The 72,089-nt window shown below is 35.0% G+C and overlaps 1 protein-coding gene across 1 annotated transcript; it reads left to right on the top strand.

The window, feature by feature from the left end:
• The first annotated feature begins 31,912 nt into the window (after nucleotides 1-31,912).
• Nucleotides 31,913-32,770, top strand: LOC149252352 (uncharacterized). The gene is made up of 2 exons (XM_089454126.1): nucleotides 31,913-32,044; nucleotides 32,201-32,770. Exons 1-2 carry the CDS (start codon nucleotides 31,913-31,915, stop codon nucleotides 32,768-32,770), a joined length of 702 nt encoding a protein of 233 aa, XP_089310252.1.
• Nucleotides 32,771-72,089: the final 39,319 nt, after the last annotated feature.

The following is a 72,089-nucleotide window of genomic DNA, read 5'->3' as shown; positions in this document are numbered from 1 at the left end:
CAATTGTGTGATGTTAGAAAACATATGTAAAACATACTAGAATACCTTTTAAGCTAGTATTTCAAAAACTATTTTTATCTAGAAAACATGCCAGTGAAAGGTCGTAGAATAAGCCACACTAACTCCTCAAGAAGAGGTCCCTTCAACGATGGTGACAATTGGGAGGTCTTATCATGTAATAGTTTTTAGCTCAACCTATGTCTTAACCTTTACATTTTCCTTTTTTCCAACTCTATGTATTTCCACCCCTATTGGTTCTAATTTAATAAGGAATAAAGGAAAGAAGAAGGGATTGTGGTACAAGAATGCATCTAAGAATTTTTTTCTCTTATTCCTTTACTTGATCAATTTTTTGCTCAAAAATGAAAGTGCCCCAAAATTCTTGAAACTAGAGTCAAGTTGAAGTGCTCATTGTTATAAACCCAAGGACATACGTTTCACCTCAATCTAACACCATATGCTCAATTTATCGTGTGCTGGTCGTTTGGCCCAACAACTAAAATTTGAGGAGGTTTGTTGACTAGGCAGATGATTGGGTTGACCGTTCTATTGAATCAAGAGGGTGACTGTGTAGAGTATGAGCCAATGAGAGCCTTCCATGTGTCATCATTAAGTTCGTTTTTTGAATTTTAGTGCATTTGATTGTTTTGTGGTCATTTGAGGTGGACCAATAATATGGTGCCACGTGGCCTAGTCATGGGCTTCCACATGGAACCTAGTGTCATGTAAGATTTTGGTTATGGTCGAGTAGGCCTCCACAAGATTCAGACCCCCGAACTCACAACAAACAAGACTTCACTCTATTGATCCGCTTATGGTGGGACTTAAAATACAAAGGTCCCAAGTGCTATTTAAAGTTTTGGTAAATTTAATTTATGGGTTGGGGGTGGGGCTAAGCCCCTAGCCCTCAGTCCCCTTACACCCACGAGACTACAGGTGAAAGGGAGTTGAGGGCTCAAGCTTAGTCTTGTGCCAAGGTTGTAAAAGTTACCATATAGCTGAAGGCATGGAGGAAAGGAGTTAACAGAAGAGGTTACTAACCCTTAGCCCAAGCCTGGGTCATGTGGTAGTTGATAGAACCATGGGCACAAAAGGAGGATCCAAGAGGTGCTAAGGCAAGGGGGCAGACCTAGGTCCTATGGACAATGCATTTGACTTCAGTGCCAACATTAAGGTCCCAATGGGAACAATGGGCAATTAGCCCGACTGTTGGACCTGTGGCATCCACATGACCACATGCCCATGTTTTAAGGGCTAGCCCAGTGAGGGTAGGCATTAAGGCCCATCCCATGGCATTATGTGCCAGTGTGATCCTATCTTTTGGACGTAAGGGTTATTGGCAAAATTAAAGTTCCAACAAATTGCACCAACAGAGGGTGAATTTGTCACTCGATTAGCGAAAAATAGGGCAGATTTGTAGGAGAGTTACACTATTGGTCCAGTTTGTAGGAAAATTAAAAATAAAATTCATATGAGAGCTTGGGGAGCAATATATTTCTCAGTTTTTGGCCAAATTGATCTCAGAAAGAGTCCACATAGGTTTTTTGGATGTTTTGAACCCATTGGTGACCTCTAGTTTCTTATTTTAGTACATATAAGTAGCCTTTCTGAATGTTTGATACTAAGGGTGTATGGATCAATCAGAGTTTGGAAGAAGTTCTGGAAGGTGTTTGAGCACCAATAATGCCTTGTAGGGGTTTTCTCACCTTCAAAAGTCTACTGCAATAGCTGTTACTTGCAGGGTTTGGCTCAGGTTTACTTTTCTCATTATGTTATGTTGAAGGAAGTTTTATTTATGTGCTTCAATGTGGAATTGAAGTGTTCACATGCTCATTTTAGCTCATTTCAGTTGCAGTATGGAATATTTGTAGGATATTTCTTGTGTTGTTGTTGTATGTGAGAGTTCTTTGCAGGAGAACATTACCCTGTATGGGTAATAACCACATGTTTCGATCAACAAACTTTTATGTAATTCCTTTTTCTATTGAATATATGAGTGGTCTAGCTATGTTGGCAGGTCTGAATATGTAGCCGAGGAGGTGTGAACTCTATCAACAAATATTTTTTATGATCTTCATTATACCTATATGATTTATGTGCTGATATGTTGCTTATGTTAATTTTACATGTGAAGAGTAACTCATGACTTGAAGAGACACTAGAAAAATTGGTTTTATGACAAGACCCATTTTACCTTGCAAAGCATCAAAATGGTCATATTTTTATTTTGCTTGATTGTGGACAAGAGAAGGAAGACACCTACTCCATTTCCAAATCAGGTTGGTATCAGAGCACTAGTTGACCAAGTTGCAAGAATGGGCAGCGAAAAGATTGTCCAAGAGCCAGAGGAGAAGAATTTGGCTCTTCTTATGGAGCACATAGAGTTGAGAATGATGCTAGAGATGGATGAAGAGGAGAAGAGGCACATGTGACTTTATTTGCAGCATGTGTTAGAAGAACAAGTTTTTGAAAGTTCTACTCCTGTGCCAACAAGAGAAACCTTTAGAATGAAACTAGTATGTGGCCATGGTTCAAACAACAATTATGGACCATATGACGAAGATGATGTATGTGCATTTTGCAAGCATATTCAAGAAGCACACCATATTCGAGCTGATAAGAGTGGGTGTCTGAAGTCATATGCAATATCATTATCATCATCATCAGAAGTTGAAAATATGAATGGAAAGTTTAAGGAGGTAATTAGCATTCCAAGTACAATTCCTTCTACTTATCTGCATAACACCTCTTTTGCAATGTTTGAGAAACATACCAAAGCATAGGTATGATTTTTCTTTCCAAGGTGGGTTATGAAGATGGAGGCCAAAATATAAATTGACAAGGTATTACCAATCCAATCATGGTTGAGGAGAGACCAAAGTATCAAGGATTGGATATGGTCGAAGGGAGTTTGGAGAAGGTTCTAAATGGCTTAAGGTACATCAACATCTGGGGATGATATGTTAGCACCCTATGACAATGTTCATTCATCTCCCAAGAAAGATGAATTCTTGAAGAGACCTTGCATGGCATGGTCCACTCCACTCCGTTCAAGTTGTAGGCCTAAAGACAGGTATAATTCTCATGGTGTTTTCCAATGCATGGTAATTTTTAGTACTTGTGGAATAAGTACCCTTGTACTTTATGTGATGCATTTGACGATTGTGTGGTTTTATGTGAGAAATGTATGATAATGGTTAAAATAATGGATTAGTTTTTAGGCATCAATCATAATGATTCTCCTTTGCATGAGATAAATTTTATGTTGACAAACAAGAGAAAGTTTGTTTGTGCCCATTACAAGATGCATGGGCATGGAACTGAACGATATTGGAAGTTACATCCAAAGCTTCATTCAAAGAAATGAAAAGAGATTGTCCAACATAATGCAAGGGAAGAAAGAGGTGGCAAAGAGGACTCACATCAATCCTAAGCAACATTCAAGGCAAAGATCATGTAAAAAGAGAACCCACAGGCCTAGGAGAGGAAAAGTTTGGGTAGACTTATTGTAAAATTCCTTTGTAAATTTTGTAATTACTTGTTGTTGTTTACTATTTTAGGTGCTTTTGTAAAGTGAAAAATCATTGTCACTATGTTCAAAAAATACGTGTTTTCCGTTGATGTATGTATTGGCTAGTTTACAAGTCCACATGTTCAAGGAATTTTTGTGAATGTACAAGATTGTTGTCCAAAGTTGTCTACAAGTTTGCCATGTTTTCTCTGACACAAGTATTCGATATGAAACTTATGTGAATAGAATCTTTACTTTCAAGATTGTACAAGATGACTATGTTTTGTAGGCAAGGCCAATTATATCATTGAAAATTTTTCAGTAGTGTACCTTTAATGTACAAGCTTAGTTTGAAGTCATTAAAGCAAGCTTATGTTTCTTCTAAATTGCAAGATGGAGTCAATTTTGTCTTCAATTGTTTAACTTCAAGATGAAATGTTTTGAGTCGTGAAAAGATGATACTAAAGAGAATGTTCAAATTCCACTCATCATTATTTTGTTCCTACATCGGTAATAAGAATGTTAGCTCAATTCTTAACAGGACAGTAGGTCTTCATAAAGAAGATAGGTGAAGTGACTTCATTAGGGCTTGAAGTGCACCAATTGAAAAGTAAGAATTTTGGATTGTGTTTTTGGGTCTTTTTAGTTTCATCCTTATTATATCAAGTAACCAACTTTTTGCTAAAAAATGAAAGTTTCCAGAATGTCTTGAAACTAGCATGAAGTCAAATCTCTCTTCGTTCTGAATCCAACAACGTATGTTTAACCTCAATTTGACACTGTATGATTAAGTTATTGTGTGCTAGTCATTTGGCCCAACAACTAAAATTTGAGCAGGGCAGTTGACTTAGTTGACCATACTGTTGAATCAACATAGTGACTGTGTAGAGTATGAGCTAATGAGAGGCTTCTAAGTGTCATTGTTTGGTTCATTTGAATTTAGGTGCATTTGATAGCCTTTTAGTCATTTGAGGTGGACCAGTAATATGGTACCACGTGGCCCAATCATGGGCTCCCATGTGGTACCCCAGTGTCATGTAAAAGTTTGGTTATGATCGAGAAAGCCTCCATAGGATTCAAACCCCCAACCTCACAACAAATAACATTGTGCTCTATCAGTGTACCTACAATGGCTCTTAACATAGAAAGGCCCCAAGTGTTATTTAATGTTTCGGTGGATTTCATTTGGGAGTTGGGGTCAGGGCTAAGCCCCTCACCCCTGGTCAGCATACACCCATGAGACCATAGGCGAAAGGGAGTCGAGGGCTTGGGCTTAGGCCCAACCAAATGTTTTGGAACTTACGATATAGCTGGAGGTGTAGAGGCAAGTAGTTAATGGAAAGGAGCTAACCCTTATCCCAAGCCTAGTTCATGTGGCAGTTGATAGAACAATGGGAGCGGAATGAGGAGCTAATAGGTGTTAAGGCAACGGGGCCAACCCCACGTCCTATGGACCATGCATGTGACCTCAACACCAACATTTAAGGGCCTGACAGGAAGGGTAGGTGGTTAGCCTGACCCTTGGAGCCATGGCGCCCACATGACCACATGCTCATGTTTTAAGCGTTGGGCTAGCGAGGGTAGGTGTTAAGGCCTAACCCATGGCCTTATGTGCTAATGTGACCCTATTTTTCGGACTTAATGGCTATTGGCAAAATTAAAGTTCCAACAAATAACACCAGTAGAGGGTAAATTTGTCACTTAGTTATTGAAGAATAAAGTAGTTTTGTAGGAAAGTTAGACTGTTGGTTTGATTTGTAGTACAGTTGACATTAAAACTCATATGAGAGCTTGGGGAGCCATATCTTTCTTTGTTTTTGGCCAAATTGAGCTCAAAAAGAGTCCACTAATGGGTTTTTGGATGCTATGAATCCATTGGAGACCTCTAATTCCTGATTTGAGCACATCTTACTAGTATTTTTGGAGGTTTGAAATTAGGGGTGTATGGATGATTTACGGTTTGGAAGTAGTTCCAGAAGGTGTTTGATCATGGAGAAGGCCTTGTAGGTGTTTTTCTGACCTTTGAAAGTCTACTGCAGCAACTGTTACTTGTAGGGTTTAGCTCTGGTTTACTTTTCTCATTATGTTATGTTGAGGGAACTATTTTTTTTTATGTTCTTCAATGTGTAATTGAAGTGCTTACATGTTCATTTTAGCTCATTTCAGTTGGAGTATGGAATCTCGATAGGAGATGCCTTGTGTTGTTGTTGTATGTGAGAGTTAAGTGGAGGATAACATTACCTTCTAGGGGTAATATCCACATGTTTTTATCAGCAAACATTTATGTGCTTCCTTTTTCTATTGAATATATGAGTGGTCTAGCTATGTTGGTAGGCTTGGAGATGTAGCTCATGAAGGGTGAACTCCATCAACCGATATTTTATTATGCTCTTCATTATGCTTTTATGAGTTATGTGTTATTATGTTTCTTATGTTAAGCTTACATGTGAAGACTAACTCATGACTTAAAGAGACACTAGAAAAACTTGTATTGTGACAAGACCCATTTACCTAACAAAGCTTCAAAGCAGTCATATTTTTATTCTAGATAAGAGGAAGAAGACACCTACTCCATTTTCAGATTAGATTTAGTAAGGACAAATTTCCTTGTTCTTCTCCTCTTTCTTGTTGAGGATGTGCTTTTTTTTCCTATACTCACTAGAACTCAACCTCACATACTAGAACTAGGATAACTCTTTCAATATTCTTAGTGGCACACTTTGGTGGAAAGTGGAAAATTTTCCCTTAAAGTGAAGTCATGGAAGTGAATCAAGCGATGATAATGCAACTCTAAAATTAGCAAAGGAAAATATGGGAGAAAAGGGTTGTCAACTCTATATCTGTATCTATATCTAGATATTGAATCGAGCCCCATCCTTCTCACATTTCCACTACTCCTACGATATGATTCTATATCCCTGGTTATCTTCCCCATCTCCGTTCCTCACTTTCATAGTTGTAACTTGACATCTTGCGTTGGTTTGCCTCTTTTCAAAAGGAATCCCTAAAATATGGGACACCCTAAATCCCTTATCAAGGCCTAGAGGTTACTTGAAACTAAAAAGAAAAAAAGACATGCAATGAAATTGTGAATGACCTAAGGTATGTCAAAATTGTTAAATTAGATAAATTGAATAATTGAAATTTATGAAGGAAACTAATTAAATATGCAATGGTCAGAATTCATATTTTCTTTGATTCGTTCATAATTATGGTTAGTTTCTTTTATTTCATCATAATTTATGTGTCCATAAAAAAGGATTAGTAGCACTCATTTAATGGTATCTTCTAAGAGGAAATTTTCTCATTTTAAACTATAAGCCTTACAATTAGAAATATAAATAAGAAACTCAATTGCATGCCTATACAGAGTAAATTATCTACGTATACTTCGAATTGATTCCATGATTCTAGTTGAAGTTTTACTATATTGATTAACCACCTTTCTTGTTTCTTTCTATTCTTAAATAATGGGTTGTTGAATTTGTTGAATTATGACTGAAAATAGTGTTGATTTTTTCCTGTTCTTAAATGGTAAGTTGTTGAAGTTGAACAAGAAATATTGTCAAATTCTTATTGAATTTGGAATGAAAAGGAGCTAATCTACAAGCTTGAATGCCATGAGAGATATAGTCTCAAAATGAAACGCAGACAAGTAAGGTAAATTAATTTAATGGCATCCAACAAGAAGCTCATCCACACAGTGTATGAGAGTTGTTCAATTCTTTTATTCAAGAGTGTAAGCAAGCACTAAGATCATCCTTGCATGGTAGCACTTGACTTGGCTTGACATCAACCTTGTATAGCAGTAGTAGCTGGCAACTCAAGAGCAATACTAAAACAATTTAAAAATAAATAATTATAATTATAAATAATTCTGAAGAACAATGTTAAAAAAAATAAATTAAAAAATTATAACTATGGATAATGCATCTTTAAACATTTAATGTTAAAATAATAATACTAATAATACTTCACTAACCACACTTAAAAAAAACCACTGATCAATTATATCTTGTGTCAAATATAATGTTTTATGCATTACAAACAATGACCAATGTAACAAAATATTCCTTTATTTACCCATTCAAATAATATAAAAAAAACAATTTAACCAATTTAAAAGCATTTTTTTTAGACCTTGAATAAATGAGTGTTATGAAAATAAGTCAAAGAGAATTAATATGGGGTCAGCACGATCTTCATAGCAATACGGAAAGCATAATAAAGAAGAGAAATACGTTTCAAAATTAATCCCTTTTGGGGATGCGTTGTAGGCATGTTAGGAAAAAGTTGTTTTATGAAAATATTTAAAAAAAGATGGATTATTTAAAAAATTATTTCTTTAAAATGGATTTTATATATATGTGTGTTTTTAAAATTGATTTTATGTATATATGTTATTAAATTGATTTTATTAATCAATGAGTTTTTTAGATGATTAGAAATAAAGATTATTATCGTAAAAATTTATTTTATTTTTAAATTTATAAAAAAATATCAATTAAAATTTAAATAATAAATATATAAAGGAAATATAAAATTTATTAAAATCTCTATCGAAAATATTATAAGATTATTTAAAAAAAAATAGAAAACCCGAACACATAAATCTTAAATTAATATCGAAAATGTTATAAGATTATTTAAAAACAACCAAAAAAACCTAACACATAAATCTTAAATTAATATTTATATATATAAATATTCGCATGATTAGGATTTTCATTTTTATTTATTTTTTAATTGGTAATAGGACCAACTTAGTGTGAAGTGATTGTTGAGATTTTCTGTTTTAGACAAGATAGGCAAAATCTCAGTAGATGACAACAAAAGGAATCAGTTCCTAGATTAGCTCCAGGATGTTGGGAGATGATTAATGCCTCCTATATTTGATGAAAGTGAGTTAATGAAGTTGTTAGATTTCCTTTGCTATAAAACAGGCAACCATTCGGATTGTTTGGAGAGGGTGAGAGTTTATGTAATCCCCTGTTTGATTAATAAGATTGTCGATGCCTTAGTTGTGTGGACGTAGCCCAGATTGGTTGGGTGAACCACGTCAAACTGACTGTGTCATTTGTGTATTTGATTCTTATATGCTGCTTGTCTCTGTCTTTTATTTTAGTTGCGCCTGTTTGCTCTAACAATTGGTATCAGAGCATTGTTGGAGGTGGAGCACAGTTGATTGCTGCGTGGATTACAGTTGATTGCTGGAGCATGGATCGTGGATTGCTGCGTGGATTCCAAGGTGCTGTTGGCGCATAACTGAATTGCAAACAGCGTTACCAGAATGGCATTGAAACGGTGTTTAGTCTGCTGTGCATCTTAGCGCAGCGGAAGGAGGTTGTTTTGTGTGTAGAACTGGAGTGCGTACGCTGTGAAGAACGAGAATTGGTGCGTATATGATTGCTGGAGTTTTCAATTGATACTGGTGCGTATTGATTGGTTTTGCTGGGCGTATTTTTCAATCTGCGTGGAGTTGATTACCTGGTGCTGCGTGGAGGTTTTCATCATACGTGGAGCGCTGGCTATTCTGCGTGTTAATGCTGAGTGGACCGCTGGCTGTCCTGCATGTTAATGCTGCCGTGGATCATTGTTGTTTTGTGAATGGTTTTCAACGTTTGCGTACATGGAAATGGAGTTGCATTTAAAAACGGCGTTGATACATATTTAAAAACGGCGCGGATATACATTTAAAAACGGCGTGGATAGATATTGGACACCTGCATGGAGATGGATCTAAACTCCGCGTAGATTTAGTGCGTATTCCAGTTTTTTGGTGTACAGCGTGGTGCGGTGATTTGATTTTGTGTTTAATTCAAATTTTTATCAACCGTCAAAGGTGTGTAATGCGTAGAACCGACAGTGATATTTTTTTTTTTAATTGGCGCGGGTAATTCAAAAGCAGTCGCGCCAACCACCTGAATTAGCGTGAATCTTATTAAGTGCGCCAATGCGCTAATGAGCCGATAGGCACGCATTTGAGTGGAATTCTCGCGCCATTTTGTCATCACTTACAGCGTTTTTAAATTGGCGCGGTTCTTGTAGTTATTTGCAAGCGCCATTTGTTTTTTACATTGAAATCTGAGGTTTAAACAGCAAAGCACAGGGGGTTTTTTTTTTAAGGCGAAGATAATCTGAGGCATAGGCATTTATTGAGATTCAATTTTGCGAAAACTCAGAGTGCCCGATTCGAAATCGAGAAATTTAATGGCAAAAATAATTTCGAGATCTGGAAGGTAAAGATGCATGATCTGCTGGTACAGCAGGGCGTGGCAATGGCGTTGTTCGGCAGGTCCAAACTGCCTTCCCCCGTGACAGATGATGAGTGGACTGAATTGGATGGAAGAGCCTTGAGCGGAATTCGGTTATGTTTGCCTGATGATATTTTATTTAACATCTTGTCAGAGAAGACTGTCGTTGGTTTGTGGACGAAGTTGGAGAAGCTGTATATGACGAAATCTTTGACAAATCGGATTCTCCTGAAACGGCAGCTTTACGGTTTGGTGATGAAAGAAGGTACCTCGATTACTAATCGCCTGAATGTTTTTAATACCTTACTGGTGCAATTAGGCAGTCTAGATGTGAAATTTGATTCAGAGGATAAGGCAATAACTCTATTGTGTTCATTGCCCGAATCCTTGGATCACTTTGTTACTTCCAAAAGATTTAGTACAACAGACATCCTTGAGTTTGACGATGTTGTTGGAGCCTTATTGTCTGAGGAGACAAGGAAGAGGTCGAATGCATACACCTCTACATAAGAGGTAATGATGGCCAGAGGTCGCTCAAGAGATAGACACTCCGGGGGAAAGCATGGCGACTCTCGTTCAAAGTCCAAAGGAAAGAAGACAAAGGTGAAGTGCTGGCATTGTGGCAAGGCTGGACATCTGAAAAAAGATTGCTGGAAGCGAAAGCAGACTGCTAAAGAAGGCTCGTCGACAGAAAAGAAGGAAGCCAACACCACAGATACAGGTTCAGTATCTGGTTCAGGTATGAGTGATGAGGTATTGTCTGTTAATATGTCAAATCATGATCAACATTGGTTGCTAGATTCCGGTGCATCAAACCACATGTGTATTCATAGAGACTGGTTTAAGACATATAGATCAGTGAATGATGGAGTCGTGTACATGGGTAATGATGTCACATCTAATATTGTGGGAATAGGGAGTATACAGCTGCAAATGTTTGATGGCACAACCAAATTGTTAACTGATGTGAGACATGTACCAGATCTAAGAAAAAATCTAATTTCATTAGGAGCACTTGATACAAATGGATATAAAACTGTCATTCAAGGTGGAGTAATGAAAATTTACAAAGGTATTTTACTAGTAATGAAAGCTAAGAAAGTCGGAAATCTGTTTCAGTTAGAAGGAAGAACAGGGTCAGTTCATGTGTCTACGGTGTCTGAACATGACAGTAGTTCCATTCGCCTATGGCATCAAAGGTTGGGTCATATGAGCGAAAGAGGGTTAAAGATTTTGGCTGATCGCAAGTTACTTCCTAATCTAAGGTCTGGAAAGTTAGATTTCTGTAAAAATTGTCTGTTTGGTAAACAAAGTAAGCAAAAGTTTAAAACAGGCAAACATACTAGTAAAGGAATACTTGATTATATCCATTCAGATGTTTGGGGTCCAGCCCCTACAGCGTCATATGGTGGCTCGTCATATTTTGTATCGTTTATTGATGACTTTTCTAGAAAAGTGTGGGTCTACATGTTGAAAAGGAAGTCTGATGTTTTTATAGTTTTCAAGCAGTTTAGAGCATTGGTAGAAAACAGCACTGGTAGAACTATAAAATGTTTAAGAACTGACAATGGTGGTGAGTTTACTTCCAAGGAGTTTGACAGCTATTGCAAGGATGTAGGGATCGAGAGACATAAGACCACGGTTTATACTCCTCAGTAGAATGGAGTTGTTGAACGCATGAACAAGACTCTTCTAGAGAGAGCAAGGTGTATGCTGAGTAACGTCGGGTTGCAAAAGGAGTTGTGGAGGGAAGCAGTGGCAACAGCTTGTTATGTGATAAACTGATCTCCATCAACGGCGATAGGCTGCAAGGTTCCGCAAGAGGTATGGAAAGGACACCCTTGTGACTATTCTAAACTCAGAGTGTTTGGTTGTGAAGAATATGCTCTAGTGCCTAAACATCAGCGAACTAAATTAGATCCGAAATCGAAAAGGTATGTCTTTGTTGGGTATGGTGATGGAACAAAGGGATATAGATTGTGGGATCCTACTACCCGCAAAATCATCATCAACAGAGATGTAAAGTTTAATGAATCCTCTCTTGTACAGTTAGATGTAGATAGCAGATTGAAACAGGATGATGTATTTGATTTCCAGCACATTCAGTTTGATAGCATTTCTAATGATAGTCATAACGACCATAGTTCAGATTCTAGTCATGAACAGGTTTCAGAATCAGATTATGAACAGGGTTCAGATGGAGGTCATGAACAGGTCTCAGATGGCGATCATGAAGAAGTTCCTACAGATGATAGACAGCCAATTGTGGAAGCACCAGAAACATTCTTAAGGAGGTCTACAAGGATCAAACGCCCTCCGAGAAGGTATGATGATTATGTTACTTCAGTTGCTTTGACCGCTAATGATGATGAACCTTTGTGTTATTAGGAAACTGTAGAAGGTTCAAAAAGTGACAAATGGAAAGTAGCTATGAAGGAAGAAATGATGGCCTTAGGTAAGAATGGCACATGGGATCTGGTTGAACTTCCCAAAGGCAGGAAAACTGTGGGATGTAAGTGGGTGTTCAAGGTGAAATGAGGTGTGAATGATACGGAAGAAAGGTACAAAGCGCGACTGGTTGCGAAAGGGTTTTCTCATAAAGCTGGCATAGACTTTCATGAGATATTTTCACCAGTGGTTAAAATTGTTTCAATTAGAATTGTGTTAGCATTAGTGGCTTTGCTTGATTTAGAATTACAGCAACTAGATGTTAAGACTGATTTTTTACATGGTGATTTAGATGAGGAAATTTATATGGAACAACCGGAAGGGTTTGTTCATCATCGCAATGAGAAATTTGTCTGCAGGCTCAAGAAGTCATTATATGGCCTGAAGCAGTCGCCTCGGCAGTGGTATAAGAAGTTTGATTCTTTCATGTTGAGTCAGAAATATGTAAGAAGTGAATATGATCATTGTGTTTACTTTAAGCAGTTAAGTAATGACATGTTCATTATCTTAGTGTTGTATGCTGACGATATGCTTTTAGCAAGCAAAAGCATTGAAGAAATCAACAGGTTGAAGACTCAGATGGCAAGGACGTTTGATATGAAAGATCTAGGAGCAGCAAGACAGATTTTGGGCATGGAGATTTTCAGAGACAGGGGCAATGGTAAGCTGTGGCTATCACAACAAAAGTATATTGAGAAAATAATTGTGAGGTTTGGTATGAACAATGTGAAGCCTGTGTTAATCCCTTTAGCTTCCCATTTTAAGCTTTCTTCTAGTTTATGTCCTAATACAGATGAAGAAAAGGATTATATGTCTCGAATTCCGTATGCCAATGTAGTAGGATGTTTGATGTATGCGATGGTGTGTATGCGACCAGATATTTCACATGCAGTGGGGGTTGTCAGTAGGTATATGGCAAATCCGGGTAAAGAACACTCGTCAGCAGTGAAATGGGTGCTTCGGTATTTGAAAGGCACAAGTAGTTATTGTATTACTTACAATAAGAGTAGTGAATCTGTTTGCGGATATGTTGATTCTGATTTTGCAGGTGATTTGGATAAGAGAAGGTCAACTTCAGGGTATGTCTTTACTCTTGCAGGTGGAGCTATTAGCTGGATGTCAAAGCTACAAAACATTGTTGCTTTATCCACTACTGAAGCATAATACATTGCTGCTTCGCATGCTTGCAAAGAGGCGGTTTGGTTGAAAGGTTTGCTTGGTGAGTTTGGTAGGTTACAGGACAACATCAGGTTACTTTGTGATAGTCAAAGTGCAATACATTTGGCTAAGAATCCGGCCTATCATAGTAAATCAAAGCATATTCCAATTAAGTACCATTTTGTAAGACAGGTTATCACTGAAAGGGGCATTTCTCTTGAAAAGGTGCATACAAAGGAAAACTGCGCAGACATGTTCACGAAACCAGTTTTGTTAGAGAAGCTACGTTGGCGTTTGGCTTCTCTTGGCTTGCAGAAAAGATAAAAATAATAAACAAACAGGGCATCAGGCTAATTGTTGTCAAGGTGGAGATTGTTGAGATTCTCTGTTTTAGACAAGATAGGCAAAATCTCAGTAGATGACAACAATAGGAATCAGTTCCTAGATTAGCTCCAGGATGTTGGGAGATGATTAATGCCTCCTATATTTGATGAAAGTGAGTTAATGAAGTTGTCAGATTTCCTTTGCTATAAAACAGGCAACCATTCGGATTGTTTGGAGAGGGTGAGAGTTTATGTAATCTCCTGTTTGATTAATAAGATTGCCGATGCCTTAGCTGTGTGGACGTAGCCCAGATTGATTGGGTGAACCACATTAAACTCACTGTGTCATTTGTGTATTTAATTCTTATATGCTGCTTGTCTTTGTCTTTTATTTTAGCTGCGCCTGTTTGCTCTAACAGTGATGGGTTTATTTCACCACTACCCCTGTTACATTTAAACATGTTCTTGTGACATCTCATGGCATACAGGAATAATTAAACATTTAAATAAACATGAGTACGAAAAGTAAACATTACACCTCAAACATCTAATACATAATAACAAATTACATTTAAGTAAAACTTGGTCTATTTTAAATTGTAAAATTCATTATTTTTGAAGAAATTAGGACATTTAAAATCGGGATGCACAAAACGGAACATCCATTAAGAACTTATAACCTTTTTGCAAGGATGTCAATGTATTTCATTTCCAAGGTCAATAAAGAAGAGGGGCGAACCGGAAAGAAAGAGAGGATGAACACGTCCTGGAATCGACGATCACTGGATGGGGCATGGCCAATAGAGGTGCCGAAGATATGAATGTGATCAAGAAATCTCAATCAACCAACCTGCTAACTAACCATTCTCTATGTATAACTTGTTTGAGCGTTTATAAAATAAATTAGTCTAAATCATATAATTTTACAATGAAAAATGTATAAGAAAATAATTCTACAATGTGAAATGTATGAATATATCAGGTTTTTATTATTATTAATAATAATAATAATAATAATAATAATAATAAATTAATTAATTAATTAATTAATTAATGCGAATTAAAAAATTTATATAAATAGAAAAAGTTACAATACAATTTTTCAATATTTTATTTAATTAAATATCTGTAAAATAAATATTTAAAAAGAAAAACCATATTTTATAGATATATTAAAATCTTTAAAGACTTAAGCATTATAGATTTTATTATCATGTCACGTAAAAAATATCATTAAATTTAATACTAATATTAAAAACTTATTGTTATTATTGTTATTATTATTATCCATAGTGATTTTCAAGGTGAACTTTCAGATTAATCATATAGAGTGTTTTTCAGGTGCACGTTTCGAACCTACTAATGAGGTTCATCTTCAGGAGGAAAGGCTTGCATCTAAAGGGACTCGATCCCTCCATGTGCATGATAGATCTAGAGTTAGATGGATCTAGGTTGGATTGAACATGGACAATAAAGGTGTTGACTATATGAATGTGATCAAGAAATCTCAATCCAAAGGAATAACTTACTCTACCCTAGGAAAAGACCATTCCTAAAGTAAACCATCCTAGATTCATCTAACTCTGGATCTATCATGCCCCGAGAGGGATCAAATCCCTTGAGATGCAAACATTTCCTCAAATTATTAATCCAAAATCATTAAATCTAATAATATTACCATTATAATATATTAGTATTAATATTAGATTTAACAATGATAATAATAATAAATTTAATGATGTTTTTGACATGCCATGTTAACAAAATTTATAATAAAACTACATCAAATTAATATTTTCAAATATTACAATTTTGACCTGGAAATGTTTATGTTTTTTAATATTTTAATATATCCATAACATATGGTTTTTCCTTTCAAAAATTTATTTTACAAATGTTTAAATAAATAAAATATTAAAAGATATATATATATATATATATATATATATATATATATATATTAATTTATAGGTTTATTTTTATTTTTGTTTTGTATTCACATTAATTTTGTATTTTATTATTATTTTATTGGAAATGTGACATACTTACACATCTCCTCACACTGAATTGTAAAATATGTCTTTCTGCACAATTAGAGAATTACTCTTTTCATTGAGCTTTGAATATTAGTACAATTTACATTACAACTCATCACATATTATAACTTCATGTTAATCATGTGAAAAGAACAAGTATTTATCTTTTTGTTACATTACATATTTTTCATATTATAATATTATTAGATTAAGATGGATATAGAATCGTGATAAAAAGTGTTATATATATATATATATATATATATATATATATATATAAGTTGTATATTGAACATAAGTGAAATAATTTTATATTTATTTTATATTCATAATTTTTTTTGTTGCAGCAAGAGTCGTACCTTCTATTTATTTGAATCAGAAAAACAAAATGCATACATTACAACAATCCTAAAGTACATGAAGGACATAGAATTAACTATATGCTCAGGGCCTCGGCATGGAGTAGCATAAAATCTCGACCAAGGGCCCACAAACCTAACTACAAGACCTTCAAAATACAAACAAATTCCTGGAATGTCTAATCCGTCTTCAAAGATTGACGGATGAGGCTCATATCGAAGCTAAAAAAAGCACACTCTTTAATTATAGAAACGGACCTGATAAGGAATTGGAAACCAAACTATAAGCGGGGAATAAACTTTGCACATGTAATCTGCTTGAAATCCGTTGATTCCAACCTAAAATCGAAGCTAAAAAAAAAGCACACTCTTTAATTATAGAAACGGACCTGATAAGGAATTGGAAACCAAACTATAAGCAGGGAATAAACTTTGCACATGTAATCTGCTTGAAATCCATTGATTCCAACCTAAAAGCGAAACCAGCATGGAAGATAACATTGTAGCCAAACCCGAAATCAAATACCACCGATAGGCAAGGTAACCACCTTGCAAGTTGCCTTGTGAAATCCCTAGGATTGCCCCCAATCTGCTTAAGTGCAAGTATGTTAAAGAAACACCCAACATAGCTAAATCTTCTGTAGAGAATTCAGTTATCATAAAGAGTGCAGGGTGCAAACTAACTACCACCCCATAACTTTGGGAATGACGAGTTCTGGTTGCAAGTTCCCACCCGTAGGACGAGTTCTGGTTGCAAGTTCCCACCCGTAGCCGCGATAACCATGCACTGCTTCACCATAAAAGATCAAAATTCCCCTCATTCCTTTATTTTTTTATTTTTTTTTATTTTATATTTATTTTATGTTAATTATATATATATAATTATAATATTTTAAATAAATTATTAATAATAATAAATAACTATAGTAAAAAAGAAAAAATATTTATTTTAAATAAATATTTTATATCAATTTAATATAAAAAAATAATATAAAAAATATAAAAATAATATTAACCATAAACAAAATAATTCAATAATTTTTTTAATAAAATATTTCAATATTAATTTTCAATATATTAATTATAATGTAGCAAAATGATCTGTTATAATTATTTTATTTCAATATTAATTTTCAATAAATTTTCAATATATTAATTATAATGTAGCAAAATGATCTGTTATAATTATGTTAGTTTTATATTGAAAAATAATTTGATACATTTGTTTTAAATTTAGATGATATAATGCAAAATGATTTAATGCATTGAAATCATTAATTTTTCACCCTAAAAAAATGAGTTAAATGCAAATTACATATAGTTAAACAACTATCTAATAAAAATATTAATATTAATACATTAAAAGTTACAATAAGTATATTACATATTGATGTCAAATAACAATATAAAATAATATAGCTTACGGGGCTTTGGATTCACTGTGAATGAGTGTGTTGTTAAGGCACTCCTTGCGATAGGTCACGGTTCAAATCCCCCGTTGGTACTTAGGTTAGTCTTAACTAGAATATATATATATATATATATATATATATAAACAACAAAATAAGGAAAATAATATCAAAAATTTCAAATAAATCACAAATAAATATGATTAAAACAAGAAAACAATTCCCAAACCGAATACATATATATATTAAAAATAAAATGATACTTATTACATATTGATGTCAAATAACAATATAAAATAAGTATAAACAACAAAATGAGAAAAATAATGTCAAAATTTTCAAATAAATCACAAATAAATATGATTAAAATAGGAAAACAATTCCCAAACCAAATGCTTATAAATATTATGAATAAAATGATATGCACTAATTGACATAGTTTGTTTTTTTAAAGATAAACCTATGAAGAATAGATGTTATAAAATAATAATTATATAATGAAAGACATCATGAAGCTCAAATTTGATTTTGAAGATATTGCAAAATATTATAACTAACTAGATTTATTTTTATCAAATTCATATATATATATATATATATATAATTAATTAATTAATTTCTTAAGATGTAACAATTTGTTTGTATTTTTAATTTATAAAAAAAAATCAATTATACAAATTGTGATCTTCTTTGGTGATGATAAATCCATCTTAGACTCCCTTCCAATAATAAATCCCCATGCACACTTATAACATGCATCAACTTTTTACTCTAAAAAAAATTACTCATTTCCTTTATATTACACTTTTTATTTTTCATATCACAAATTAATTATAACATATTAAACATCGACACTAAATTTTATTCTAAATTAAAAATAAAACATTTTTTTCTTATTTTATAAATATTTTCTTATAATACATAATACTCATATACCAATAACTATATAATGTTTATTCTACTCCATAAAATAATAGTTAACAATGAAATAATGTGTTTACATGTATTCTATTAAAATTAGAATTAACTGAAAGCACATGTTACATTACAATAATATAAAATGATTGTTTTTTTCTAGTCATGGCTCATATTAAAATTTCTTTATGTTATCATAAACTTAAAACTATTTCTTTCTTGATACATGATCTCACTACATTACAATAATTGCTTTTTTCTAGTCCTGGCACATATTAAAATTTCTTTCTTTTATCACAAACTTAAAACTATTTCTTTCTCAAATATCAATATATATATGAAGAGAACATAAAAGGTGAGTAATAATTACACCAAAGAGACTTGCAATTAGGGTTATTAAGAGTAGGTTATTTTAATAAAAATAAGTGTATAGTTAACATTGAAGATGTTGAAAATAATAGGTACAAATATAATTAAAACACATTAATATTTACTTAAGATATGACTACTTATCAAACTTAATGAGAAGTTTGAATCAAGAAGTCATTATAATCAAATCACGAGGATGTGTAACGCTCCTCTCGGGTCATACTGAACATTTACATAATTAGTCAAGTTATATAATTTAAATAAAATAAGTGAGGAATGATTGTAAATTAAGTTTTTGATGCAAATAATAAAGATAATTAAAATAACATTGTTAGTAAGAATTCAAATGTTAGAATTAGAAGTCAGTAATATAACTAGAAGAATATTTTAATAAAAGGTTATAAATTTACAAGTAATTTAATAAATTTAATCATAATTTTTTTAATAAATCATGATAATGAAAATTATTTGTTTAATTTAATCTTAAGCTTACATATAATATTTTTAATAAATAAACTCTAAACCTTAACACTCTATTTTCTTAAATACATCTATCTATGTAATTATCTAATTGTCATACAAGAAGATGAAATGTATTTAATCTTTCAAGTTTATATATCCATATCCATATCCATATATATACAATGGTGAATGGATAAGTTATTGGTCTAATATAAGCAAAGTTGAAATATATATCCATATCCATATCCATATATATACAATGGTGAATGGATAAGTTATTGGTCTAATATAAGCAAAATTGAAAAGAAAACTTTCTAGCTACTATTATAATACCAAGAATATTTAACCAATAGCAGACAATTTAGATATACCAATAATTTACAACTTAGCAAGAATCAAAATATTCAAGCTTTCAAAAATCACCTACTCTTCCAACCTATCTTATTATAGAGAGTCAAACATATCTCTTAAATTAAATTCACTAAATAACAAAATAAACTATCCTAACCACTCAAACTACTAATCCAAAAGTCTTACTATAATCACCCATCAATATAGTGATAACTTAGACGACTATTGTAATTTAGCCAAAATAAATTACTCAAATGACCTAATAACTACTGACCCAAAATTCTTACTATAATCACCTAGACGACTATTGTAATTTAGCCGAAATAGATTACTCAAATGACCTAATAACTACTGACCCAAAATTCTTACTATAATCACCTACCATTATAGTGATAACTTAGACGGCTATTGTAATTTACTCAAAATAGATTACTCAAATGACTTTATTTATTTGAAATAAGAATAATAAATGAACGTAAAATTTCCTAGAAATAAAAATAAACAATAAGGGCAGCCTCGCGGCCACACGACAACGAGGGTAAATTTTACTAAGGCTCACAAAATAAACTAAACTAAAATAAAATATTTATATAACGTCATTGACAACGGCGGAGTTGGAAAGTCAAAATGCAGTCAAAATGCCCCCAACCAGAGATAGTGATGGAGACTTAAATTGAGCTCATAACGTCTGAGTCGATGATCCATATGCATGACATCGCAGTGCACGAGATTATAATAATGCGTAGTGTCAACTTCTGTTGATTTTTTGGCCCTGTATAAAATATTAACTTATTAAATTCTTTAATGTGATTTCTTGATAATTCAAAAATACGTTATCTCAAATAAAATCCAAGTGGAATTTGGGAGCTAAGATGGGATGTTGGGTCTCAATGGCTACTATAACCCTAGAATACACACATAAATTAGGGCAAAGCCTCATATTGAGTATATGTAAATACGAAGGCATTTGATGCATGTAGGATAATCGGCGAATTTAGCATAAACATATTTGCTATTCATCGTCTTTGGAGGTTGGATGAGCTTAAACTGATGATGCAGTTGACGGTTTGGAATGGGTATTAAATAATTTTTTATCGGTAATTAACAGGTTGGGCATATTTCTTTGTCAGGAAAATGGTTATGAAAAGCATCGTTCTTCAAAATTATCACTAGTTATGTAAGATCTCATGGAACTTTTATATTTTGAAGGGGAAGAAAAAGTTTATAACATATAATACAATAAATATTTATTTTAATTGTAATCGACCATATCTATGCTTGGCAAAATATACATACCAATGACTATATAATCTTAATGCATAGACTATTTTAATTAAAATAAATAAATTAAAAGATATAAACCATTGTAATGAGTTACATAAGTTGTTTTCAATTCTGATTGGAATTTCCAATCAACTTTTTCCATTCATAAAAATGTAAATAGGCTCTATTCCTAATAAAAATGAAGATAAGTTATTTCATTAAAGACGGAAGATGTAGACATGGAATTAAAATGTTTTGGTTTACACGGACTTAGAATTTCAAATTCTTAATTGGAGAGAAACCATATAATGAATTTTTTTAATGAAGTTCAGGTTTTATTATGATTTGAAAAGCATATTTGAAATTATGCATCTATTAAAAGAACATAAAAGATTAAAATATATATTTTTCATAGAATCTATGTGTTTCAAACAATGAAGGTCCGACCATATTTCTTAAAAATACATGGCCGAAGCAAAATCTAGAACGTAAAAAATACATTGGCCTGAACGAAAAAAAGTCAAACAAGAGCCATTTCGTAGTCATCTAAAACCACCATGTCCGATAAAGAAAGAGCCTGGGATCGCCGGCAAACCTTCCTTTGATAACCCATTGGAGGCATGGTTATGTTCCTTTAACATGCTTAAAAGAGATGTTAGAAAAGGATTAAATTAACATATTGATATGAGTCATTCAATTAACTTCGGAGCGGTGAAAAGTTAGAATTACTTGTAACTCATCAATAATAGTGTTTGGAGTCACCATAAATATAAATAAGATCCAATTGTTGCTTTTTATCTAAAAATAATATTCTCTTACAAAATAATTTTTACTCTATAATTTGTGCCTTTTCCACCAAAGTTTTTATTGTTTTTTGAGTCACCATAACATAAATAAGATCCAATTGTTGCTTTTTATCCAAAGATAATAATCTCCCCCAAAAAAACAATAGTTTCTACTATAAAATTTGTGCTTCCCCACCAAAATTTCTATTCTAAAAATTGTGGACTAATCATCAACACAATCCCACATCTACATTTACCACACTATAACGCACTATCAAAAAAAGGAGTTAAAAACTCCACCCGTAAAAGATTCCCCATACCTAAACGCCCTTTCATTTTTGTTCACCTGTTTTACAAACTCCAACCATACCTGTACATTGTCACATATTGTTATGCTACAAAAACGTTTGGGAATGTCTTTGCGAATGATATCATGAGCTATTTTATACTTAATTCTCAAGTTTTGGATATAGCTTTTGAACGGTGGGAGAGTTCTACTTGTTCTTATTAATAAAGGAAACAAATATTTTTCGAAAGTTAATCTTTTATTTCTGTTTTTAATTTTTAATTTTTTTTTTATTTTGTTGGGCGAAAAACTTGTTTTATGGAAATATTTATAAAAATATAGATTATTTTAAAATGTTATATCTAAAATTGATTTTATATATATTTATATATTTTTTTTTCAGAGAGAAAAAACCAGATAGATTATATTAAGAGAATATAATGAAACACATATACATAGTCAGATATTCATGCGTGGATGAACCTCAGCGATTCTGAAAAGAAATGCAGATAATGGATGATGCATCCCAAACCGGCTGAAACAGATAATATGACATATAATCCTTATGAAGGAGGCAGGAACGACAAAATGTTCATATGCAAAACAGCCCAGCGAAAGCCATGACTGTAGAAAGAGAATGAAATAAAAAATGTCATCATCAAAACCTGTAGGAAAAAATCCCTACGAGACAGGAGTGATTGAACATTCAGTAATTCGCATCAGTATGGATGCAAGAGGGGCTCTGTGATCTTGAAAAATACAATCATTCCTCCATTTCCATAGTAGCCAGACAACCGTTACAAACAAGGAGCGCAGAGGAATACTTTGCTCACTCCACCACCTGTAGCCCTCCTGTACAGAAGCAAAAACTCGGTAAGGGAAACAAAAAGATAAAGACAATTCATACCAGATTTGTAGAGAGTTGGCGCATTGAAAGAACATGTGAGCATTTGTCTCGTGATCTGAGTGGCACATGGAACAGCGGCCCGGACCATTCCAGCCCCTCTTTTGAAGAACCTCCCAAGAGAGATTTCTGTTGGAGAAGACCAGCCAGGAAAATAGAATCATTTTGAGCGGGCATGTCACTTTCCATAGTGATAGAGGAAACAATGGAACAGAGCCAGCAGTGGGACCATCAATCATTGCATTGTAAATTTCTTTGACCCAAATCGGCTGAGTTGAGTTCTTTATAGTCCATACCAATTTATCTTTATTACCTGAGCGTTGAAAACCTTTGCTTGATAAGTTCAGAATCACCGAAGCCCATAATGGTCTCATGTGAGGGGGCAGCGATAAGTCCTCTTCGTCCATCCATACAGGGGATGAGGATGTCCATGATTTTATTAGCCTGTCCCACGTGAATATGCCCTTTGATTGGAGGAAGGTTATCAGGCATCTTGGTATCATCAATTCCAAGCCATTCACAATTGGGTCGATACCAATATAAATACTGGAACCCGAAAATATTCTCCATCGAAGATTCTCAAGAAAGAAGGGCAGTATTTTCCTGTAGCTGTTCCAAATAGCAGAGCCTGATTTAATACCAATAGAGGATCTACGATACCAATACACCAAACTGCGCCCTTTTAGGTATCTGTTTTGGATAATCTTGCTCCATGGACCGGAACCGAAGATGCCCCTGAAGAGAGATTTGCAAAGTAAAGCCTTCCCGAAAATTCTCATATTAATGAGCCCCCAACCACCAGTTTCCTTCGGCTTGGATATGGAGTCCATTCTAACCAAATGAATCTTGGACTGATGAGATTTTCCTCCCCACAAGAAATTACCTGCTAAAGAACACAATTTTTTAATGATTGAGACTGGAAGATGAAACAAGTGAGCCCAATATACCGATAATTGTGATAACACAGCCTGAACCAAAATGAATCTTCCAGCCAGAGATAAAAATCTCGATTCCCAACCAGAGATTTTTTTGAAAAATCTATCAGTAAGCCAGCTCCAGTCTCGTTTCCCATATCCATTGGCTTTCAATGTGTAACCAAGGTATTTGAATCCACTCCTGATAGTGGACTGTGATATACCAAATAACTCGGAGATCCATAATACAGTATCCATATCCGATTCATTATGATACAACATAGACTTTACCTTGTTTATCACCAGACCCGATGCCGATTGGAATTTAAGAAGAGTATCATGTAAGCATCTCCAGGACCTTCTACATAGCATGGAAAAGATAAGAACATCATCAACGAATAAGTTATGAGATAAGGAGATGTCTTTACAGATTTTTACAGGCCTGCATCTTTGATCCGACACCGCTTTTTTGATCTGATTGCTAAGAGTGTCCATCACGAGAATAAATAATAATGGAGATAATGGGCAACCTTGCCGGAGGCCTCTTTCAGCTTTGAAAAAGGATGTTGGAATGCCATTGATTATGACAGCATATTTGACATTTTCAACACATGCCATTATCCAGTTGATACATTGTGTTCTGAGACCAATTTTTGCCAGCAGGATTCTAAGAAAACCCCAGTCGACACAATCATAAGCTTTAGCCAAATCAATCTTCAAAATAGCAGCATCAATGTTTTTTGAAATAATAGAGAAAAGACATTCCTGAGTCATAGCCACCGCGTCCAGGATATTTCTGTCTTTGAGAAAGGCATGTTGCTGATTTGAGATGAATGAATTTAACACAGCCTTCATCCTTTCTGCAATGATCTTTGAGATGATTTTGAAGAGGATGTTGCATAAGGCAATCGGTCTGAAGTCATGGAACGTTTCAGATCGATCTTTTTTTGGAATAAGAGCTATAAATGTAGAAGTAATGGCGTTGTTTATATTTCCAGATAACCGTGAAGCCTCCACCATCCTTAACAAGTCATCTTTGAAGATGTCATAAAAGAATGAGAAGAACTCAATGGTCCAGCCATCGGGCCCAGGACTTTTGTCCTTTTTAAATGCTTTGATTGCCGCTTGAAGCTCTTCCTCCTTTATGGGGCAGAAAAAATTATCATTAGCCTGATCATTGAACATTTCAGGCATGAGGTCCACAGCCCATAAAATGTCTGATATGTTACTCTGTTGACGACTATATTGTCTCTGGAAGAAGATTGTCGCTTCAACAGAGATGTCTTGCTGTGATGATAATATGCCACCATTTCCATCCTAAATGTGCCTTTTTTTGAATGGTTAATTAGAAAAATTATTATTGTATAATTCTTTTTATATCCTAAAATATCAATCAAAACTTATATCATAAATAAAAAAATTTATTATTTTTGAAATGTTAACCTTTGCACAAGATTATTTCAAAAAACCACGCAAAATTAACAAAGAAATCCTAGATTAGTACATTTTTGTATTCACATAGTTAGAATTTTTTTGGGGGTTAAATTTGATAATCAAGGGAGCGTTCACCACTAGCACTATTAAATTTTAACATATTGTTGTGGCATCTCCTGAAATACAGGAATAGGTTCTGGAATTGGAGATTGTCGACGATAAGAATGCGATCCAGAAATTTCAATCTATCAATCCGTTAACAATTCCTTACATATATGAGGGTTCAAATCTCATTGAGTATATATATGACCTTTTGTGTCTTGGCTAGAAGAGTAGGCGACCCCATAGGGTACTTCTTGGCTCTTGTTGAGGCATAAGTTCCCCCTATTGTGCGGCTTGCAAGCTGTTGCACATAGCTTAGGTTTATAGTGACAGGCAATTAGATTTGATCTGGATCTGCTCAAGATATCCTAAATTAAATAAATAAATAAATAAATAAATAATAAAAATAAAAATAATTCCTTACATATAAGTCGAGCGTGATGTAAGAGTAAATTGTTCCTAAAGTAAACAAGTGGAACCACTCCTTTCACCCGAATTTGAATCTTAAGACAGTTTACATTACAGCTCATCACATATCAAAATGTCATGTTATTCCCGTGAAAATATATTTGATTAAGATGGATTTAGAATCATGTTAAAAACTATCTCTATATTGATGTTTAAAAATATATATTAATAATTGAAAATTAAGTTGAATATATAATTTTAATTTCAATTTTAATGTTAATGATAGGACTTTTTTTCCAAGACAGGTAATTTTTTAATATGAATACATAATACTTAAAAAACTAATAATAAAAGAAATATTTTAATAATAATTATAAGTAAAACATTTTAAAGATCATTTTAAATAAATATATTATATCAATTTGGTATATGGAATTGATATTGGGAATTCAGAATTAATGTTAATCACGAAAACAATTTCAATTTCAATATTGATCGTAAATAATCAATATACTCTTTAATAAAATATTTTAACTTTCAATACAATATTGATATAAAGTTTAATATATTTATTTTAATTTTATATTATAAAATAATTTGATGCTTCAATTTTAAATGATATAATGTAAAATTATTTAATTCATTGAAAATATCAATTTTTATTCCAAACAAAGAAGCTACATTTACTTAAACAAATATCTAATAAAAATATCAATATTAATACACCAATATTTAGAATGAATAATATTACATATTGATATCGTATACTAATATAATATAAGAAATAGAAAAATAATGTGTAAAAATTCAAATGAATAAAAAATAAATAAATAAATGTCTTTAAAATAAGAAAGAATTAAAAAAAAAAAACTCATAAATAGTGAAAGTAAAATGAAAATGAAAATATAATAAATAGAAATATTAAAAGTTTAAATTTTTAAAGATAAATATATGAAGATTATATTTAGATTGAGATCAATGGGAATAAACATACATTGGATTACGGACCATCCTATCAAGGAGGGAGGACAATGGAGCTACAGGAGCGCGCGGGTTTAGGGTAAAAATTAGGGTTTGCTGAAGTGCTGCAGTCGGTCGCTGTCACCGGCCTGTCGTTTCACTGTAACGGAACAACGGAGTCGATCACGCGTCGTCCAACATCCGTCGTTGTTTATCTCAACTGCTGGCTGTCATGGAGGGTCACATGGAGGCGGATCTCGTGGATTATTCCGAGGATCCATTGGAGGACCATATTATATTCGGTAACCCTAATTTTGCTGCGCCAGTTACCGCCCCCCTGACTGTTACGGAACCGTTTTCTCTCGACACTTCGCCGGTGGTCGCTCTCCCAAATCCGTTCATCAACCATTTCGACTCTGCCCACCCTCCTGCATCGACGCCTGGCCTTGAAGCCCCACCGCTATCACCTGGTATGGCTCAGCTTCTCTCTACCTTTTCCCCTCATATTCTGGCTTTCGATCAACCCCCTCCCTTGCCCTCTGATCTCCCGACTTCATCGGTGGACACCCCGGTGAAGGGATCTCAAACCCTACCGGAATCTGGGATTCGACCCTCTGGATGTTTTGGTACCCCGGCTGTAAATGTCAAACCCTCGAAGCCCATCCCCCCTGAAGGTGTAAAAAACCCCTTTGTCGATCACCCGTCGGCGCCTCGCACAAAGAAGAGGAAATCCAGGTGTATCAGAGCGACGACCAAAGATATCACTATCTCCTTCGGAGACCCATCAGCTTTAGGGGAAGCTGTGACCATGGCTAGAACGGTCTTGGTAGGACATGTGCGGGGACGTGCCTATTCAGCAAGCCGACTGACGCAATGGGTAAAGGAAATCTGGGGAGCCCTGCTCAAGGAACTTCCGGAGGTACATGTTCTCCCCCGTGGGTGGTTCTCCCTCCATTTCGCGAAGGAGGTCTATACGGATTTAGTACTGGCAAAATACTGGCACATTGAAATGGCACCAGTTCTGCTAAAGAGGTGGAGTCCCCTTTTTGACCCAGAGCGCGAACAGATTGGTGCAGGACCCCTGTGGGTGCATTTGCCTGGACTGCCACTACAGTATTGGAGTGAGGAAGTGCTCATAAGGATTGGTAACGCATTGGGCACGTATCTGGATCATGATCGCACGTATGAAGAATCTAAGAAGCGAACCCTAGCTCGCGTGCTGGTTCATTTGGATACGCGTGAGGGATTGGAGGAAAAGATCACTCTGCAATGGGGAAAATACAGCAGGACCCAAATTCTCGATTACAAAGGCGTACCGTTCAGATGCAACCGCTGTCATCAAGTGGGACACCTATTCAAGGACTGCCCACTGAACAAAAGTCCGGAGGATTCCCCAAAGATCACTCCCACTCCATCTAGAGGCGCATCTCCGGTCATCCTTCGCCCACCGCAGGGGAACACATCAGCACAGGGCTCACCAGTGAAGACAGGGTCGAAGGGGCTAGGCTCGTCTTCGCCTCCTATGACTAGGGCTCGGGCCGCAGCTGCAGCCGCACAGGCCTCGGGTACTACTCTAAACTCTTCCTCCTTATCTCTTGGTATCTCCTCTGCTTTCGTTACTTCATATGCATCTTGCACCATGGCTCACTGCACTATCTCACCACCTCCTTTGTGTGCCTCCACTGCCCCACCTACCCTGCCGCCCTCTTCCTCCACCTCCTCGCTGTCATCAACCAGAAAGTCTACCTCCCACCCTTACTCTCTTCGTCCTCGTACTCACCTTCCGGTCTCCTCCGGACCTCAGATCGGTCTGGGTATTGTCCCCTTGGGACTGGGACCTCTGACCTCCAGAGGTAGAAAATCTGATCTTTCCAAAGCTATCAGGCGGGCTGGGGCGGAGGTCGCATCTGGTCGACAATCCACAATTGATGGGGTCCTTAGAGCAACCTTAACCCCTCGGAGTGGTCCCCCATGAAATGCTTATCCTTCAATTGTCGGGGCCTGGCTAGTGCCCCCAAGAAACTAGCCCTCAGGAGACTATTTGAGGTAGAACAGCCTGACATTATTCTCCTCCAAGAGACACTAGGCCCGGCCGAGGCAATCACACAATCCTTACTTTCACTGGCGACAAGATGGAAATTCTTGGCAATGGATGCCACTGGTTGATCTGGGGGATTGGCGCTTGGTTATAACCCTAAATCTATCAGGGTTGACTCATCCTGGGGAGGACATGGATTCATCGGAATGGACATTTTCTCTGCAGAACTTGGTCAAGCCTTTCGAATTGTGAATGTATATGGCCCCTGCCACCAAAGGGAGCCCTTTTGGAGGCGGCTCCTTAATCTCACATTATTGGCATCTGACCACACTATTCTGGGGGGAGACCTAAACTTTTCTCTGGGGTTCCGTGAATCATGGGGTGCTATGGCACAGATGGATACCATAACAGAGTTCATGCGAAATACTCTGGAACAGACAAACTTTATTGATATCCCCATGCAGAAACCCATGCCAACATGGAGGAACAGAAGGGTGGGAGCAGCTGCCTTGGCGCGCAGGCTGGACAGATTCCTGCTAAAAGGCCCCCTGCTTCATCATCTACATCTCTATAAGCAATGGGTTGGATCGGGGGGTATATCAGATCACTCCCCAATTTTATTAGAGATCTTCGGCCCTCATCATAAGCCAAAAGCCCCCTTCAAATTCAATCACAGCTGGCTTCAGGACCAAGATTTCATGAAATTGGTCACAGAGTACTGGATGGCACACCCCATAGATAGAGAGGCATCACTGGCCAAGGGATTTTGTAAAAACCTAACGGAGCTGAAGCATATAGTCATTAATTGGGCCAAGGAGAAGTTCACCAAGGAAACCGCTCAGCTCTCACTTGTTGAAGAAGAGTTAAGCTCTCTACTAGACGACCGGAACTTAGGATTTATCTCGGGCGAAGACAAGTCTCGACTGATTGAGCTGGAAAACCAGAGGACTAATATTCTTCGACAAAGGGAGGAATCCATCAGATTGCGTAGCAGAGCTATTTGGCTGAAAGTTGGGGATGAAAACTCAAGGTTTTTTCACAACTACACAAAGGGAAGGAAAGTGGCAAACACTATATGGAATCTCCCCCTACCCGAAGGAGGCCTTGCAGACTCTTTCAACAAGCTCTCCCAGCTTGGAACATCCCACTTTAGAAGATTGTACAGAAGTCCACCAGGTCAAAATTTGGCAGAGATCATTAATGTGGCCACTCACTTCCCTAGATTTGTAACCGAGGAGAACTCAATTGACCTTTTGGCCCTAGTCAGTATGGAGGAACTGGAAAGCACACTCAAATGGTTCAAGATGGACAAGAGTCCTGGGCCGGACGACTGGACTATCGAATTCTACTTAGCTTTCTTTGACCTGTTGGGACAGGACCTTCTCAGGGTGGTAGAGGAAAGTAGAACGTCTGGGTGCTTATATCATGCGATAAACTCTACTTTCATCACCCTCATCCCCAAATCTGACTCCCCATCCTCCTTTGATGATTTTCGACCCATTTCACTGTGTAATGTTCTATACAAGATTATTTCTAAGATCATTGCTAACACACTCAAACCCATTCTCTCAAAACACATTGCTCCTTAGCAATTTGTTTTCCTGGAAGATAGACAAATTCATGAAGCCATAGGATCTGCCCAGGAAGCCCTTCACTCCATCTGGTCCAAACACCTGAAATGGATCCTCCTAAAAATTGACCTATCAAAAGCTTTCGACTGAGTCAGTTGGCTATACATTAAGATGCTGCTAATTCATCTGGGCTTCCCTCTACCTCTCATAATCCATCTCTACTCCCTCTTTCAGCATCTTGATTAATGGCTCGGCTTCCCCTTTTTTTCACTCTGAAAGGGGGCTTCGTCAGGGCTGCCCCCTATCACCTCTTCTATTCCTATTGGTCATGGAAGGACTGAGTCGGCTAATCAATTCAGCAAAAAGGGAAGGTTCTCTCAGAGGCCTTAAGATCACGGATGAATGCTTCCTCACACACCTACTGTTCGTGGATGATGTACTCATCCTATTGGATGGTAGCATCAGAGACACATTGGCACTTGCCCGCATACTACAACTCTTCTCACAGGCCACAGGCATGATTGTTAATCAAGGAAAATCTACTATAACTCTGGCACGTACCTCAGTCAATGAATCTCAAACAGCTCGACAGGCTTTCCCTTACATCATTCATCCTTTGGACAGGGCTATAAAGTATCTGGTCTTCTGGTTAAAGCCCACTTGCCAGAAGATTGCAGACAGGGTCTCGCTGGTATCAAAATTGGAAAAAAGACTATCCTGTTGGAGTCATAGATACCTATCCAGGGCAGGATGATTAGTACTCATAAAATCCGTGCTGGAAGCTACTCCGGTGTTCTGGATGGCGCTCGCATGGATTCCAAGACACATCCTGGCTCGCCTTCAGCAATTATGTAACAGATACCTCTGGGCAGGAAATCAAGACAAACATATCTTTGCCTGGATCGGATGGCCGAAGATAGCACTCCCAAAAAAGTGGGGAGGATGGGGACTAAAAGATCTTCCACTTTTTGCACAAGCATTGGCAGCGAAAATGAGCTGGGCATTGCTAACTAGCCAGAGCTTATGGACCCGTCTCTCATACCACAAATATATATGGCCCCTTGGCATAATGGAATGGGTCAGACTACCAAATTGGAACTGTGCTGGGATATCATCTATATGGAAAGCATTACTATTTTCACTGCCCATGATCAGAGACAACTTGGTTTGGAAAATCAGAGATGGCACCCTGGCTAGGATCGGAATCGACCCATGGTCGGGCAGCGGAGGAAGACATATTCTGTCTTAGGATTTGGTTGGACATCTACTCGCACGAGATATCAAAGTAATTGCCCAAATTGCTGACAGAGAAAACTCAGACATTTTCCATCAGGCCTGGAGGACAGCACATCAATTAAATCTCCCTCAAAGATGGCATCAGGAATGGCAGACTTACAGAGAGGCCCTGATTGAATCTCACATCAGAATCATAGAGGGGCCGGATGAACTGATATGGAACCAGGCTGATAGTGGAATTTACTCTCCAAAGGCGGGCTACATCTATCTTATTAGCCACAAAAAACCTGAGGTCATATCGAACTGGTGGCATAGTATATGGAAACTCAATGCAACTCCACGATCAAAACTCTTCTTCTGGTGTATCCTGAGGAACAAAGTCCCTACAGGCGAATACCTAATGCACAGAGCACAATATGGACCAACCTGGTGCGTGCTATGCAAAGGAGATACCGAATCCACAGAGCACCTTTTTATGCATTGCAGGAAGATACAAGAACTGTGGACATCTCTTAAAAACACCATTTCATACTCTGGAAATTGGGAAGGTACAGACCTGACAGAGGCTTGGACTGGATGGGAAACGCGGCACAAAGGATCAAAAATCATCAATCTCCCAATTCTAGTAAGCTGGCATATATGGAAAGCGAGAAATCGCATCATTTTTTATGACAATCCTGTACACTGGCCAATGATGGAGGCAGGAATTGTTGCGGCATTCAGAGAACTACCAGATCCCACCCCCTAAGCTGCGCCACCCTCATCCTCCTCCCCGAATTGACCGAAACACTCCATGGGCTTTCTTTGATGGGGCCGCAAACAGGCAGGGCTGTGGAGGGGGATTTATCATACACAAAAACGAGCATCATTACTACAAAGTGAAAGCGGGACTGGGAATTGGATCGAACAATTTTGCCGAACTCATCACACTTCGTCATTTACTACATTTTGCATTGGGTCATCATTGCACTTGCATAAACATTTACGGGGACTCAAAAATCATCATAAATTGGTTCAACGGCATATCTGATTGTCACATTCACACACTCAGCATTATATTAAACGAAGTATTTGAACTCAAAGCAGCTTTTAACGACATCACATGTTCACATATCTACAGGGAACATAACGAAAGTGCCGACAAACTATCCAAGGAGGCCGCGCTGATGGACAGAGGAACATGGGAGATCACAGAGGTACAAGGCCAACAGGAGTTCAAGTACTACCACCGACCATACATAGATCCGAGTTATCAGAATGCACCTGGACAATAAATTATCTGAAGAATATCATGTTTTTTGACAGAAATATATTTTGTAATCACCAAAGCAATATGTTTTTTTTGAAACAGTAAGGTAAAGCCAAAAGGCTTTGTATATAGTTGGTATATATAGCACCAGCAGATTGCCCTGCGAGGTACATCTGATTAGATGGTTATGTTCAGAATCCTTTTTGTAACTAAAAGATAGACTGTGAATAGTGACCTCAGCATATGCGTAAAGCATCTACAATATGTAATTTTCCATATAATGAAAATTACGGATTTTTCCAGTGGAAAAAAAATAAAGATTATATTTAATAAAATCATTACATAATAAGAGATATTTTCAAATTCAAATTTGATTATATAAATATTACAAACATTAAAGTTAGCATAAATTTATTTTAAATCAAATTTTATTATATATAGAGATCAAATATCTTGAGATGTAAAAAAGGAATTATCTATTTTTCTTATATTGAACACCACACCAATCACATTTTTTCACATCCTTAATTTTATTGTAAGTGGAGAATGAAGCATTTTTTCTTGAGTTTGTAAATTTGCTTCCAAATAACATATTTATTATTATTATTATCTAATTGGTGCATGAGACCCCTTGTTTGGGGACAAGGGACTCACCTCCGCAAGGAAGGCATACATATTGTACCCCACATTATTATTATTATAATTATTATTATCCAGTTGGTGTATGAGACGCTTTCTTTGTAGGACAAGGGACTTACCTCCGCCCAAAAGGCATACATACTCTACCTCTCTGGTTGAACCTAAGACTTCTTAGGAGGAAACAGATGCTCTTAACCATTAGGCCCACTCAAATTGTATACTCATATCAATAATTATATTGTATTTATTCTTCTCCACAAAATGTCAAATTACAATGGAATAATATGTAATTACATGTGTGCATGTTATTTGAAAGCACATTACCTCATTGCAATATGGTAATATAAGATATTGTTCTCTCCATCAATCATGACACATGTAAAAAAATATTTTTGTTATTAGAAACTTAAAACTATTTCTTCCTCAAATATAAAGAAATATATTAGGAGTTAAATTCTTCTAACATTGGAGGTGAGAGATAATTACACCATGGGGAATTGGAATTAGGGTGACTATGGATAGGTTATGCGTGTGGTCAACATTGAAAGATTAAGCACACAATTAAAACACAATAACATTTACCTAAGCAATGGCCATATTTCAATGTTAATAATAATTTCATTGAGAAGGTCATTGTACAAAGAAATCCCTAAGATATGTGGTACTCTCTGTAGTGGTAATGGACATTGACATAATTACCCAACCCAACTGAATATACCAATAATTTATGACTTAAAAAAAATGAGATATCCAAACCACCCTTGAAATTCAACTCACTAAATAAAAAAACAAACTATATTCCAACCACTCAAACTACTAACCCAAAATTCTTATTATAATAAACTATCAATATCACTGAATACTATTCTACTTTACTCCTTATAGATTATTCAAATGGCTTTATTTCTTTAACGTAAGAATAAGAAATTAACCTACGTTTAAAATAAAACGATAATGATAGTATCACTGACAACTACAGTAAATTTTACTCATATTCACAAAACAAATTAAAATAAAATAAAATATTTAAATAAACTCATTAACAACTGCGGAGTTCGAAACTAAAATTGCAGTCAAAATGGCCCAATAATACGTTATAAAATATTTAAACAACCTCATTAAAAACGGTGGAGTTCGAAAGTAAAATTGCAGTCAAAATGCCCCCAACAAATCGTTTATAAATGACTGTAGATAGCAGGGTTGTCTCGGAAGTAGTGGGTGATGCCGCTCAAGTAATGATGTTCATGGAAAACCAAAAGGACAAGGACAAGGCTCCACCTCAGTTTTAGAGATAGAGATGGAGACGCAAGTTGTCCTCATAACGTCTGAGTCCATGATCCATATGCCATCGGGGTCAGGTCCCATGTGGAGTATGCTTACACGTACAAGACGCATTGAGAAGTTATCAAAATTAGGCCATTAATTATTAACTACTCGAGTTTCATCGACTCATCCGAGCAAGTTGATAAAATGGATTGGTATGGGGCGCTGGCACAACCACAAACTATTGCAAGTAGCTTTTAATCGGAACCCGCGGAGTGATTGGCCCTCTAGAACCGTCAGGAGTTCATGATTGGCCAAGTTATTTCCATTCTATTCTTTTTAAATTTCGTGAAGATTCCTTATGAGCAACATTGTGGTAACACTGCGAGAACATTGGCTCCCAATACACCCATCAGTACCCAACTCAGTGACACTCAGTACCCAACTCAGTGAGTAGTGTCAGTCCTTTCACACTTGAATGGTGGGAAAATGACACTAGTGTGTTGTTTCATGTGGTTTTTAATTGGAAAGAGGGAAGTGATTGGCTCTCTCCGGCTGGGACAATTTCATTATTCCCTACCATTCTTTCTATTCTGCCCCGTATACCCATGCCTGGGTTGGTATGTCTCCAATCACAAACAAACTTTGGGGTAGGTAAATAAATTATATTTTTTAAGTTGGGATATTTTATGAGTTTTTGAATTAGATCAGTGATTGTTTATAAAATTTGTGGTGAGATTTTGTTCATAAGGAAAAAACAAAATTATCTTGAAAATTATGACGACTTTAAGGAATAAATAATGATAGATTTGGAGAATAAATCTGGAGTGATTTAGGGATATAGGAAAAGTCACTTTTTTTCTAGATTTGTATTTAATCATTGTAAGCCTAAGGGGAAAGCTAATGACCAAATGAATGGTCATAGAGAGTGAATAGACATAAACCATGTTTTTTAGTATTTGCATGTACAAGATTTGTTGAATGGAAGTGATTGGAAGCATCCTTATGATCATAGTTATCTATGTGTATGTGTGAATGGAGAATTCTAACATCTATGTGTGGTCTCGAATTAAGTAGAGTTTTAGTTTTCTATGAATACTAAAACTGATAATAGATTGAGTTTAAACTCTATTATGAATTATGATAGCATGAGTGCTAAATTACTTCTCAGTGTGTTAAAATGATATTGAAATAAGTGATATTGTAATAAGTGGGAGCTAACATTGGCGTTGGTTGGCTATATATATGTGTGAAGGCCCGGCAAAGCAAATTTCCAGAGGAGTGAAATCAACATTGGACATGCATTAGAATTATGGGTGAGGTTTCCATGTGAGGGTTTTGAGAGAAGATGTGGAATACCTTGTAGCTAGGACTCTAGATATGATAGTTGTGTTGGAGAACATTTAGTTCTGACCAAAGAAACACCTAGATTAACATTCAATGATGATGAGGAAGTCGCCCATGGAAACTTATATGTGTCCAGCATATGGTAAATTATATGCAGATTTGAAGAAGGCAATGTAAATTTCATTGATATTTTGTTGAAGATTAATGATCCAAAGGTATACGGGCACTTACTATCATAGAGCACTGACACTGAAAACTGAAGAAAATTAAAGTTGTAGGAAAATTAATTATTTTTTCATTGAGTGGTATAAGAGATAGAAAGCATTTAATGAGAAGAATCATGTACATGATGTAGAACTCACTACGTGTGTGTTAAATGGAAGATGTTGATCAAATGCTTTAACACATTCTTGAGGGATTGAGCACTAATAATCTTAAGAAATTATCAGAAGGTAAATTTGCAGGAAAAGTAAATTTTCCTACGTCAAGTGGTATCAGAACTTTGATGAAAAGAGGAAAACTTAGAGGAGTTGAGTTTAAAAAGAGGCCACTAAAGGAAGAAGAATCTCATTTATGTAAACCAGAAAAAGGACCTATCCTCAGTGAAGATGAGGATAAAAGAACTGATGAGATCCAAGGATCTCATGATCTTAAAACTAATGAAATATTTGTGAATGTAGGTCATGTAGGTGTAGATGATGGAGAGTTACCTCATGAAGGAAATAACAAAGAAATTCTAATTAATGAAATTGTGGATGAAATTCTTATACATGAGCAAAGAGACATCCTTGGAGAGAGGGATGAAGAGAATGAGATACTTACTGCAAGTCTCATGTGTTATTGTGGAATTTTAGATAAGCTTGAGGATTTTATGTTTTAAACATCAAATGAGGCCACATATTTGTATGATTTCAAATATAACAAATTGTTTATATTTTCAGGTTTTGATGAAGATGGACAACCATCTACAACTATCAAAGAAGTAGAGGAAAATAAGAATCTAAATTTTTGTTCCTGGAGAAGAAGTAGAAGGGGTGTCTTTATAAAACATTGAAGAAACACATTATTAGGAACCTGTGATGAAGGAAGATGAGGTATTACAATCTCATAAAGTGAAAATGACACAATTGACTAAGGAAGATAGCCAAAAGGAGGACAGTGATAAAGAAAAACACACAAATGCAGTGCTTGTAAGGGATGATCAAGGTCTTATTCCAAAGGAAGAAGATGTAGGCCTTGTGGAGGAAACAAAGCTCTTAGAGGAATGGTTGTGTGAGGACATAAATGTTGATTAAGACATGGATACTACAAACTCAGTTCAATGTAATTTTACTGATTTGTGTGAAGAGTTGAAACTTCTTGAGGAGAGATTAGTAATCGGAAATGCATATTCAACTTGTAAAGTTCAAGCTAGAAGAGGAAGAAATTGTATTTAAAGACAATAATGAGGAGGAAGTTGCAAGGCATGAGAAACAGATAGTGAAACAAGTGAATAAATTAGAAGTTGGTAAGAGTCTTGAAACTCTTATGCACAAATAAGATATGCAGTAGTAAGACAAAGATGAAAATAAATTCTAGCAGCTAAGGACAAGGTTGGATGAGGAAATTGGCAAGTTGCAGATGTTGATGAAGAGGACAAACATGAGAATACATAGCAAGAGGAAAATAAAACCAATAGTAAATTACAACTGATTGAGAAGATTTGCATTAGTAAGGAAATTAGATGAGAGCAACATAAACTTTGGAAGCTTAGAGAAGTGAAGGAAGCATCATTAGTAAGGCAACAACATGTAAGGAAGAATGGACAACCACAACAAAAAGATTGTGATCATGTAGCATTCAAGAATTAATAACAAATGACTATGAGGTCACGGAATTTTTCTACCTTGGGAGTCTGATGCAGGAGCATTAGAGTTTTCAAGTCATAAAGGCTTAAGGAGGGGCCTTGAACTTTTAGAAGAATTTATATTCTACTATGTAAATAAATTGTATTATCCAAGTCGAGATATTTTATGAGTTTTAGAACTAGATGAGTCATAGTTTATAAAAGCTATGGATAGGTGATATTTTTTTGATAAAGCAGAAGAAAATCTACCTTGAAAAGAATGACAACTTTAGGGAATAAATCATGAGTAATTTGGGGAATAAATTGGGGAGTGATTTAGGGATTTAGGAAAATATAATTTTCTTCTAGATTTGTACTTAATTATTGTAATCCTAAGAGAAAATATAATGGCCAAATGAATATGAAATCATACCATAGAGAGTGAATAGAGAAAAACAATGTTTAGGGAATAAATCATGAGTGATTTGGGGAATAAATTGGGGATTAATTTAGGGAGTTAGGAAAATATACTTTTCTTCTAGATTTTTACTTAATCATTGTAATCCTAAAAGAAAATATAATGGCCAAATGAATATAAAATCATACCATAGAGAGTGAATAGAGAGAAACAATGTTTCTGAGTAATTGTGTGTACAAAATTTGTTGAATAAATGTCATTAAACACATCCTTATGCTCATAATTTTGTTTTTGTATGTGTGAATGAAGAATTCCATTATTTATGTGCACTGTAGAATTAAGCAAAATTTCCTTTTTATATGAGTATTGGAACCGATAATAGATTGAATTTAAACTCTATCATAAATAAATGGTACCAATCTAGTGAGAAATTAGAGACAATTTCAGTACTATAAGAATTATGTGCATTTTTAGATCATTCTCTATGTATTACAACCGAAGGTTCTCTAACAAAATATGTCAGTTGATAACACGTGTGCTGAATTAATTTTCAATGTGTTCAAATGGTACTGTAAGAAGTGGGACTCGACATTGGAATTTGTTGACTCGATGCATGCATGAAGGCACGGAAAAGAAAATTGTCGAGTGAAATCAACATTTGACATGTGTTGGAACTATCAATGAAGTTGCCATGATGAGATTTTAGATATAATAGTTATGTTGAATAACCATCCATTCTAAACCGGCAACACCTAGATCAACGTTGAAGGACGAGAAGGAAGTTTTCCATGGAAATTTGTGTGTCTCCACCATATGGTATATTATATGTGGATTTGAAGAATGCCACGTGAGTCGAATTGATATTCACTTGCAAATTAATAATCGTATAGTATATGTGGTGACACTTAAAATTCGAGAAATTTAAAGGTTCACGAAAGGTAAATTTTCCTACATTAATTTGTTACTAATAAGATCGTTAGCACGATAATGATGTATTCATCATCAATGGCTGATTACTTATTTATTTGTGAAAAGTAGTTAACAAAACAATAATTTTAAATAGTAAAACCTTAACGGTGCTTAAAGGTATTTTATTTATAGAAAGAAAACCACGTTTATAGTTTATTCTACCGATTGCATGAGTTTCCCCTGTATATATCTATCTTGACATTTGATTTGTCTTCATATAATTATATTAGCACTTTATTATATGAATAAATATTAGTTTTAGAAATAAACAATCTTATTCAAATTAATATTAAACTACCAATAAACAATAAATTTTGTTGTTTTGCTGATACGATTATTAACTTTTTTCATTATAGCAAACTATTGGAATAATTTTTCTAACAATATTGATTTTGTAAATACATTTATATAATTTTTTTTGTGCGCATCTTTTTAAGATTTATTTTATCTTTATCAATAATATATTTTACAAAATGATATTTAATATCAATATTCTTAGTTTTACTATGATAAATTGGATTGGTATTGAAGTGAATGACTTTTACATTCATAGAATATAGTTACATTACTTTTTGTTTATTTAAGTTTATCTAGACAACTCTTACCAAATTGCTTCATTATAGGTATATGAAACAACCATAAACAATGATTATTTTGATATGCATGTCTATTTCAAAACAAGCCTTCCACAATATTGATTTAATTACCAATAATTATTATATGGATGGTGGAGATTTAACCTCCATGCAATATGTCAAAATATTCATAGTAGTATTAATGGATAAAGCTGAAGATTTATCTCCAAGTTAGTTATGCCCTTTTAATGGATGAAAATGCCCTATCAATGCATGTCTCAAGTTAGTTATGTTCCTTTAATTGATGAAAACGTCCTATCAACACATGCCATATAGTATTGATAAGGCATAATATTTTAACAAAATCTATTTACAAGTTAAGAATCTCCATGGTAAATTCATATATTAAATCTTTTTACAATGAGTAATAATAGTGATTTAAAATAAAGTTATAATTTAGTTTATTTATTTATTATTTATCTTTTTTAATTCCAGCAATGTGAAATGTATCATGGGATAAGTGTTTTGATGAATATTGTGGATTGATTCCCATCAATGTTTAAAAATAATTTAATTTATATGGCCACACTAGTATATTCTATATCGGTAAAATAAAACAACTACTTCTTGAATATTTAACATCGAAATAATAGTTTGTCCTAAAAGAGTAAAGATACAACCTCCTCTTGTCCAAATCACCTATAAAATCTAAATTAAATTAGTAACTCTAAATATAATTACTACAATTGTTAAAGATAATGCAATCATTGCTTATGCCTTTAAGATACCAAAACACCCTTTTCACTTCACTTTGATGCTCTCTTCATATAATATTTTTGTCTACTATATACCATCATACACATCAAAGTTCTTAATACATTAGCATATAGTACGCAAGACATATAATCATTTTCCTCCTTACTAGTGGGAAATAAGCCTAAAAAAAGCTTAAAATGAGATGTTAATAATCATTTTCTTCCTTACTACAGGGAAATAAGCCTTAAAACAAAACTTGAAATGAGATGTTAAAGATATACTTACACGTTTCACACTATTCATTTCCAATTTCTCAAGTATTTTTTCAACTTACCTATGTTATTGTGATAATTTTAACTTACCATTTTTCCATAGTTTATTTATATATCCAAGATTTAAATTTCTATTAATCCTTCATATCAAATGTCTTAACCATATAATTCTCTAGGCTATTAATCTTCATTATTATTTTTATTTTCTATCGTCTATCGATTTTATATATAAATACAAATTATTTACCCAAAATTAATATATATAATTCAAAAAATATATCAATAAAAAAATTATTCATTATTATTCATAAAAAAAATTAATATTTTTAAATAAATATTTTAATATCAATTTTATATAAAATATCAATATAATAATTATTTGAAACCTTATTTTTATTTTACAAAAATATATTTAATGCATTAATTTTAACTAAATATAATATAAACTAATTTAATGAATAAAAATCATCCACCTTTGACTCCAAAATAAACAAGTTGTTTTTATTTAAATATCTTTTCAATAAAATAATCGATATTTTAGAAGTTAGGGAAACATATTCCACGTTGATAACCTATATTAAAATACAAATGGTTATCATATAATAAAATACGATAGAAATATGAAAAGAATAACGTCAAAACATCGAAAGAATAAAAATGGGAAAAAAATATGATTAAAAGAAAATACATAAATCAAATGTTGATTTATCAAAAATAAAATGTAAATAAAATAAATGGAAATTTATAAAAACCTTAATTTCTAGAGGTAAATATATCATGCATACATCTTATAATAACATATGTTATCTAATTTATATTTGATATTTTAAAAGAGTGCAAGTTATTCGAATTAGCATAAATATAGATATTATTTGATTTAGATTTGATTTTTTAAAAATTGCAAATGGTTAGAATTAACCTAAATTTATTTTTGATTAAGTTGTATTATATATTTTTACATATATAGGAATCACATTTTTTAAAATGTAGTTATTTTTTCATTTTTTTTTTTAATTTATAAAAGATTTATATATTAAGAAAGTTCATGTTTATTAAACATAAATAAATCCATCTTAAATTTAAATTTCTTTAAATACTTAAAAAAAAAACAAGCAAACATATATAGTACGCATGCGTTTGTGTCAACTCCTTATTGAATTAATTTTAAATCTCTCTAAATACTTAAATTTAAAAAAAGGCCACATATATAGACACAACAATGAGCTATGCATCAACTCCTTATTGAACACAAAAAATAATTACACATCACATATTTATTATCCTTTCAAATCACAAATGATGACATATTACACTTCAACGATATTCACTTTTATTGTAAGTGAATAATATCGTTATTTACAGGTAAAATAATTTGTGGGTTGATAGATATCTTTAAATAATATCATTATAAAGGCATTCGGTAGACCATGATAATCATCATACACGGTCAATAGGAAAAAAATTGTGGGTTGATCGATATGTTTTAATTGTGTCAATAGGTAGATTTTACAATTTAGTAGGTACATTTTATAATCAAGTACGAAGGTAATGTAGGAATTATTTCATATTTAAAATGAAATTAATAAAAAAAAAATTTAACAAATTTCTTATTAATAAATTTTTTATTAAATTATTATTTTATAATAATAATTATAATATTATATTTTTTCATAATAACATTTTTTTAATAATATTATTAAAAAAAAATAAAACCTCGAATATTAAAAAATTGCATATTGATATTTGATTCTTTTCCTTAATTTAATTCTTCTCCTTAAAATGTATGCTAAAAAAATACATAATACTCATGTAGTTTATCAATAATTATATAAATTTTATTTTCTTTATAATAAATTTGTATATCTATCTATCTATATATAGAGATATTTCTCTTTACCCCAAGTTAAATTGAAAATATAATAACATGTAATTATATATATAATTATAATAATATGTAGTTAAATATTACTTAAAAATATACGAACTCAATTCATTACATTTGTGTAATTTAGGCTGTTTTCATTTATTTACTTATATTAAGGTTTTTTATTTAATTACTTCAAATTATTTCTTCATCTATTTAGAAATAATATTTCATAGGAATAATAATTATACCAATATGTGTCCCTATTTCGGTATTGGGGTAGGTTTTTTTAAATGAGAGGTTGAAGTGTGCAGTCATGATTGAAAATGATAGAAATATCATCATCTTTGCTGGTGAATGAAAGGTATACCTTATAAATGTGGTTGTTAAATTTAAACATTATATTCAATTTAAATACTTTAAAATTTATTTTTATCTATAATCACTTTATCAAACTTAATAAAAAATGCAGTCGAAAGATCAGTGCGATCAGATCACAAGATGTGTAACATGAAAATGAAATGATTTAATCAAGAGTTATATATAGTTGCCTATGAACATTGGCAGCTAGACTTAATTTACATTCGTAAAGAATAGACATTAATAAATAATGTCATCTGACATTTTAAATTAAATTATGGTATATTTTACCAACATTCATAGAATAAAATATCCAGACGACCTCATTACCAACTGGAAAGTAAAATTGTACTCAAAGTGGTCAAACAAGTCGTTATAAATTACTGTAGCCAGCAATATGATTCTGTCGGAGGTACCCGCCCACGCCATATTACTGTTCTCAATATTTGTGATGCAAGTTGAGCTCACAACGTTTGAGTCCATTATTCATATGCACCACTATGGTCATGCTCTTTTTTAATTATGAGCTATCTAATCTGTATGGAAAATTTTGAAATATTTTAAAATGTAATGGATAAACCATCTTATTTAAAAAGATACTCCAGAATATTTTTAAAATTTACAATACAACTAAGTTTAATTATAATTTGGTATGAAATTTAACAAGTTTTTTTACTCGTTAAGTATTTTTTTTAAATGGTGGTTGTATTTTAAAATGTATCTTTTATTTTTATTTTTACCTATTATTTTTTATTTATTATTTAAATATTATGTATTATATGTTTTTTCATTATTTTTTTGTTGAGAATGTAAAAGCTATTTTTTGCTAATATAAGTTTTGTGTTTAATGTCAGTACATTTTTTAATTCTCTGTTAACTATAAAATAAATTTCAACCAAGTAATATTATAGATGTATATATTTGATATTACCCTAAGAAAAAATTATTTAATTATTTCCATTCCTAATGTCAAACTAGCCAATGATTTGGTGCAATTATGTATAATCACTATTTATGTCATTTGAGATGTTTTACAAATTATGTTAATCCATTCTTGAAAATTTTCAAGTAGCTTGGTCAAATCATTAACTATAATGTATTTTGAGGAGGAATGATCTTAGCTTTCAATTTGATGAGTTGAACTTAAGGAGAACACTATAAATAATAATACAACTTCGAAGCCACTTTTAAAAAAGAATTTGGGAGGATTTTAACATTTGAAGCAATAATAGCATACAACCATGGATTTTGAAGAAATTCATAATCTTTTGACAAATAACAAGAATAGAGCATTCTATAGACAACCTAACACCTAAAAGGAACAAACCCAATTGTGTTTAGATTCAAGTGTGAGTGTATCAAAAGCTTCATAGCCTTCGTAACCACACATTTGAGATTTGCATATCCAAACACAAAATAAATTTGTTTTCTAATAAAACTAATAAATATACTCATATTATAAAAATTGAGATTTATTATTTGTGTTCCAACACTTAAGAAACTGCATTAAACTCTCTAAATTCAATGAAAAATAGTTATTTTACCTACATAAACAAGAACAGTCGTGAACGTTTTATATAGAATACAAATTTTCCATGGGTGTAGACTATTCATGTGAGATTCAACCTTTAAGCTTTAGGCTTCAACAATCATGCTTTATGCTCAAGTGTGTACAATGTAGGATCAGATGGTGTGATTAAAGACATAGATAAACTTTTTCTAATAAGTCCAAAGATCCACTATGGATGAATATATGCTTATCTTTAATTCTCATCAAGGTTTAGTACTATGGGCATTGCAGAATATGATATTTATCCTAGAGTCTCAACTAAGAGAACCACTAACATCTTTTGCTTTCTATAACTTTATTAAAAAATTATTTATATGAGCCGAGGGCTTGAAAACATAATTGATCCTCATCAATGACATGTAAATTTTAAAATGGTCAGTGTTTTACCCTTAAATAAGAAAAATAGAAGTAAAAACCCATCAAATTTAACCCATGGCTATAATTATGTATTGACATACTCAAGATTGACCCATCCAAAATATATATTGAAGTAATCTGACACATGGATAAGTGTTTTGTTATTCATTATTAAATACTTGAATTTAATGATGTTGTCTAATAAGGTAACAATTTAACCTTGACAACCATTTCTCATCGAATTTGGTTTTTTGAAATCTAATAGTAATAGTGTTTGAATATTTTTTAAATAGCCAAAATAGATTCAAGAGAAACTAAAATCTTAAAGCTAACTCAGATTTCCAATTTTTTTTATCAAAATCAGAACAAAATTTCTGTCGTTTTCTGATAAAAAACATAGCTTCTTAAAGTACAGTGACTTTAATGGACGCATCAAAGCAAGTTGATAAGATGGATGGGATATGAGCTGGACCCAAACAAAACTTCTCAACTACAAACGCATGTAGTTTTTAATCAGAAGCTGCCCAGTGATTGGCCCATAGAACGCATCAAAGCAAGTTGACAAGATGGGATGGGATATGAGCCGGAACCAAACAAAACTTCTCAACTACAAACGCAGGTAGTTTTTAATCAGAAGTTGCCCAGTGATTGGCCCTTAGAGCAGTCAGGACTTCATTATTGGCCCATTTTTTCCATTCTATTATTTTAAATAATATCGTTGATACGACCAGGATGTAATCGTCATTCATTGCTAATTAACTTATTTGTTTGTGAAGATTCCCGGGGAGCAACATTGATCCATGTTGCCTCTCAGTGCACAGTTGAATTGTGCGAAATGACACTCGTTTGTTTTTTCATGTAGCTTTTAATTGGAAAGAGGGAAGTGATCCACACAATTTTTTCCTTTCTACGCTGTACACTGATGCTTCCCATCACAGAAAATTTTGGTTTATTTTCCAATAATATCGTTGATACGACAATGATATATTCATTGTTGATTCCAACATCAGTGCATGTCAGGGATTCTGTGGTTAATCAAAGCTTTTCGGCATAGCCAAAATCGGAACCTAATTTATGGATTTCAGTGCGTGATTTCAGTGCGTTTGATATTTACACCTCGTACAAAATAGTAACAACTGAAAAAAAATTCACGCAAAAGAATAATGAGAGGAATATATGAATAACTTATATACTCAAATAATATTGTAAAATTTGAAAGTCTGTAAAGCTAACATCCACGGCGTAGGTAGATCATAAGGATGGGAGAGCGATGGAGCTCTGCAGCACACTCTCAACATCTGTCGCTGACCTTGGTTAAATTCCGCAGGCACCCATAGCAGTCACCCTACTCAGCCTTCAGCACGTCTGTCCTAACCTGCACAACTGTCATTTTCAGAAGCTAAGTACAGAGGGAATGGAACTCAATGTGGTGGATTATTCACCGGATCCATTCCCCGATCAGGTCATCTTCCAAAACCCTATTCTGAAATCGGCCACTGTTACATTTGCCCCATCCTGCTCGCTAACGGCACTGGTTGTCTCCCTGCCTGGGCAAAAGGATAGCTCCCCCCACATCCGTTCCCTCTCCATCGACTCTCTCGGCCTCGACTGTCCGCCCTTGTCTCCTTCAACCCTCAACATCCTCGCCTCATGCTCGTCTCCGCTCTTTGACCCCACACCTCCCGCTGACCTTTGTTACACTCAAAACCCTAACCCTAGCTCTCGACCTGCTTCGGAAACAGTCACTCAATCGCAGCAAGCAGCAAATCTTCAAGGATCGGGCAATAAATCACAAGAACCTGCAATCCCATTGGGATGTTTTGATACCCCTGTTATTAGGGTTAGGTCGACAAAGCCCTCCTCAGAAACAATCAATCTCGCTGATCCATTGCAAGACCACTCTACCATGCCTCGGACAGGGAAGAAGAAATCCAAGTGCATCAAAGCATTTGGGAAAGATTTCACTATCAAATTTAGTGAAGGCCTCACAATGGGGGATATTGCCGACAACACAAGCAAAGTTTTGGTGGGCAAGGTTCAAGGTAGAACCTATATAGCGGATCAATTAGGGCAATGGGTGAAAGAGATTTGGGGGTAGATCTTCCTACAGCTGTTGGAGGTTCAAACTCTGCCTCGTGGATGGTTTGCACTTCACTTTGCACATGAAGAATACACAAATATGGCCCTGGCCCGATTTTGGCATATTGAGATGGCACTAGTTTTACTCAAACAATGGAGCCCTCTTTTTGATCTTGAGAGAGAGCAGATCGGAGCAGGGCCTCTCTGGGTGAGGCTACCAGGATTATCTCTGCAGTATTGGTTAGAAGAGGTGTTTATCAAAATTGGCAACACCCTAGGTACATTTCTGGATTATGACAAATCCATTGTCCAATTCAAAAATTGATCATTAGTCTGTATTTTAGTGCACCTAGACACTCGAGAGGGCTTGGAAGAAAGGATTACTCTACAGTGGAGGAACTTCACCCGGGTACAGATCTTGGATTATGAGGCAGTGCCATTTAGATGTTGCAAATGTCACAAGGTTGGGCATCTATTCAAAGAGTTCTCTCTGGTAGTGAAGGTCCAAGAGACAGCATCAGGGCAAGAAATAGGCATTGACAAATGTACTTTTGCCATTAGTAGAAAGCATACAGAGGCTAGCCCAAAACCTCCCTAGAAGGAAACCCCATCCAAGCCAGTGCAACATGAAGTTGGAACATCTACGGGTCCTCCATCCCCTCCACTGACTTGAACTCGGGCAGTGGCAGAAGTGACTTGATCAGTGGGTACTCCTCTTCCCTCATCCCCTTCTCTATCTTATGTTAATGCAACTAATGCACAACATATGCATTTTGCATCGATTTCACTTGGTATCATTTCCCCTGCATCCATCACCTGCTCACCACTCTCTCATCACTTGGTCGATTCTACCATCCCCCCCACCACACACCCTGTGATTTCCCCCACTCCCCCCTCATCTCCCCTGGTACCCTCTCATTCCTATAACCTTTGTTTGTGAACACCTTTTGGGGACTCTCATCCATACACAGGCCTTGGTTTGACTCTACCTACATCCTCTGTTAAACCACTTAGAGGGCACAAATCGTACTTCACTCATGCCATCCTCTACACTGGGGTAAAGGTGATCTCAGGCACACAATCTTCTTTAGATTGAGTTCTTAGAGCAAAGCAAACCCTGCACATAGTTACCCCACGAAATGTCTCTCCTTTAACTCTAGGGGCTTGGCTAGTTCTCCCAGAAAACTAGCCATTCATAGACTTTTCACTGTGGAACCGGTCAACTTAATCGTCATTCAAGAAACCCTAGGAGAAGCACATCATGTTACTAAGATTCTACAGGCTACTTGCCCTAGGTGGATTTTCATTGCACTTGATGCCATGGGACGTTCTGGTGGTTTGGCCATGGGATATAATCCCCGCTCCATTAAACCCATTTCGACCTGGGGAGGAAAGGGTTACATGGGCATTGATTTCTTCTCAGTCGAATTGGGAATGGAATTTAGGGTCATGAATGTTTATGGGTCATGCCAAGGAAGAGAGGCCTTCTGGAACTACCTCCTCAACCTATCCTTGTCCTCTGCTGACAACTTCATATTAGGAGGGGATCTTAACTTTTCTATCGGATTCAACGAGTCTTGGGGCTCATTGGCTCAGGTAGATTCACTCTCAGAAACTATGGAAAATATTCTCGACCAGGCCGAGCTCATTGATGTCCCAACGATAAAGCCTCTACATACTTGGAGGAATAGAAGGGTTGGGGAGGCCGCCCTCGCCAGGAGACTTGACTAGTTTGTCATCAAGAACCAGTTATTGTAGCGTTTAACCCATTATACATAGTGGGTCAGGTCATGAGGCATATCTGACCACTCACCTATCTACCTGGAAGTACATGGTCCTCCAAACAAACCCTGGGCGCCCTTTAAGTTCAACTCTATTTGGCTATAGGGTCCCTCATACATTGAGCTGGTCACTAATCATTGGGCACAAAACCCACCCTCTCAATATCATTCTAGGGCTGAAGGCTTCTGTCAAAACCTTCTACAGCTCAAGAAGCTCACTATTAAGTTGGCCAAAGAAAAACATTAGAAGGATAACCAGATACTCTCATCCATGGATGCTGCCCTGGCAGACCTTACTGATGACAACAATAGGGGATTTATGATTACTGAAGACAAATCCCATCTGATTGATCTAGAAAACAAAAGAGAAAGATATTGAAGGAACGAGAGGAAACCTAGAGATTAAAGAGTCATTCTATTTGGATCAAAGTAGGAGATGAGAATACTAAGTACTTCCAAAACTTTTCCAAAGGAAGAAAAGCCTCCAATACCATTTGGAAACTGCCCACACCTGACAGAGGATCAGCTCAAAATTTCCACCAACTCTCACAGCTGGGCATATCACACTTCCAACATCTCTTCAAAGAACCTCCTGGCTATAATCTCACTAAGATCATCTGTGTAGCAGGGAAGTTTCCTAGATTTGTCAATCATGATACAACAAATGAGATCACTGCTCCTGTCACCAGAGAAGAGCTAGAAGGAACTCTCAAATGGTTCGAAAAAGACAAAAGCCCTAGGCTGGATGGCTGGCCTATTGAATTTTACCTATTTGAAATCATTGGGAATGACCTTCTCAATGTAGTAGAAGAGTGCCAGACATCTGAGATAATGCACGAGGCCATCAATATCACCTTCATTGCTCTTATCGCGAAATCGGATTCCCTGAACTCCTTCAATGATTTTCACCCAATCTCTCTCTACAACACCATCTACAAAATCATAGCTAAGATTATTGAAAATTGGCTTTGACCCATTCTATCCCTTCACATCTCCCCTGAGCAGTTTGCTTTCCTCCATAATAGGAAAATTCATGAAGCCATTGGCATAGCCTAGAAATCCATACTCTCTATAAAATCAAAGGCTCTGAAAAGAATAATTCTCAAGATTGATCTCGCTAAGGCATTTGATTGAGTAAGTTGACTCTTCATCAAGATTATTCTCATCCACTTAGGCTTTCCTAATGAGTTCATAATCTGGATCATTTGCTTCATAAATACAGTCTCCTACAGCGTTCTGATCAATGGCTCGACAACCCATTTCTTTCATGCCAAATGAAGACTGAGGCAGGGTTGTCCCATGTCTCCACTTCTATTCCTTCTAGTGATGGAGGGTCTTAGTAGGCTCATTGCTTCAGCAAAGAGGGAGGGTAGACTCAAAGGCCTAAAAATGAATGATCTCTTCCATCTCACACACCTGCGCTTTATAGATGATGTCTTGATATTCCTAGATGGTAGTATTAGGGACTCGACCACCTTCCATGAGATTCTCATCCTCTTTGAAAAATCCACTGGAATGATCGCGAATCAAACCAAATTTATGATCACCCTGTCTCATACTACCCCTCAAGAAGTTAGAGCAACCCATATGCACTTTAATTACACCCCCCACAACCTCTCTAATGGGCTTAAATATTTGGGGTTCCAGATAAAACCCAACAGCTATAGGATTGTTGACTCAATCTGGTTAGTGATCAAGCTGGAGAAGAGGTTGAAAAGTTGGAATCACAAAAAAGTTTATAGAGCAGGGAGACTTGTCCTGAACAAATCTGTTCTGGAAGCCACCATAGTATACTGGATGTCCCTTTCCTGGATCCCACTAGGAATCCTCAGTCGTATACAACAGATATGCAACCGATATCTTTGGAATGGACACAAGGAAGGTAAAATTTTTTCCTAGGTAAGTTGGAAGAACATCGCCCTCCCAAAGAAATGGGGGGGTGGGGGTTAAAAGATCTGCCTTATTTTGCCAAAGCACTGGCAGCAAAGATGAGCTGGTCTCTTCTCACTGCTAACAATTTTTGGACGAAAGTGACATATCATAAACACATTTGGCGTCATTAGATCCTAGACTGGGTTTGTCAACATAACTGGCCAAGTGGGGGAATATCCATTGTTTGGAAATCTATATTACAGACAATGCCTTTCATTAGAGAAAAATTGGCATGGCGCATAAACAATGGTTCCTCTGTGAGAATTGGTATCGATCCATGGATAGGTGGGGGTAACCGATACCTTCTTCCACCGGACCTCCTACAATATCTTAATCATAGGGAGGTCAAGACGATCACCCAAATTGTTGATCAAGACCACAGATCCATCATCTAACAACACTGGCGAACAACTCATGATCTGAATATTCCTACACAGTGGCAACAATATTGGGATTCATACATTGGAGCTCTATCTGAAGTGCATATAATCCTTAATTAGGATCCTGATGTCTTAGTTTTGACCCCTACTGATCATGTGAAATATAGTCCAAAACTGGGATACCTGCATCTACTATAGCCCCGAAATCACAACCACACTCATGATTGGTGGCAGCAGCTTTGGAGACTAAAAGCTCCCCCTCGAGCCTGCCTATTTATGTGGTGCGTTTTAAGTAACGAAACCCCCATGGGAGAGGCACTTATGCACAGATCCATCTTCAAGCCGAGCTGGTGTGTTCTTTGCAAACAGGCAACCGAATCAAATGAGCATCTGCTTTTGTCCTGCTCATATGTCACACTATTCTGCCAATCTATAACACAACGCCTCTCAATGAGGAACGCTTGGCAGGGCCGTACTATTATGAAAGCTTGGAATAGCTGGATCATAGTGCACCAAGGGAAAAAAAGAACAATGCCTTCCACTTATAATTTGCTGGTTCATCTGGCTAGGTCGTAACCGCCATATATTTAAGAATCAGCCCGTCTGCTGACCCATGCTCACTACAAAGGCAGTAAAAGTTTACCACGACATCCCTAATGAAGAGCCACCTTGCACCCATATAATATCAAGACCTGTAATATCGAGAAAACCCGGCCATGGGCTTTTTTCGATGGGGCAGCACAACTGCATGGCTGTGGTGGGGGAGGGGGGGGGGGGGTTGCTTATACATCTCGGATCAAAATCATTTCAAAGTAAAATTAGGACTGGGGAAAGGAACAAATAATTTCACTAAGCTTATCACTCTCAGACACTTACTGCATTTCACTCTCGCACATAACTGCACTTCTATTCAGATCTTTGGAGATTCTCAAATTATCATAAACTGGTTCAATGCAAAAAACCAATGTCATGCTATATCTCTTCAAAATATTTTGAATGATGTGCACAATCTCAAAACTGGTTTTAACACAGTCTCTTGTCAACATATACACAGGGAACACAATGAGGATGCTGACAATCTTTCCAAGGAGGGCTCCCTACTTCCCTGAGACATGTGGTTAATCAATGAACAAATGGACACAAAGGTCTATCAATATCATCACAGACCATATATAGACCAGGACTATTTGAGGGTGGATCAGACATAAATTACATTAGTAACTATATTGATGTCATTTTTTTTAGTAACTGCATAGACATAGCAATATGTATCTATTTATATTTCTGATGTGAAAAGAGACAAGTGTTATTTTTGATACTGGAATGGCAAGGCCATAAATTTTGCTTCAACAAACTATTGTACAAATATCTAGACCGATCTTACAAATATCGCATATGTCATAGTGATCTACTACATGTAATTTTTCTCTCATAATGAAAGATTACGATTTTTTATCTTGGGAAAAAGCATCCACAGTGTAGGTGTAAGATAAGGTATTTTATTTATTTATTAGTCATTTCCATTGCAAATCCCTGGCCATTTTCTTTTAGAGCCGCCCAAATTTCCTACACAAGTTGCGACATCTTCCTCTAGCCCTATGATAGAAAGCTAACAAATGCAGAGGGCTTCCAGTGATAGCAAATGCTTAGAGCAATTGTGACAAACTAAGCAATTGTTTTCATAAATGCCTTCATAAAACCCCTATACCCAATGTGACAGTTTGTAATATCCCTATTATATTTAACCCCGCGTAAAAGTAATTTTAAGTTATGAATCAGTTATTAACTAATTCTTGGTAGTTGTGAAACTGAACGAGGACAAAGGAAAACAAGATACGAGGGAGGATTGCATTAAAGGAATCTGGAACATGTGATTCGGGGGATTTTTTTAGTTCATCATCTTATGCATGTCTTCTTGCTGGAGGTTGGCTCTGTGAACTCGGGAGGAATTTTTTGTTTCTATGGTTCTAGAACTATTATTACCCATGGCAATTTACCATTTGTGATTTCATGCAATAGTTGGGGGTTCTACAATGGTATTTGGGGTGGATACCAGAATGTCGAGAGTCACTCTTGTCTCTGTTACAATGCTTTACCTCCATTCAATTCTTGGTTTAGCCGATAGTGTTAACATAAATTCGCCATCCATTGGCACGCTAATATAGTCGTGAAGCAAAGGGAGTACCTTCATGGGCATTTTGTTTTCTACCGCATAACCTAAAGTAGAAATGGAAGTGAGCGAAAATTCTGGCGAGGCTTTTCATAGCCAATGGAAGCCCCTTCCGCGAAGAAGGCAGGTGAAGGCTGCCATTGCCGCAACTCTTGTGCGCTCCATATCTACTATCACTTCAGGCATGACGTATTCTGTAACAATCCCTCTCACGCAGATCATCCTTTTGATGCTTCGCACTCAAATTCCTCTTGAAAACTTCGGAGTGGATTATTTGGACTTCTCGCTGGTCAACTAAAGAGATAAGTATTTATGACAATCTTGGAAAATATAAGAGTTTATGTTAGTATTTGAGATAAGTATATGTTATTTTGCTCATAGAAATAGCTATTTTGGGTAAGGAGAATACATATTCAAACAATAGCTATTGCATTTTTGGAAAAGAGAATGCATATTAAAGAAATAGAAGTTAATATTGCATTTATGGAAAAGAAAAAGAATGCATATAAAAGAAATAGAAGTTAAGTTGGATTTTATTGAAAGGGATATATGCTTTATTGCATTGGGATACTAGTTAATTTCGAAGTTTCTTGTGGAAAATTTATGCATTGCATGCATGATAGAAATTGCTATATGATGTGCTTCTTGGCACATCGATAATCATTCTAACTTTCTTGAAGAAAACGTATGTTTTATATACACAAATATAGTGTCTTTTTAGAAAAAGAGAGCATTCTTCATGCATGAAATTAATAACTTTATAAGAGATTTCCTGAAAAACAAAGATAGAGATTCTTGCCTTAAAAGACACATATGAATAGTGTTCATATCATATCAAGAATCCATACTTGTTTCATGAAAAGACTATGTGCATTGAAGTAAAAGTAATTGTGTTAGGAAAAAACACATGTTGCATGCACATAAGGGTAGCTATTGTGATTTTGGAAATATGATTTTGTGTGTACATAGAGAAAGTGATCATGTTAACTTTCTTGAAAAATATAATCTCTTGAAAAGATTGTCTTGTTAGATGAGTTGTGTTGACTTCTTGATTTTGATGCATAAAGGGTAAGTTAACCTTGTTTTTGTATCTTGATTTTTATGCATAAAGATGGATATCTTTAATAATTTCTCGAAAGGGAAGCTTGAGAAACCTTCATATAGGAAGATAGAGAAATGAGGTTGTAACAACTTCCTTCAAGGAAGAATTATGTAATGGTTTACACGAAATGTTGATAGAATTCTAGAAAAGGGAATAAGTGTTGCATACATTAAAGGAGGACTCTTATGATAAGCTATTGGATGCGCAAAGAATAGTCTTTGTGTGCTAGAGATATGTTCTTTGTATGGCTAGAAGAACTATTGGGCTATATTTCTTTGGGAAAATGATATGTGATTACTGTTATGCTAACATAACTATTATCTTAGCTTCTTGTTGAGTGAGATGTGTATGCACACGAGATTTGTGTTAGCTTTCATTATATATATATATATATATATATATATATATATATATATATATATATATATATATATATATATATATATATATATATATATTCGCATGCGGGAAAAGTCTACATGTTGTGTGAGAATGCTTTATATATTTGCATGCCTCAAAGTAATAGCTAAAGGACTAGATCTTTTGATAAAGTTTATGTAAATTTTCATTTAAGAAGGTGATAACTATTGTTTTAGCTAGTCCCTTCAAAAGAATGCCTTAGTGTTTTGTCCTCTAAGAATATGTGCTTATGCGAAGGGAAATGCTAGTTAATATGATTATTTATAAACATAATCATGATGTCAATGTTGATAATGATAACATGGCAGGTAAAGTTGGATTACTTGCGCAAGGCATAGATTGTATTTAATGTTGTGGTAGGATAAGTACAAGTTGCGGGAATCGTACATTGCTATAACAATCATGCCACAAGGAATGTTGCATGTGGCAGTATGTAAGTAAAAGAGTACATGGAAATTGTATTAGCTTTTAGCTAGTTATGTGACAACTTAATGATAATTCATTGTAATAATTTTATAACAATGGTTAAGGGATGGAATCCCTTATAAGCCATTGAGTGAGGAGTGAAATCCATCACGAGAGTTTAATAATAAGATTAAACGTTTTCTGGTTTTCACCCTACGGGGTTTCCAGGGTATATTGGTGTTCAATGGTGTGATTGCCTTTTGTGTCAGTTTGATGATGATGAATCCTTGATGTTGATGGTTCTTTATTTGATGGCATAACCATAATTTCCAAGTATGAGATTAATTAATATGGTTAAGGAAATCATGAAATGGATGCAAGGATTCATGAGACAGTTTATGTTATTACACTACCACTGTGGTGGTTAATGGTTATGCAACTTACTGTCTTTTATTGCAATTTACTTGATGAACTAATGAACATTATATCTAATGGTTAATGAGGAATTGTGGATTTGTGAACTGGATAATTACTTGTGGGTAATTTTCATAAAAAAATTCTAACTCCCTGGTTTTACCTGCGAGGTTATCGGGGTACATGAGATAATTGATGTTTCACATTCATTCCCTCGGCCACATTTTCACCATAACTGAATGGAAAAATGCGGTTTCAATTTTAATCACAAGGGAAACATTGTTTCAACTATTTAACAAGGAAAGCTACAAAACAACAAGTCCCTACCAATAAAATTTGATTTGACTTTTTGACTTTTAAAATTAAACACAATCTACAAAAAGCCAGTTCCACGGGAAATTTGATTTTTTGACTCTAGTGTCCTCAATATATAGAATTGAACACAACCTATAAAATACTAGGTCTCGAAGTAGCTAATCAGATAGACACTCATGATTAGAATCTCATCATGTATCGGACCTTGAACTATTTTATTCGGTGCATAAGTCTGATAGCTTTTTGGGAAAATATCATAAGTTTTCATGTTGTGTTTTTTAGACGTTAGTTATTCGATTTTCTTACATAATCATTTGATTTTAGGTGGTAAATTTACATTATAATATTATGAATTTTTTAGATTGGAATTGCTAATGTTCTGAAAATGCTACGTGCCTAGAAGCTATAAGTGCCAATATCTATGGTGATAGAGATCCAGTCAAAATCGTTATTGAGCTGAATCAACTTTTTCTATTGTGAAAAACCAGACAGAGAACTATCTAGGTAGTTAATTTATACAATAAGAACAATCTCTGATATTAATATGTATGGCATGAAGTGTGGTGATATCTATAGTGCGCAGGACGACGTAACCCAGTTTCGATTCTGAATCACTAAACCACCATGAAAAATAAGAAGTTTGAAGTGTTGCTACACCGAAAATTGCTTGACACAATAACAACAATATTAAATATCAATGCACAAATTATTTCAAATATCAAGACATAGATCTAAAAACCTATGACAAAATTTGACATGTCCAAGATAAGCAAATTTGTTGGACGCAGTCACAAGAATATTACATATCATGACACAGGAGCCTAACACAAAATTTGACATGTTCGAGATAAGAATATTTGTTGGACACAGTCACAAGAATATTATATATAAGACACAGATATAGGATCTTAACACATACATTATAAATTTTCATTATAATATTATGAATTGTTTTAGACATTGGGAAGAATATTGGTTGAACTTTTTATTCCAACGATACTAGCCCCTCTGCATGGGTTTGTCAACAGATTTGGCTTCAAACCCCGAGCTTGTTTCATTAACTTTAAATATAAAATAATATTTGAGATCCTCGATATGTCAAATTTAGCTTTCCGGGTAACGTGGTTGTAAAAGACTCTTCGAATGGGACAAACAATGCATGTTCGACACACTTCAATCTCAGATGGAGCCGAATAATGTAATAACTACCATGTGGTCTGGCACAAAATTTTTGTTGTCTTCTATTCCTGCTTCATTGGTTCGTTGTTTCTTGATGAGTTTGATGGCTTTCTAGAGCAAAGACATTTTTATGAGCAGGATATTGATAGAAATATCAAGATAGTGTTCATGACTATGTGGGATGGATTTACAATAGATTATGTCGCTAGGTTTATAGTTTTTGCTGCAACCAACCAGCCCGAACAATTGGACGATGCGACTTCCTAAAATATTTGAAATTGGGATGTTGTCTAGAGAATAGGTGCTGGTATAGTTGCAGGTTCTCACAAGAGGAATGAGCTGATTTTGATTTTCCATGACATAGAGATTGGTGTAAGTTTATTCAGTTGCATTTGCTTAATTCTCTAGAATTGGATCTGGCATTTGGGCTTGTACCCTCTTGGATTTGCATAAGGAATTAGGCTTAGATTGTTAATAGTTGTGGGATTTTTGCGATTCATTTCACTTGTTAGGATATGAGCGATGAGAAGCTTAGTAGAAAATCTAAGAGGATTGGTTCAAAACGAGGTTTCCAAAATTCATTGAATAACAAGGGCCAACCTTTTGATGATATATTATACATCATTTATGTCATTACAGGTAAGTGATTATTGTTCATTATTTCTCCTCGTTATTCTAATTAATATAACACATTGTAAGAATCTTGTTTACACACCCTTTTAAAAGCATGCATGAATATTTCGTATAATAATTAGTTGATCCCCTCTCTGTTTCATAGAGATAACTGATAGGCGGAAATATTCTATATGATGCACCATATCCAAATTTATTATGAAGAATACTTGTGTTTTGATTTGTGATTTCCATGATCAAACATGTTAGAATTCTGCTTATTTATAACCATTTCTTCTCATCACCCCTTGCTTGGTATGGTAGAAGAGCTACGAGAAGCAGAAGGTTGCACCAAAGATCTGGTCATTGCGCTTTTGCACGTGGATCTTCCACCATATTGAATGCTGATGGATATTGAATGTTGATGTTTAAACAATGGATGCAAAATTGATAGAGGAATGTGAACCGAATGAAAAACCCAAACCATGAAACAAAGAAGCTAGACAAACCATTAACACAATCAACATAGAACCTCAACCATAGGGTTGAGCATTATTAGATTTATTCAACTTACAACCTGGAAAACGACATTGAATTGATTTTTGGCCAGATGATACCTTAGCAAAATTATGGTTGTCGGGTTCCTAAAAGTCCAACCTGAATTGTGTTGAGACTTGAAATAGAATAAAAATAAATACAATAAGCTACATGAAATTTAATCAGAATGGAACAATTATTATGAGGACACATATGAGACATCTCAATAGCAGTTCATCGCTTGTTGTAAATGAAGATTTAATTATTCCTTGAAATTTTGTAAAATTTTGTGAAGTAGACATGTATTTTCAGCCTTTCTTAAGAAATTTGGGGAGGAAAACATTTTTTTTTATCTTTTTGGGGAATCCATCCCCATAGAGTAGGGATGATATTGAACCCCATAAACTCTAACCGTCGGAAATGAAATTATTTTACAAAAATGTAAGTATGAAGATCCATATGCTAGAACATAAGTATGGGGCATGGGATGTGGATGGATGTGTGTATAGATATCCATCTTCTATATAAGATAGAATACTAATTGCATGTACATATGCCTCTCATCCCGCATAGCCTAGTATTCTGGAAAACAATTTATTGATTTGGGAAAATAATTTAATGATAAAGATAGATGTTATTGTGAATCGCAAACATCTCCCACCACCACCATCGATATGTCACTTAGCTTGCGCTCTAGCTGGGAAGGAAATGATGTGATACACTCTTTCATTCGATTTCTTTTTGCAGCAATATGTTTTCCTATGACATTGGGTTTAGTAAGGAGAGAAATGTTCCTAAGACATCTCCAACGCAGAGATGTATAAAAATAAAAATCAATACCAAAAGCAACATAAAAGTAATAGCATCCGAGTTCTCAAAAAATTTAATTTAGAATGACTCTCTGTAAACTTGGTGACGTTGCAAGATTTTTTCCCATCTCATTGAGAATTTCATTACTCTTTAACTCTGGGTTCAATTGCTCCATTGTTAGCGGCCGCCCTTGAAACTGTGAACTATGAAACTGTAAAACGACAGGAGGCATGCTCATGGAGTGCAGAGAATTGGATTTGGAATCCATCAAATTTTGAAGAAACTAATGAGGAGTGCACATTAACTACCTGTTTCCTTCAGGGAACATTCAAGGACCTGAGGGGAAGGATTTTCCTAAAGATTAACCATTGAAATAAAATTTTCAAACTTTAAAAAATAGAACTTTTGTACATAATCAATGTTCTGAGGCACACATCATCATAATTCTTGCAAAGGTAGAACAATGAACAATCTTCTTTGCTAAACCTTTTGGAAAATCCATTGATACCATAATAATGTTGTAGTTCAAGAATTTCCAACAACAAATCCTGATACCAAAGTGCTTGATCTCTGACAACAGAGTCTGATACATGAGTAGCTGAAGGACCCAACTGAGAGATGACCCATTAGAGAGTTCAGATATCTTAAAGACGGGCACCTGGGGTTGGAAATCAGAGTTATCTCCCCTCTAAAATGTGATTTACTCTGAGCTTCTAATTACTTCCTCGGAGCCACTGAGAAGCTCCTGCTTGAGGGCTCAAGAAAAAATGGTTACATAGAGGCATACAGGTGAGCAAGTTGAAGAAACAGAGCATGCCAACACTACAAGGCACCTCACCTGGTTCCATTTCCCCTGGCATTTGCAAGAGCCTATTCTTTTGGGGATAATTAGAGTAAGCCCACGACAACACATCCCACACCTCATAATTCAGTTGTTGAGCTCACAACACATCGTTGGCCAACATTTGCATGACTATATAGGTGGCAGTGATAAAGCTCCCTGGCAGAGCAAGAGCAAATCTATGGTGTATGTCAATATGTAAACATAACAATATAACATAAAATGCCACAAACTAATGTTAGCGTTACTTAATTGACGTTCGAATTTTTTGTATCAATCCATATTTATCTTAATTATAAGTACATATTGTCTCAATATGAGGCCAAATAAGACCTCTAAATTGTTAATTGGTTGAAATGACAGTTGAACGAAACTTACTGGATGACGAAAAGATAGTTTATAGAATATAAATGGAAAACATCGTCTTAAATTGATTTGTTCACCTTTGGTTTTTGTGCAATCACTAATAAAAATCAGGAACCAATTACAATAGTCCCTACCATCCCTAAAAGCAGTGACTAATAATAACTATATATTTTCAAATCATAGAAAATTTACGAAGCTATTATTTTATGACATTGAACCACTATATATTTACCGAGATCATATGAATACAATGCTTCCTTTCCCATGTATGAACAAACAAAACTCCTCTGTTAAATTTCTGCAGGTGCGGAGATGAATTCTATATCCCATAATTCTCTCTTGTGAATTGTTTGGTCTAAATTCATTATTTGAATGTTTTTTAGAATTAATATGAATTTAAGAATAATATTCATTCTTTCATAACACTCACCGAAATAAATCGAATTGATCATTCATTATTATTTATATTTATTAAAATGTATATTATTGTGCCTTTTTTATTAATAATGCTAAACTTTTTATAATTAATATGAATTTATTAAATCATAGAAAATTAACTAAGTTAGTAGATAATGAAAGGGAAATTTCAAGGATGGAAGTTTATCTTAAAATTTAGCAACTTTTGGCGAATTTTACTAGTCCCTAATATCCAAATTCTAAAATTTTCGATGATACTTTTGTAAAAATGTTTATATTTCTAATTATTTTATATTATATTATATAATATTGGCAATTTTTAAGGTAAAATAATTTTATACTAGAAAATTTGGGCGAATCATTTTTAGAAAAATGGAAATTGGTGAATCTCTTTTTTGGAAAAATCATGGAATATTAGCCCACCTGCAAATAATAGCCCCTAAGATAAATTTGCAAGAAAAGTGATTTTTCCTACATAAGTGGTATCATAGCTTGAATGAAAAGAGAAAAACTTAGAGGAGTTGAGTTTAAACAGAAGCCACTAAAGGAAGAAGAAATTCACTTAAGTAAACCACAAAAAGGAGCTATGCTTGGTGAAGATGAGGATAAAAGAACTGATGAGATCCAAGGATCTCATGATCTTAAAACTAATGAAATGTCTGTGAATGTAGATCGTGTAGGTTTATATGATGGATAGTTACCTCATGAAGGAAATAACAAAGAAATTCCAATTAATGAAATTGTGGATGAAATTATTATACCTGAGCAAAGAGGCTTCCTTGGAGAGGAGGATGAAGAGAATGAGATACTTATTGTAAGTCTCATGAGTTATTGTGGAATTTTAGATAAGCATGAGGATTTGATGTTTGAAACATCAAATGAGGCCATAGATTTGTATGATTTCAAATCTGACAAATTGCTTATATTTTTAGGTTTTTATGAAGATGGATAACCATCTACAACTATCAAAGAAATACGCGAAAAGAAGAATCTAAATTTTGTTCCAGGAGAAGAAGAAGAAGGTGTGTCTTTATAAAACATTTAAGAAACACATTATTAGGAACCTGTGATAAAGGAAAATGAGGTAGTACAATCTCATAAAGTGAACATGACACAATTGACTCAGGAAGATAGCTAAAAGGAGGACAATGATGAAGAACAACACACAATTGAAATGCTTGTAGGGGATGATGAAGGCCTTATTCTAGATGAAGAAGATGTAGGCTTTGACAAGGAAACAAAGCTCTTAGAGGAAGGGTTGTTAGAGGAAATGAATGTTGATTATGACATGGATACTACAAACTCAGTTCAACATAATTTTATTGATTTTCATGAAGAGTTGAAACTTCTTGAGGAGAGATTAGTAAATTAGAAATGCATATTCAGCTTGTAAAGTTGAAGCTAGAAAAGGAAGAAATTATATTTAAAGACAATAATGAGGAGGAAGTTGCATGTCATGAGCAAAAGATAGCGAAGCAGGTGAATTAACTAGACATTGGTAAGAGTCTTCAAACTCTTATGCACAAAGAACATATGTAGTAGTATGCCAGAGATGAAAATAAATTCTAGCAACTAAGGACAAGGTTGGATGAGGAAATTGGCAAGTTGCAGACACTGGTGAACACGAAGAACATGAGAATATATAGCGAGAAGAAAAGAAAAACAATAGTAAATTACAACTGATTGAGAATATTTGCATCAGTAAGTTAATTGTATGAGAGCAACATAAACTTTGGAATCTTGGAGAAGTGAAGGAAGCATCAGTAGTAAGATAACAAAATGTAAGGAAGAATGGACAACCACAATAGAAGGTTTGGGATACTGTAGCATTCAATAATTAATGGCAAATGACTATGAGGTCATGAAATTTTTCTACCTCGGGAGTCTCATGTAGGAGCATTAGATTTTTCAAGCCATTAAAGCTTAAAGAGGGGTCTTGACTTTTTAGAAGAATTTATATTCTTCTATGTAAATAAATTGTATTTTAAAAGTTGAGATATTTTATGTGTTTTACAACTAGATGAGTCATAGTTAATAAAATATATGGATATGTGAAATTTTTTCAATAAAGTAGAAGAAAATCTAGCCTGAAAAGAATGACAACTCTAGGGAATAAATCATGAGTGATTTGGGGAATAAATTAGGGAGTGATTTAGGAATCTAGGAAAATATGCCTTTCTTCTAGATTTGTACTTAATCATTGTAATCCTCAAAGAAAATCTAATGGACAAATGATTCTGAAATCATACCATAGAGAATGAATAGAGAGAAATAATATTTTTGAGTATTTGCATATATGAGGTTTATTGAATGAATGTGATTGAATGCATCCTTATGCTCATAATTATCTTTTTGTATGTGTGAATGAAGAATTTCATTATTTGTGTATACTCTATAATTAAGGAGAGTTTCAATTCTCTATAAGTACTAAAATTGATAATAGATTAAGTTTAGAGTCTAACAATTACATTAATCCAGGAGACGGAAGAAGGAGGGCGTGGACGGCGGAGGAGTTGCACATAGGGAAAAACGCGTCACCAGAGTTTTAAGGGATTCAGGGCCTGCTACTAATGGAGAAACATAGGGGAGGGAGCTCCCCTCCCTCCTACAAAACTGTTGTTGCTAACAAAGATAAGTCCCCTATGGGAAAAGTCAAAGATTTGGAGGAAGAGGAACAGAGTAATAATGAAAAGGAAATAGAGGGGGGCAAACCCAAGGAAAATGTTAGCACTAAAGAAAAAGAAGAAGAAGACAAAAGTTAAGGTACTAAGAACAATAAACAAAAGGGACCGTACAGACCCAAAATGTAGGTCACTCCCAGAGTGGTGTTAAATGATCCTGCTCTTCAGGCACACAGAGAACATATGGGGACCTACGCTATAATCTGCAAGTTTATGGGAATATGGCCCACAAAAAAGGCTTTACAGTTATGGATCAAGTATCACTGGAAACCCAAAGGTAGTATAGATCTGCATCTAGGATCCAAGGGATTTTTCACGGTGGTGTTCACAAACATCGAAGACAAAGATATAATATTCGAAGGAGGACCCTACTTTTATGCAACGGCTGGCCTCTATATGTGGCCTTGGAAGATGAACTTTGTGCTAGAGCGGGAGAATTTCACTTCAGTACCGGTCTAGGTAAGACTTTATTCTCTTTCTCTTGATTATTGGCAAACTAAATCACTTGCTGCCATAGGTAACAAACTAGGACGTTTTGTCAAAGCTTCAGAAGCCACAAGAAGAGGCAAAGACACTTCCTATGCAAGGATCTGTGTGGAAATGGATCTAACAGGAGCTCTTTCGAATGAAGTCATCCTGGAAGTTTTTGATGAGGAATGGGTTCAAATAGTAGACTACGAGCATATCCCTTTCATATGTCATAAATGCCATGAACATGGACACTTGTTCACTGAGTGCCATATTAGTCAAGTAGATAACAAAGGCAAAACTAAGGAAATGAAGGATCTAGACAGTTTCCAAAAAGTTATAAGTAGAGAAAAAGGCGGCAAAAAAGGATCAAGGCAACCACGTAATGAGGGGAAAAAGGTTAGCGAAAACAGGTATCATGTACTATAGGAAAATGCAGAAATGGAAAACGAAGACCAATCTATGGAGGATGGCCCTGAGGGAATGGAAAAGGAATTGAAAGAAGACTACAACCCATCACAAGAGACGGATAATAAGAAAGAAAACATACTGAGTGAAACGGAACCAGAGATGGATCAGGAAATGACCCAAAGTGAAATAGATCTAGAAGATGATGAGCTTCAGGACATTCTAGATAAGGAGCATCTAGATCTGGAAGGTTTCTTGAGGTAGGGGTCCATGAGAGGGATAGATTCACTACCCCAAGAACACTGCAACAAACTTCAGCAGCTCTTCTTATGAAAAACTCAGGATAAAGATTTAGTGAATGAAAAAACCATTGACAAGGAGGAACACAGAGGAGTTAAGGTAATGAAAACTACTCCAGGGTTAGCAATAAGAAGTGCATGAAAAAAGAGACGTAGGAAAAGCAGAAGGACCTCTTGATGGAATGTGGAAAGTTAATGATAGACTCAGGTAAGATGAAAGATCTAACTAGTTATTCATTTACAAATATTTAAATATGAAGCTTACATCATGGAATATTAGAGGTCTAGGTAGTAAAAGAAAACAAAGAATGCTCAGTCATAGAATGAAACTGGAAATGCCAGATGTTATCTTCATCCAAGAAACTAAATGTTCCATCCAGAAAATAAAACAAATCCACAACAAATGGCTTAATAGATTTGATTTCCTAGAGGTTAAAGCTGAAAACACAGCTGGGGGAATTCTAACTCTGTGGGATCCAAAGAAAATCAGTATAACAGATGCAGAAGCATCTAGAAACTATTTATTAGTGGTCCTTCAACTAGTGGGGGAGCCAAAAACCTTCCTGGTCACAAATGTGTATGGTCCTCAAAGAATAGATGATAAACTTAAATTATTAGAGTCCTTTATTGATCTTAGGCATAGATAGGTTGGGATTCCTTGGATCATGGGAAGGGACTTTAACATGATAAAATCGCTCTCGAAAAAAAAGGGAGGTACCAGAGCGCTCAACAAAGACTCCTTAGCATTTCAGACTTTCACAAAGGAGATGAAACTGGTGGATGCAGCCCTAAACAATGGATTTTTTACTTGGAACAACAAAAGACGAGGTAAGGCATAGGTAACCTCTAAGTTGGACAGGTTCATGATTTTAGAGGAGCTATTGCTAACAGATAAAGAAATAATAGCTACGATCCTTCCCTTTGGAGGTTCGGACCACTGGCCGATTCAAATAGAAATCAAGGGTTTAATCTCTCCCAGGAATAGGCCCTTCAGATTTGAGAACATTTGGCTCTCTCACCCAGACTTCATTAGCAATACTGAAAAGTGGTGGTCAGAGGATTTGCAATTCCAGGGCTCAAAAATGTACCTCCTTCATAAAAGACTTAAGCATGTCAAGTTAAGACTAAAAGAGTGGAACAAAAAGGATTTTGGAAATATTTTTGAGAACAAAAGATCATTGGAATTCAAATTACTAGAACTCAACCAAGCCCTAATCAAATATGGCTTTGACAAAATCAAAAGTGATCAGGCTAATAAACAACACCAAGAATGGGATAATTTATGCAAACAAGAGGAAACACTCTGGAGGGAGAAGTCTACAGTGCTATGGCTCAAGGAAGGAGAGTGAAATACTAGATTCTTTCACAGATCCACGATGGCCAACAAAGCACACAATAGAATCTCAATGATAAAGGATGAGAATGGACAGCTACAGAATACCCTTAGGAGTACTGATGCCGTGCTTGTCTAGTATTTCCGAGATATCACCCGAGAAAACAATCCAGATAGAGAACATTCCATCAAAGAAATCACAAGGCATATTCCTAAGTTAGTGTCTAGAGAGGATAATTTTAATCTCAACAGGCCTGTTATCAGTGAAGAAGTTAGTGAGGTTCTTAAAGACATGAAAAACTGCAAAGCACCAGGTCTGGATGGTTTCAATGTGGATTTCTGTAAATCTTGTTGGCACATTGTTAAATAGGACATTCTGGATGTGTTGGAGGACTCCAGATCCAGTGAAATGATCCTGAAAGCCCTCAATAGTTCCTTCATCTCCCTGGTCCCCAAACAGGATTCGGCTCAAACTTCATACAAATACAGACTCATTGCTTTATGTAATGTGGTTTACAAGATAATCTCTAAAGTAGTGATAAACAGACTCAAACCTCTCCTTCCTTCTTTAGTTTGAGAGGAACAATCAGGGCATGTGGAAGGTAGGAAAATCTTAAATAATATCATTCAAGCCCATGAGGTGGTCCATACGCTTAAGAGAAAAAAACAAGCAGGGATGATAATGCAATTAGATATAGCAAAAGCCTATAAAAAGGTCAATTGGAGCTACATCAAAAAGGTTCTAATGGCTTTTGGGTTCGACCACAATTGGATCCGTTGGGTCATGGCTCTGGTGACCTCTTCTAGTTTTTCTATTTTAGTGAATGGCTCCCCCACAGAGATTTTCGTTCCCTCTAGAGGCCTCAGGCAGGGAGATCCTATCTCTCTTTCTTTTCATTCTCTTGATGGAGTGACTAGGCAGATCTATTAAGCATGCCAAAGAAACGGTCAAAATCAAAGGTCTACAATTATCGAAAAATGGTCAAGCTCTGACTCACCAACAATTTTTTGATGACACCATGCTGCAAGGGCTCCCGAAAATCAAAGAAGCTTCAGCCTACAATCTAATCTTGAAGGAATTTTCTCTGGCCACAGGTATGGAAGTCAATCTTTCCAAGTCAATTTTTTTTTTCTTAAACAATAATATTGCTATTCAGAAAAACATTTCAAGAATTCTAGGCTTCCAAAGGGACTCCCTCCCCACAAAGTATCTAGGAATTCCTCTCACAGATAGACCAATGCATAAAAGTATCTGGGAACAGACGATTAATAAATTGCAAGACAAAGTAAAAAATTGGACTTTCCAGGTCTTGAATCTAGCAAGCAGGTTGGTTTTAACAAAGACAGTTCTACAATTGATCCCGTTTTTCAAAGAGATTTCCTCTGGGGTAAAGAAGAAACTAAGAAAATATGGGCCCTGGTCTCTTGCGAAAAAATTTGTAAACCCAAGGGGCAAGGAGGGCTAGTCTTGGATGACGAGGAGATTCTCAATAAAACTCTAGGAGCCAAGCTTTGGTGGCGTTGGGTTCAAGAGCCACAAGCTCAGTGGGCAAGAATCTGGAAAGAAAAATATGCCATCTCTTGGCACAATAAGGATCTAATAAGAATGTCTGGCAATGTGAAAGGGTCTCACATCTAGAATAGAGCCTGGGACAACAGAAGCCTTGTTCAAAATAATAGCTTCTAGGAAATCAGAGCTGGAGATCTTGCACTCTTTTGGGAAGATAAGTGGTAGCAAGAACCAATACTATTAATAGAGGATTTTGTAAGTCTCAAGCAGGAAACAGACAGTCAAGGGTTAAATAAAGTTAAGGATTTATGGGATCAGACTCAGACCTTAGGAAAATGGAGAAGCTAGAGTAAACTTGACTACGGAGATGATAGCCCCATGAAAATTAAGGCAGAAGCTCTTAGAAGCTTACTTAAACAAAGAATGATTTTAGCTACAGAGGGGCAGGATCAATTGAGATGAGGCAATAATAATAAAGGTAACTTTGATCTTAAGGAAGCTAAAAGCATTTTTCTTGGGCTAGATTACAGGGCTCCGGACAAGACTTGGCAGTGCCTCTGGAAGCACCAAGGCTGGATGAAAATCAAGATTTTTATGTGGTTGGTTCATCATAATTTTTTTTTAACTTGGGACAACATACAGAAAAGGGGAGTCTTGGGGCCCTCCAGATGTCAGTTTTGTGAAGAGAAGGAGGAAAATATGGAGCACATTCGCAATAGCTGCTCTTATACTACCTGGTTATGGGATTCCTTCTTTTCCATTTTCCAGCAGTCAGATAGGAACAATAGTAGTATTACTAATACCCTGAACAATTGGAGAGTTAAATTTTTAAAGAATGAGTTCATTAATCTGGCCCAGACTTTTACGCCAAGCTTCATAATCTAGAATATTTGGAAGGAAAGGAATAAAAGGATTTTCAAAAATGAGAAGTCCACCCCACAGGGTCTTTTTAATCTTATCCTAAAACAGCTTCGGGAGACTGTTAGTACCACGGTTCAAAATCTCCCCAAAAAGCCTTTGTCAGTGTCTGAGCTAAAAATTCTCAGACAACTAGGAATGAAAGGGATTATTCCTCAAGGTCTAAGTAGAAAGGACACGGCAATAGATATAGGGATGGAGTTCTGGAAACCTCCACAGAAAGGTTATCTGAAATACAACATTAATGGGGCTTCAAAAGGCAACGTGGGAACAGCTAGTTTTGGAGGAGTTTTAAGAGATGAAGAGGGAAAAGTCATAGTTATCTTCCATTATCATCTTGGCAGAGCCAGTAATAATATGGCAGAATTAATGGCGCTGGAACAATGCTTGGAGTTCGTGATCCAACACCGTTGCTCTAATGTCATTGTTGAAGCGGACTCGGAGATTACTATTAATTTTTTGAAAAGAATTAACTATGGTACTTGGCCAGAGAAAGTTTCTAATCACTGGAAACTACACCTGGTTTACCAAAGAATCCAGGTTCACCTCCAAAAGCTGCGAATGGTGAGTTTCGACCATGTTCGATGGACGACCAATAAACTAGCAGACCTTCTTGACAACCAAGGGGTGAACAATGCTGAAAGCGGGATAGCATACAAGTGGTTGGAAATTCCTCAAAACCGTTTAAAGGTTATCTGCGAGGAGCAAGATACAAAAGACAAGGAATTGTTTGGTTATCAGTCTTGGATAACAGGCATAAATTAATTTTTCTGGCAAGCTGTTTCTCATCCTTTTGAAATGCATTTGATAGAAATACAAGCAGGGATTTGTCTTATACTCTACCGGAATCAGGGGAAGGGAAGTCTCGGGGTCTCGGAGGAAATTTCAAGGGGTCACTTCTCAAAGAAGCTCAGTCTCGGGGACAGGTACAGTGTTCAGAACAGATGGAAAATGGGAAACAGTTTGCCGGCTACAGTTATTTCCCCTCTTCCCACCTTCATTTCCAAAAACCATGCTTGGGTCGGATGTCCAATGATCGCATGTCCCACAAGTAGCATGTGGTTTTCACATTGGGGCAGTGATCCCATAGAACAGGTGACACGTGGGCAAGGGATGGTTTCAAATACCACTGTCGATCGCACACTATTCTTCAAACAGGTTGGTGAGTGCGATATGATCCCTGGCCATTGGATCCAACAGCCAGGATCAACGGTTGAGAATGCGGATGTAGTTTTGTGGGTCTGATGGATGCGTCTTGTCATATCTTTTTGGCACGTCCTCGCACCTATTTTGTGGGTCTGATGGTTGTGTATGGGGTGTGATTTTCTCACGGTGGAGTCAGTGTTTAGTACTACTAGCGGGCAGCAAACTGTCTTTTGTGGGAAGCACATACCCTTTACCTTCCACAGTTATGTGGGTGTTGTGTTAAGTGGATTTGATTTCCTTTTGAACAGCACTTTTGTTTTGCTCTATGTCCGAGTCTAATTTTTTGGTCGGCCGGTTTCCGCAATGTATTTCTTTTGAGTGTTTTGAGGTTTGCGTGTAGGGTTCGGGGCTTGTACCTCTCGCCCGTGATCAGTTTTTGTAGGTATTTTCTTTGGTCTACTAATCACCAAGGATTGTTGTATTCTATGTATTTTAATTGCTATTTAATGAAATAGAAGGTCCAACTCTTGCTTTAGCAAAAAAAAGATAATAGATTAAGTTTAAACTCTATCATGAATCAATGATACCAATCTAGTAAAAGGTGAGAGACAATTTCATTACTACAAGAATTATGTGAATGTTTAGATGATTTTCTATGTATTACAATTGAAGGTTATCTAACAAAGTATATGTGAGTTGATAAAATGTGTGCTAAATTAATTTTCAATGTGTTAAAATGGTATTGTAAGAAGTGGTACTCAACATTGGACTCTGTTGACTGAATCCATACATGAAGGTATGGAAAAGAAAATTGCCAAGTGAAATCGACATTTGACATGCGATGGAACTATGGATAATGTTGCCATGATGGGATTTTGAGAGAAGATGTGGAATACCTTGTAGCTACAGCTTTAGATATAATAATTATCTTCAATAACAACCAATTCTAACCTGCTGACTAAATGCATACATGAAGGTATGGAAAAGAAAATTGCCAAGTGAAATCGCCATTTGACATGTCTTGAAACTATGGATAATGTTGCCATGATGGGATTTTGAGAGAAGATGTGGAATACCTTGTAGATACGACTTTAGATATAATAATTATGTTGAATAACAGCCCATTCTAACCAACCAACACCTAGATCAACGTTGAAGGATGAGGAGGAAGTTGTTCATGGAAATTTGTGTATGTCCACCGTATGGTAAATTATATGTGGAATTGAAAAATACGATGTGAATCGAATTGATATTCTATTTAAAATTAATGATAGTATGGTATATGGGCACCTACGGTCGGTAGAGTACTGAGACTTAAACTGGAGAAATCTAACGGTTCAGGAAAGAAAAAATTTCTTACATTAATTTGCTTCTAATAATATCGTTGGCACGATAATGATGTATTCATTATCAATGGCTGGTTACTTATTTATTTGTGAAAAATAATTCCCAAAACAAAAATTTTAAATAGTAAAACCTTAACGGTGGTTAAAGGTATTTTATTTATAAAAAGAAAGCCACGTTTATATTTCATTCTGCACATTGGATGAGTTTCCCTCTATATATCTATCTTGACATTTTATTTGTCCTGATATAATTATCTTAGCACTTTATGTTTATTATATAAATACATATTAATTTTAGAAATAAACAATTTCATTCAAATTAATATTAAACTGCCAATATGTTATATGGAATCAATTTTGTTATTTTGTTGACCCATTTTAATAATTTATCTCATATAATATTTAACTTTTTTAATCATATCACAACATTATAATAATTTTTCTAATAATATTAATTTTGTAAATATATTTACACAATTTTTTTTGGGATTTTTTAAAAATCAATTTCACTAGGTCATAATATGTTTTACAAAATGATATTTAATATCAATATTCTTAGTTTTACTATGATAAATTAGATTTGTATTGAAATGAATAACGTTTTTACATTCATAGAATATAGTTACACTATTTTGTGTTTATTCAAGATCACTTAGACAACTCTTACCAAATTGCTTCATTATAGGTATGTGAGACAACAATTACACTGATGTGTATGTCTATTTCAGAATAAGCTTTCCACAATATTGATTTAATTATCAATAATTATTGGATGGATGGTGGATATTTAACCTCCATGAAATATACCAAAATATTCATAGTAGTATTAATGGATAAGGCTGAAGATTTATCTCCAAGTTAGTTATGCTCTTTTAATTAATGAAAATGTCCTATCAACACATCTTATATTGGTCATGTAGTATTGATAAGCTATAATATTCTAACAAAATATATTTACAAGTTAAGAATTTCCATGGTAAATTCATATATTAAATCTTTTTACAATTAGTAATAATAATAATTTAAAATAAAACTATTATTTAGTTCATTTTTATTTTTAATTTTTAATTTGGGCAATGTGAGATGTATCATGGGATACGTGTTTTGATGATTATCATGGATGTGTTTGATGATTATCATGGATTGATGTCCATGGATGTTTACCAACTATTTAATTGATATAGCTACACTAGTATGTTTAACATAAAAAGCATAAAACAACTACTTGAATATTTAACATCCAAATAATAGTTCATCTTA

Source organism: Pinus tabuliformis, chromosome 7, assembly GCF_031772625.1.
Source record: "Pinus tabuliformis cultivar Carrire ecotype Pingquan chromosome 7, CPIR1, whole genome shotgun sequence".
In the NCBI taxonomy this organism is placed as follows: domain Eukaryota; kingdom Viridiplantae; phylum Streptophyta; class Pinopsida; order Pinales; family Pinaceae; genus Pinus; species Pinus tabuliformis.
This window is presented reverse-complemented; position numbering and strand designations above follow the sequence as displayed.

Excerpts from the sequence above, each read along its gene's own strand:
- LOC149252352 (XM_089454126.1), top strand. The coding sequence starts at position 31,913 with ATGGACCAACCTGGTGCGTGCTATGCAAAGGAGATACCGAATCCACAG. Across the intron at positions 32,045-32,200 it reads ATACTCTGGAAATTGGGAAG|GAATTGTTGCGGCATTCAGA; the intron begins GTACAGACCTGA and ends TGATGGAGGCAG.